The sequence below is a fragment of the Glycine max genome, chromosome 19 (assembly GCF_000004515.6).
Source record: "Glycine max cultivar Williams 82 chromosome 19, Glycine_max_v4.0, whole genome shotgun sequence".
Taxonomy (NCBI): domain Eukaryota; kingdom Viridiplantae; phylum Streptophyta; class Magnoliopsida; order Fabales; family Fabaceae; genus Glycine; species Glycine max.
Genome location: NC_038255.2, coordinates 42646685 through 42716731, shown reverse-complemented (window position 1 = coordinate 42716731; position 70047 = coordinate 42646685). Strand labels below are relative to the sequence as shown.

The 70047-nt window shown below is 32.4% G+C and overlaps 8 protein-coding genes across 14 annotated transcripts in view; 5 read left to right on the top strand and 3 right to left on the bottom strand.

The window, feature by feature from the left end:
- LOC100799901 (flowering locus K homology domain) overlaps window positions 1–4009 on the bottom strand; it is a 4782-nt gene extending 773 nt beyond the window's left edge. Inside the window, exons 1-6 of one of the 2 annotated variants that reach the window (XM_003554232.4) lie at window positions 3879–4009; window positions 3072–3595; window positions 1731–1980; window positions 1174–1322; window positions 669–962; window positions 364–558 (exon numbers count right to left, since the gene is read on the bottom strand). In XM_003554232.4, coding sequence (XP_003554280.1) covers window positions 364–558; window positions 669–962; window positions 1174–1322; window positions 1731–1980; window positions 3072–3584 — 1401 coding nt within the window. In that variant the 5' untranslated portion in view covers window positions 3585–3595; window positions 3879–4009. Of the gene's footprint in view, window positions 1–363; window positions 559–668; window positions 963–1173; window positions 1323–1730; window positions 1981–3071; window positions 3596–3673 lie in introns of both variants that reach the window. The other variant, XM_014771880.3, reaches the window with a different exon arrangement.
- A 10452-nt stretch (window positions 4010–14461) lies between these two features.
- On the top strand, window positions 14462–20006 carry LOC100794775 (calmodulin calcium-dependent NAD kinase). Its single transcript, XM_014771680.2, has 9 exons — window positions 14462–14572; window positions 14713–14889; window positions 15103–15326; window positions 15419–15480; window positions 16214–16435; window positions 17837–17963; window positions 18136–18458; window positions 18566–18710; window positions 19485–20006. Exons 1-9 carry the CDS (start codon window positions 14554–14556, stop codon window positions 19746–19748), a joined length of 1563 nt encoding a protein of 520 aa, XP_014627166.2. The 5' UTR covers window positions 14462–14553; the 3' UTR covers window positions 19749–20006.
- A 4755-nt stretch (window positions 20007–24761) lies between these two features.
- Window positions 24762–25364, top strand: LOC100794255 (PRA1 family protein F2). Its single transcript, XM_006604422.4, has one exon. The coding sequence runs from the start codon at window positions 24762–24764 to the stop codon at window positions 25362–25364; it is 603 nt and encodes a 200-aa protein (XP_006604485.1).
- A 4688-nt stretch (window positions 25365–30052) lies between these two features.
- LOC100793731 (E3 ubiquitin protein ligase DRIP2) lies at window positions 30053–36264 on the bottom strand. The gene is made up of 7 exons (XM_003553433.5): window positions 35458–36264; window positions 34760–34859; window positions 33034–33364; window positions 32419–32864; window positions 32246–32296; window positions 31265–31337; window positions 30053–30548 (listed from the first exon to the last, which is right to left on the bottom strand). The coding sequence occupies exons 1-7, from the start codon at window positions 35570–35572 to the stop codon at window positions 30375–30377; spliced, it is 1290 nt and encodes a 429-aa protein (XP_003553481.2). The 5' UTR covers window positions 35573–36264; the 3' UTR covers window positions 30053–30374.
- Window positions 36265–38902: 2638 nt separating this feature from the next.
- On the bottom strand, window positions 38903–42687 carry LOC100799368 (magnesium transporter MRS2-I). 5 transcript variants are annotated; one of them, XM_041012585.1, is made up of 11 exons: window positions 42264–42683; window positions 42148–42177; window positions 41857–42001; window positions 41607–41776; window positions 40768–40842; window positions 40050–40274; window positions 39910–39954; window positions 39771–39815; window positions 39596–39625; window positions 39312–39434; window positions 38903–39181 (listed from the first exon to the last, which is right to left on the bottom strand). In XM_041012585.1, exons 1-11 carry the CDS (start codon window positions 42501–42503, stop codon window positions 39095–39097), a joined length of 1215 nt encoding a protein of 404 aa, XP_040868519.1. In that variant the 5' UTR covers window positions 42504–42683; the 3' UTR covers window positions 38903–39094. The 5 variants fall into 5 exon arrangements, with proteins under 5 accessions (XP_040868519.1, XP_003554279.1, XP_040868522.1 ...); XM_003554231.5 differs by having other exon boundaries at window positions 41607–41728; window positions 42264–42676; XM_041012588.1 differs by having other exon boundaries at window positions 42107–42177; window positions 42264–42310.
- Window positions 42688–52320: 9633 nt separating this feature from the next.
- Window positions 52321–58966, top strand: LOC100793193 (probable galacturonosyltransferase 6). Of its 2 annotated transcripts, none has more exons than XM_003553432.5 (9): window positions 52321–52800; window positions 52918–52952; window positions 53337–53372; window positions 53480–53627; window positions 53708–53784; window positions 55012–55331; window positions 55779–56136; window positions 57439–57954; window positions 58461–58966. In XM_003553432.5, the coding sequence occupies exons 1-9, from the start codon at window positions 52689–52691 to the stop codon at window positions 58734–58736; spliced, it is 1878 nt and encodes a 625-aa protein (XP_003553480.2). In that variant the 5' UTR covers window positions 52321–52688; the 3' UTR covers window positions 58737–58966. The 2 variants fall into 2 exon arrangements, with proteins under 2 accessions (XP_003553480.2, XP_006604482.2); XM_006604419.4 differs by having other exon boundaries at window positions 52322–52800; window positions 53714–53784.
- A 1306-nt stretch (window positions 58967–60272) lies between these two features.
- Window positions 60273–61625, top strand: LOC100306223 (uncharacterized). The gene is made up of 2 exons (NM_001248707.1): window positions 60273–60434; window positions 61071–61625. The coding sequence occupies exons 1-2, from the start codon at window positions 60338–60340 to the stop codon at window positions 61370–61372; spliced, it is 399 nt and encodes a 132-aa protein (NP_001235636.1). The 5' UTR covers window positions 60273–60337; the 3' UTR covers window positions 61373–61625.
- Window positions 61626–65563: 3938 nt separating this feature from the next.
- The window catches only part of LOC100792669 (F-box/LRR-repeat protein 17), a 5817-nt gene continuing 1333 nt past the window's right edge, over window positions 65564–70047 (top strand). Inside the window, exons 1-8 of the mRNA XM_003553431.5 lie at window positions 65564–66484; window positions 66776–66877; window positions 67585–67729; window positions 67856–68040; window positions 68887–68991; window positions 69523–69620; window positions 69705–69922; window positions 70013–70047. The exon at window positions 70013–70047 is cut by the window's right edge and continues 32 nt beyond it. Coding sequence (XP_003553479.2) covers window positions 65853–66484; window positions 66776–66877; window positions 67585–67729; window positions 67856–68040; window positions 68887–68991; window positions 69523–69620; window positions 69705–69922; window positions 70013–70047 — 1520 coding nt within the window. The 5' untranslated portion in view covers window positions 65564–65852. The remainder of the gene's footprint in view (window positions 66485–66775; window positions 66878–67584; window positions 67730–67855; window positions 68041–68886; window positions 68992–69522; window positions 69621–69704; window positions 69923–70012) is intronic.

Below are 70047 nucleotides of genomic sequence, written 5' to 3'. Positions count from 1 at the left end.
TGTTTCCTTACCAAAATTTGTCAATTTATTGTCTTAGATCCAAAAAGTATCACAACTAAAAAGGAGTTTCAACAGCAGGAATATGGATTGTAGCAGCTAGTGGAGTGGATGAACTATCAATCATAAACATGGTTGGCACCAGAGAAGTGAGGCAAATGGTTTTAGGGTGTAGTATGTTTGTCAGGATTAAAATCTCCATGTATAAATCACATAATCATTCAATTAGTCAAATTAAAATCAACAGCTCGTGTCACGTGGTGCACCAGCACCGACAAAATCAATGACTGCACCATAGACTAACACTTTGCCAACAACGATACAGGTAGCAATACAAGATGTGCTTTTAACTTTAAAATCAAATACCTGAACCAGCTGCTGGGCTGCCTGTATTTGAGAAGAAGTCCCACTTATCTCAACAGTCATCTCCCCTGGCACACCCCTTGTTTCCTGAATTGTAATACTTGCTCCACTAGCACGACGTATATAGCTGATATTTGTGCCCGATGCTCCTATAACAGCATCTGCATATGTAAGAGGAATCTGCATGTGCTGTGTGACCTACACAGTACAGAGAAAATTACATGAACTTGTGATAAAACAAAAGGCTTTGAAAGTGAATAAGAGTCTCTATGACTACAAGCATTCTCAAGTTGGGCAAAAGACGACACCTTAGTTACAACAGATTGTTGTGGTTGTGCACTTGATGAATGAATTCCCATAGAAGCATCCCTTGCATAGGCAGGTGGTGGACCTTGATGAAGGTGTTTGTCCATGGGAGGCAACTCAGTAGGTGGATAATAACTATCATAGTGATGTGAAGGTGGCATATATTGATGATTAGGTGCAAAAGCAGGTCCTCCTCCACCACCACCACCAGCAGGAGCAGGAAACCCTTGAGGAGGAGGACCCCAATTTTGATGCGGTGGCAAATTCTGGTTAACTCTAACATCTGACATTTGCATCTAAAGTTTGGAAGAAGCAAGGAAAAAAATCACGCAGAGAATTGTAAGCAAAGAAACTTGTATAAAAAAAGAACACTAAAACATTGCTGAAACACAAACAATATTGACAAAAAAAAGCCAAGAGACTTGAAAGAAACCTTGAAACCCCTTCTGAATTTAAATCTTTTAACTTTGAAGAAACAAATTTTTTTATAAAAAAGAGGGGGCTTGCCTGCGTTTCAAAAACTCCTACTATGCTGCGGTCAACCAAGAACTTGCGTAAATGAACTGCAATAAGTTCAACTGCCTTGTGAACACCAGCAGATTCCCCTTGTATTTCAACAATACTATCATCTCGCAAAGCAAATATTGGCAGGTTTTCTGTTTAAACATAAACAATACATTATTTGGGCACAATTAAAATTTACAAAACAGTCCAGTAGTTTTAATTCAAAATAGGGTAAATCGTTTTTCTTGTATAATTGTTCATCAAGTACAAGCTAATAAAAAAGTGCCAAGTACAAGCTAATAAAAAAGTGCGGCATTTGACAGTAACTCTTCAAATAAGTAAAGAATAGCAGGTATGAAAAGTGAAAACTAGGGGAACTGGAACGAATAGATCTAGTGACAGATATGCAATAACAATGATTGAATGTAACATAGAATATGCCTAAAAAGACCCAAATAAAAGACCTCCAGAAAAAAGTGATTAAAAGAATATTTATTGATAATTGGTTGCCAACACAAGCAACAATACCCAAAAATAATATACAACAGCAGTGACCAAACCTGATCCAAGAACACGTATAGTGCAACCAGAGCCATCTTGAATGGATTTTATGGTTGATCCCTGCTTCCCAATCAAGCTTCCTGCTTGAGTATCCGCCACTAGAAGCCTGGTAACAACTGATCGCCCAGCAGCCAATGCACTATCTGCAAGGTCACGATCAACATTGATAACTTGCTTATGAACCCTTAACAAACCATCAACAGCAGGTGGTATGGGACAATCTGGCTCTTCTTTTGCAGAAACCATTACCTTTCAAAAGCATCAAATAAAGAGAATTCAGAAACACCAAATACAAAATCATGAGATAGCAAAAATACCAACAGCATACTTGATCAGTTGATCATATTTCAGATTTTAAAGCAAACAATTAATTGATCCATCTCAATGTTCAAAAACATACTTGTTCATCAAAATTGTGATACTAGCAAAGAAAAATCATTGTGTTTTAATTTCATTTCAATTCCTTGGACCCTGTAAATGTCTGTTTCAATGGATTAGCAACCAATTCCAATTCTGGGCAGCTGCCACCCAACTAATTAGATAGATGGATCAAGATAAATTTCAGGTTTATAAGTGTCAATGACATTATCTCCTGAGTCCTAACTTCATCTAATAGTTTCTTCTGTCTTTTTTCTTGTTTTTATCATTTTATTGAGTTTAGGAGTTCTTCAAGGAAATAGTTTCAGGGAGTGTGGCAAGACACCAATCGACCTGAGTTCTGAAGTTACCAGGTACAGTGAAAGCCTCTTGCCATCAAAGTCTGCACAAACTATTTCTGATTGTTAACACACACAACATTTCATCACTTGGAGCTGTTTCCCTGCAACTTGAACTTTGGCTCTTCAATTTGAAGCCACTTTGGTCATTCATATTTGCTTGACAACCTGCACATATCCATTTGGTTACCGAGACAAAAGACATCTCCTTTTTTTGTGTATATTTAATCAGTTTGATAATTTATTATTGTATTTTGTTTCGTTTTAAACATTTTTTGTTTCACTCCCTTGACAACTGTATTTTTTTAAAAAAATAAAATTACTCCACTAGTGTTTGTAAATATCTTACATGTTTTTTATCATAGCACATGATTAATTATATAAGAAGTTTGTTTGACCAAGTAAAAGTCTTCTATATTGAATCACTAGGTATTACATGATTCCCAAAAATATATAGCTCTATTAGTCCAAAGTAACCATGATGGAAGTAAAGGTATGCTTAATCGTATTCAAAGCACCAAGGAGATAAACATAATAAATAAGCATCATATTCTTCAAACAGACACTGATGTATATCCAAGGCCATCCTTCAATACATAAAATAACAGAGAAATCGAAACTCACTGCTCTTTCTGAGATTCCAGGTGGACCGTCAAGAATTTTAATTCGCGCCTTAGTCTCTTCTGTGATTTTCTTTATAAACTCGCCCTTTCGGCCAATAATACTGCCAACCTTTTGCACTGGAACCAACATCCTGAAGACATTCTCTCCAGGCCATCCCGGCCACTTTTTTATTTCATTTCCCTTCGAATCAATCTCGGATCCCTGTTTCGGCAGAGAATCAAAATCCTCAGGCACATCTCCAGCACCATGAACTTCCTCAACATGCTCCTCCGGTGGAGAATCCGCGTCCCCAGCCAAACCTCCAACATCATGTTCATGCCCAACAAAATCATTTTCAGGAAAATTGGCGTCCTCCATCAAATTGCCTGCATCATCTTCATCAGGTAGCAGGTGAGGAAATCCGGAGCTATCAATCACAGTCCCTACATCATGTTCATCAGAATGATTCTGAGGAAAATTAGGGTCCTCAGGCACATATCCTACATCATGTCCATCAAAACCGTGCTCGGCCATGAGTATATTTTCTGCAAAAATAACAACATTTTAGACAGAAATTGAAAATCAGGAAATAACAAAAAAAAAAAAAAAAAACAGAAAATTGCCTTTCGGATTGGACATGAAAACACAATGGAAAATCCCAAATTTTCGAAATTTCAAAAACAAACTTGAATCTGGTGTGCTCGTGAATGAGAACGTGTAGAATTACACAAAAGCCCCAGAAATGATAGTGTGGGAGATGAGGCAGAGAGAGTAATATGAAAAATTAGGGTTGTAAGTAGTTGAGAGTAGTGGTTTAAAGGAACTTACATGGTTGGTGAGATAAGTGACGGATATGGAGCCGCTCAGAATTTAGGTTTTGCAAGAATGGGATGAGAAGAATAAAGAGAGACAGAGGCCCGGAAACAAGATGGATTTATATTAGATAATTTCGTTCCCAGCCACGTGTTGTTATCCAAGTTTGGCGCTTTCTTACTTTTTTTTTTTTTCCTTTCTCGTTTGGATTTTTAAATCCTCATTTTATGTGAAAAAATGTGTAATTTTGTCTTAGAAGAACAAAATAATTGAAACTTTATTAGCCACTAATATTTTAGTTTTTGTCATATAATATATAATATAGAGAGATTTTAAATTTTTATTTTATATAACTTAATTTTTTAATAAATAAATATTTTAAAATTTATAAATTATATTTTAGATTTATGATAAATAATTATATTGTCATACAAGTTTATGTTTAATTATTCATAATGTGTTTTAAAAAATAGTAAGAAGGTTTCATAAAAACTCTCTCGTTGAATAAAAACTCTTAAAAAAACACTTTCATTGGAAAAGGCTCGTAAAAATATACTTATTTAAAATAGTTATTCTAATTTATACATAAAGATGATTTTAAATTTGTAAGATGATTTTAAAAAATAAAACTAAGGGGGTGTATTGGATTAAGATTTCAAAGAATTTTAAAAGACTTTTTTATGATTAAAAAGTCTTGTGGTATTCAATCAAGACTTTTATAAAATATAAACAAATCTTGTGGTATTCAATTAAGACAATAAAGATTTTTTTTTTCAGGGCAACAAAATCTGTTGGTATTCAATTGAGATTTCTTACCACTTTTAAAATGTCTTTTGGTATTCAAAAGTAAATAGATTTTGATGGATTCTTTTGTGGAATGGATTTTGAGAGACTTTTTAGTTAGAAATACAGATAAAATACTCCTCCAACAATCTCACCCAAACCCTTGAGACTTTTCATAATCTTCCAAAGACTTTTTCTTCTCCTGCCGAACAAGACACAAACCTACCAGGTTCATTCTCTTACAACTTTTCAATCAATTTTACCTATTTTTTTAATGGCAATCGATAGTCAATATTGTTCATACTATATGTATATTACGCAAATCAAAAGAAAAGGGTGTTGTATATGCTTCAAGATTTCGTATTCATATTGTTTTCAACGTCCAGGCAATGAATATGCATCAAAAGAATGTCAATTGATATGCATCAAGATTTCATATTGCTTTTTTTTTAGTACTGTATATGCAAATCAAAATAAAAAACTCTTTTTTTTTTTTGCTTCTTCAACTTGTTTTTTTACAACGTCCATTATTATTATTATTATTTTCTTGTGTTATTATTAAAATGTTAATTATTAATGTGTTATTATTATTTTTTTGACAGCGTGTTATTATTATTATTATTGTGTTAATAATTTTTTAATTGTTATTGTATTATTATTATTGTTATTTTGTTAATAGTTTTTTTTAAATGATTTTATGATATATGAGTATTATTTTTATGGAAAATGCTAACATGTGCCCTTAAGACACTTGTTAGTGTATTATGTATAGAAATTTTGTATTGAAAGTTGTGCAATTTACTTTTTTAAAAGTCAAAAATTGTTGTTTTTAAGACATAGTTACTATTGGAAGTATCCTTAACATGTGCCCTAAGTGCGCATGTTAGCACAAGCAGAGCTTGTGTTGGCATGTGCAGCACTTCATAATTTTCTTCGCAAAGAATGTCGTTCTGATGAATTTCCAGTGGAACCTACTGACGAGTCTTCATCTTCATCTTCAGTGTTATCAAATTACGAAGACAATGATCATGAACCCATTGTTCAAACACAAGAGCAGGAACGAGAAGATGCTAATATATGGAGGACTAATATAAGTTCAGATATGTGGAGAAATGCTAATAATTAGGCGAACATGAAGTGAGAATCACTTTGTTATTATTTTTTTAGGCAATAATGACTTTGTTATTAAAAGGTTTAAAATTTCTATCGTTTTTATTTTCTTTATTCAAACATTATAATTTATTTATCATCTTTTTCATTCACTTTTGTAACTTCGTTATTTTTTTGTTTAAAATGTATTAATCTTTCAAAATCTTAAAAATCTATAAAGTACTTTGAAATCTTAAAAATCTGTGTTAGAAATCCATTAAAATCTTGGGTTAAGAATCCTGATTGTAAAAAGTCTTTTAAAATCCCACAAAATCAATACAACCCCACATAATCTTTTAAAATCTTCAAGATTGTTTTTGTCAAAATATTCTCTCAAAATCCCAATACACCCCCTAAGTCATGGAATCTAAAACTGAATTAGTAAATTTTAACTTTGTATGGTAAGATTGAATTCTTAGTTTTTTTTTTAAAAAAAAATAAGATTGTTTTTATTCATATTTTTTCACATAATTTGGTGTAATTTTTTTAAAATGAAAAGAATATAAAATCCTTTTAATTTTAAAAGACTATTTATGGGATAAGGGAATTTTGATGTTCTTCATAGGTTTAAATTGCAGGATCAATCACATACCTTACAATCTCAAGAAGACGCGTTATATATAAAGTTTTTGTCAACTTGTCGTTATGTTTCATTTAAAAAACTTGGAGATTCAACTACAAAAAAGATAGGTAATCCAGCATTCTTTTGTTTTGTTTTGACTTTTTCATAATTTTTATTTTTACATCGAAAATTAGATAAATCTTTATTTCAATTGTAATTATTCTTTTTATTTTAATTTGTTGGGAAATGAGCCCCAATAATTAGGTATGAAAGCTATAATTCTAAATCACAATCAAATTTATGAAAACATTGATTTATACATTTTTCTTAGTGTCAACTTTAAGAATTATTTTTTCACTATTTTGTTAGAAAACTCCTTAAAGTTCTTATGAAAAAAGGTTAAATAATTTTTTATTATCTTAATTGAAGTAATGAGCATCCAATATAGAGGGTTTATTACTTCAACTAGTTCCCATGTTCTTCAAATGGATCTTTTAGTTGTTACAAGGGTTGCCCAAAGGTAATATATAAGGCATATTCAGTAAAACTTACAAGTAAATCAGATATAGAGATAACAATTAGGGTTGTTGTTTTCATTATTATAATTCTAAAGTTTCAAAATCATAATAGATCTATGAGAAAAAATTCTTATATTTATAGTGAAATGGTATACAAAGTCAACAAATCTAAATGAATAAAAAATAATATTTATGATCACACAAATTATTAAAGATAATTCCAAATTTAGTCCAAGACAAAGTTTTGTAGGAGATTTATTGAAACCATTAAATTTAAAATATGATAAAGTAGCTCCAAGGTGAGATATTACTCCTTTGATTGGTGTTGCAATGGCTTTATTTATGATATTTCTATCTATTGTTTTGGACATTTATAATTCATCCAAGTTTGAACTACCAGCTGAGTTTGAGGTTTTAGAAACATTGAAAGTTTCTAATTTTTTCCTTATTATGGTGAAAAAAACACTAATGACTCGGGGGCGAGTCTTCTTCAACTTGACGGGGAAAACTATAAATAAAGGAACATGTTTTGGCTGTAGTTTTTTTGGGTAAATTTCTTTATAAATGTCGTAAAAGAGAGGGGCTTTCAGCAACATGTAAGGGAAATGCCCTGGTATTGAAGTTAGCAGATAGATAGGGCGACGGGTGGAGGGAGCTGAGGGAGCTTCACTTTTTACACTCTTTTCTTGTAACACATTATTTATTTACTTATTTTACATTTTCCTTATTTTTTATATTCTATAAATTAACATCTGAAAATATAAAAAAAAATCAAAAACTAATTTTCGGAATAAAAAGCCCCTTACTGTTTTTTTTATCTAAACCCCTAATATATGTTTAATCACATAGGATGTGTCTTTCTTCTTGGTGGATTCTTTCTCCAATATACTTAAGAAGATCGTGGGTATCGCTATTAATTATAACTATTAACATTATAGTTGTTATTTAAACCCCTCAACCAAAATGAAACAACAACAATATCTTTTTTTTATTCAATTTTGCATAAAACAAGTTTCCGTTATGTTAAGTCTTATTTGGGGTGGTTGTAAGTTTTTTATTTTTGATTTTCAAATACAATTTTCAAAATAAAATGTGTTTGACAAAAATAAAGTTTAATTGATTTTTAACTCAATTTCAAAACAGTTTCACATTCATTATTAAAATCAAGAAAAAAAGGTTTTTGTAAATTTGATTTTTAGTTTTAAAAAAACACCTTATAACCACCATCACCATACCACCACTATTCCACCACGACCACCACCACTGCACTGTCGCATAACCATTACCATTATCGCCTCCACCATTTTATCACCACTACCATTACACCTCACCTTTGCCACCATTATCACCATTATTGTCGCCTCCACCATCACTACCATTATTCCATCCTACCATCGTTGTCACCACTGTCATTCCACCATAGTTAACGTCATCATTATCATTATCACTATTTCATCGTTATCATCGCCACTTTTTCACTGTATCCATCGTTATTGTTGTCGTCATTACCACTAGTCCACCCCCACCACCACCCATAATTTAAAAAATCAAATTGATGATTGTCCCGATCAAGGTATTGGATCAATGGTCGAACCAGCTGGTCACTAATTGACCTGGATGATCCGATTTATATTAAAAATATATAAAACTTTATACCTAACCTTAATTGACCCGCATGACCCAACGTGTTTCCTCCCTTAGGCGTGTTCAAGCTCAATCAGTGGGTCACTAGTTTAATTGCAAACCTAAGCAGGTCATACCAAGTTGCATTAATTCCAATACATGGTTGATCCAGTAAACAACTCGACTCGGCCAGACTTCAGGGTCGCGATTAAGTCGATTTGACCAATTGGATTGGTCTAGGTTTTAAAACACAATTATCACCATTCAACCGCTACTATCATCACCGTCACCATACCACCACTATCATCACCATCGTCACCGCCCCTATTCCATCTCACCATTATCATCATTTTCATCGACATCACTATTATTGCAACCATCGTCATCGTTGTCACTCCTATTTTGCTACTTCTACCACTGTCATTATTTCATAATAGATCGAGATAAGATAAAACAGTTGACTCATTTTATTTATCTTCAATTTCTAACATCTTCTCAAAAACTAAAAATAAAGAATAAACCAAAACTTAAAACTAAATATGATTTTGATTTATAAAAATTTCAAAACTAAAAATGAGAAATCACCTCAAATGGAACCTTAATTTTTTTTTAAGAAACTAACACAATGATAACTAGATTGGTGTGAATTCAAAATACACAAGGACATTCATGTTACCGGATATTTATCTTCGTTATGTAAACTTTTTAATACAAAAAAAATTAACATAATATGAACTTATGTTTGTTGTGTATTAGTTTGAATTCACAACGGAAGAAAGGTTTTATTGTTATGTTTTTTTAGAAAAAAATGAACATAATGAAAACTTGTATTTTTGTCAAAAAAATGAATAAATAAAAGCGAAAAGTTGGAGGGATTAAATAGCAAAAGAGGTGTCAATAACAATGCCCAACGATCACGTAGGTCGTGATTCGCGTCACAAGTAACAAGGCCCACTGAACTAGTTTGCATTATTTCTTCCGCTGTTGCAGCTTATTTGTTACTGCGAACTTCTTTCTGGGCTATCTGGTGAGTGCCTACAAGACGTTACATTTTACCCGAAAAAGAAAAAAAAAAAATCTTCTTTTGACACAAGTTACTGAGTAATACAAAGATTTGATAATTTACAGATTTTTTTTAACATAGGTCAAATCATTAAGCTCCTTTTAATCCACATAAATCAGCAAATAGCCATCATCATCTTATCCGTTTTGTATTTTTTTTTAAGTAGTGCTAAATTTTCTCTGTAATATTAATAATTGCTATCAGCAGCAGCAAGCTTTCAGGCTTAAGTTGCATTGCATGTCCTTCTTAATTTTTTTGGAAGGAAGCACAAAGAAACCCCGATAGCAAGCAGTTTTTATTTTATTTTATTTTATGTGTGTAAAGAAACACCCAAGATGCAAAATTTACTGATAAACTCAGTGTGGGCATAGAAGGCCATTTTAGACATTCTAATCAGGCTGTCTTGTAAGCTATTGGCATTAAAGGACTTTGTTACCTGAATTGTAGAGTTCAAGTTTTGCCAATAAAAGCAATGAGGAAACATGAAGCAAAGCCCCACTGCTTGAAATGGCTGAGCAGAGGATTCGGGTATGGCGGTATGCTATGGAGTTATTCAAGAAAGTGATCCTACATTTGCGATGATGAAGCTTAGCAATGATTATGACAAACACTGTCGGCCAAGAAGAAAAATTATGACAAACATTAACAACCATTGACCATATAATTATCTCAGCTAAAAATAATAACCGTGTTACTATCATTTTTTTTTCAATGTTCTAAAACAAACTATAATGTTTCAATAATTATGCACGAATGACAACCTGACAAATAATACACTAATGGATTTACCATCTTGACCTGAAGTGATTAATGTTACACAGTTTTCAGGACAATAGGCAAATTAATAAATTCTCTTTGTATCTACCTCAAAAAATGTTAGGATTAATAAATTCTGTCAAAGGTGGCAATAATTGAAACACTCCTAAAAGGTCGGTTCCCAACATGATTTCTTATCATATGCATTGAGGTCATGATTCCATCCCGAATTCTTTTTGTTGGGCTTGTTTGGTGTTAGATTTTTCCATTGCTCTTGGAGTTACATCAAGAAAGCTTTATTCTACGAGCATTGCCGGCACAACTGTTGCCATCGCCACCCCCAACAAAATCTCATGTTCGCCTCCTCTGAAAACTTTACTCGTGTATTCCTTCACGTGATGTAGATTTTTGGGACAGACAGGTTTTACTATACTGTGGAGATGTCCTTAACATATTCAATAATGACTTGGTGGAAATCCACCATAAAAGACTTCATGTCCACAATAATTTGATGAGACTTATTTTACACCCTAACATTGCACCTAATTGGTTGACACTATTTATTTATTTTATGTTCATGTATTTTGTGGTACTACCAGTATATTTAATGATATCTCTTTTTTGGCTGACCCAAAATAAACTATTTATTTATTTTATCTCTTTCTTCTTATTTATATTTGTTATTTCTATATTAATTTTGACACTAAAAAAATACCTAGGTTATACTCCTTTTCCTTCTTGACATGCCATATAATTTAGTTATCATTTTCTCTCTTTTATTTATTTTTTCTCCTTGACATAAACTTCTCCATAAGTATCCACGAAACATTTTCCTACCTGTAAAAAAATATATTTTTAGTTCTTATAAAATGAGTGAATTTTAAATTTGGTTCCTGTAAAAAAATCTTTTACTTTAATATCAAAAAATAAAAAATTACTGACTTAAATATTGTAAAATGAGTGAATTTTAGTTTTAACCCCTACAAAAATTATTGTTGGTTTTCATCCTTTCAAAATCCGAAATTACTACTTCTCTTGTTACTAACATTTATTAAAATATATATATTTATTTTAGGAATCTGATACTTAAGCAATTAACAGGTATCATATGATAGTAAGGACAAAAAAATTAATTATCAGATTTTTTTGTATGAAATGTATAGTATTAATCTCTCATGTTTATTTGTTCAAGAAGCGTTTTCCAAACTGTCGCTACCCACCAACTTAAAATATAGAAATTTGAATTTGACTCAATTTCATTTTAAATTGAAATAACACCGGATGGTTCACTTACAACTAGTGAATTGCGTATAAAAATTAAAAAGCAATAAAAGGACAGTTTTTATACATTCAACAAGTCCTGCAGCAAGATCTCTGAAGTTTGACCCACTGGCTTCTATTTCTATATCTACAGAGGGAACAAACATGTGCTGATTTCATAGAGTCATTGTTTTTCCTCTTCTGTTCTGAAATCAAAACACTGAGTACTTATGTATGTTACATTTAGAATATCTTCTTAACCACCAGTTGATCAATTATTTAATTATATGCTTTGCAACTTTTCCCCCCTCCATACATTCTTAGTCTCCACGTTCTGTACATATATGTTTTTTTTTTTTAAGGTACATATATGCTTATACGTATACCCGAAGTTCCAAACCATGGCGAGACCCTCTTCCAAAACCAGTTATTTCTTTCTCTCTCTCCTCTGTCATCTCTTTCGTCTCAGCAATCACTCCATTAAATTTCCAGATTCTAGTTCTCTTCTTTCAACACCATTGTAACAAAATGTTCTGTATTCCTTATACTGACAAAAGGAAACGAAAGAAAAAAGACACTCTTAATCAGATTAAGCGTGAAAAAGAAGCATAATTATTCAAAAACAAATTTCCCTAATCAGATTAAGTGTTCACTCGGTTGCAGCTTTTGAAGTTCGAAACATTTTCTTCAACACCTCCACGTCCTGCTCGTTCTACTTATGCTGCAATGTTAGATATTTGAATTGCAGTAAAACCAAGATTGACCATTTTGATCCATTTAAACTCTTTTGTTTTAAAAAATGTTTTTCAATAATTTTGCTTTTTTGTTTCATGCATTTTTGCTTCCACGCTCAATCCGAGAACATGATTAAGAGTGTTTCTGTTTTCTTTTTTTAGTGTAGAAATATCTAAAGAATTTACAAGGATCTTGAAAGCGATAGAGAAGAATTTGAAAATTTAATGGGATGAGGCGTGAGAGAGGAGAGAAAAAAAAAGTGGGAAAAGAGCGAAATGAGTTTTTTATTTTTTAAAAAGTTAAAGATTAAATTACTATTATATTTCTACATTAAATTTAAAAAAAAACAAAAGAAATGATTAATTTTTCTATCGAATAATCTTGGTGTTGATTGCTGATATATTCATATTGAAAAAATGATATGAATGTATTAGCAAATCCTTTTATATATATAAATTGTAAAACATCTTTTTATTATGAATAAAAAGGGACAACAACCCCTGAGGAGCACTAAAAATGCAAGGAAACACGATTGAACAACAGTCTCTGCCAATAGAGCGTTATAAAAAAAGGAAGGAATAAAATCCAATATCCTAACTTGATCTGCTAAAGACTGATCAAATTTTTGCTATGGCAAATCCTCATGTTGTGAATATTCTTGCTTCGAACAAAAATAGGTACCAAAAACGTGACTATTAATAATAAAATTCATTCTGACCTTTGTTGGAATAGAAAATCATTTATTTTTGTGCAAACAATTCTTGTTGTTAACGAAAGTCCTGTGTATGCAAGCAAGAAACATGGGTGTAGAAATGGAGTCCTAATAATCATATGGTCCAAGAAAGAATCTCCTCGTAAATTTACGTATATAAGGGCCCCCCAAATGTAGAATAATGCATGGCATGGTCATATAGAAAATTATAGCAATAACTCTCTCTCTCCACCTTCTTCCCCTGTTTTTGTCATGCATACATAAAAGTTGAGGGGAATGTGAGTCAGTCTCAAACACGAAAATGAGCACAAAGTTCTTTATTCAGTGTTAAATTGTAAAACAAATCAATCCTCAGGCAAATATATATATATATATATATTAATTGCTTGGCATGCTTCACCAATTATGGAAATAGAACCGGCACCTCTAAGGGTAAATTTGTAGTCACTAGTCAGTTCAAAACTAGGTAAGAACAGACCTTAAATCAGTTCTTAGCTGAAGATGAAAAATAAAGCACAGTTCATACAAAGACCAAATTAAATGGTTGTTATACAGATGAAGTAAAAGTAGAGAAAGTTAAGCACTATCACAAAGTTTCTTTATTGTATATGTTCCCAGAAACTTGAAAAAACATTATACATGAAAAGTATTTAATCACATAACTAGCCTTAATTAAGTCCGTAGTCCGGTAGTCCTGATCAAGCTTGGTTACCTTCCTATCTTTGTACTTTATGATCTTATCCGTAGCCACGAAGAATCAGATTAAAATTAACCTTGTGATTTTAATTTAGAAAATCGTTTACTTGATCCTTAATTAAACGATTTCTGACTCTCAAGTACAAAAGTTCTTAAGCATATACGTTCAATGCAATAAGTGTTATGCTCTTATAAGGAACCATGTGGTGATCAGAACTTGATTCCTGGCATTACATGCTTGAAGTACATCAAATGCCTATTGGATTCATCTGTTTCAACCTTTTCTTTTTGTTCGGTATAGTTTTGATTTCAGCATATATAGAATTAACCAAAAATAAAATAAAATAAAATTGTATTAAAAAAATAACTTAATAATCTGTATATTAGTCCAACAATGGAGCAAATATTTTTCGTTTTCATATGCGTGTGACTACTAAGACAAATGATAATATACAAAACCGTGCATATCACGTGTCAATTTTATGAACTAATCTAATCAAATTTTATTATGATGAAGGATAATAGTATGTTTTTTAACATATTTTTATTATTAACTAAAATTTATTTAAACTTGTAAATTATGAATAAAACTTGTTAATTTATAATAAAAAAAGTGAAATTTGAATAATTCCATGAGTTTTAATAAATTATAAAAAATGAAAATATATGTGTGTTAAAAAAATGTGTTTTGTATAACTATTAATGTCGACAAAGGACAAAGGAATGAAGAACTTCATCAAACGACCACAGAATCAAATCTACGAAAAGACAAAATCAAAAGACACAAAATTTCTCCTTCATTACCGATCCTGTGGTCTCTGGGTGTTTGATTTATGGAAGATATGCAGAATGGTAACAGTCAGAAAATAATTCAAGTCTCATGGGCATCTTTTGATATACATTATCTCTATTTATTTATTAAATTAATTCCTCATGCAATGTGAATAAAATTACGATGACTTTCACCCCTAACATAGCTCAATCCTGTTCAGATGATGATGCCAAATTCAGTTTTACTCAGATCATCGTAGCCACTTTCATTGGGTTGATATTTGTCGTGGTCTTCCATTTTGGTCTGAAACAGACTAGAGATCGAAAGATCATCCCACGTATAAGATTGTCACGCGCAGGTCACGTCCCAAAGCTTGAAAGGTTTTCCCATTACGTAGGTAATAACATATTCTTTTCAATTTTTTTTTCTTTCAATTAAACGCATGGATCAGCATACGGTGACAAATATAAAAAATGCATCATTTGGAAGATTAAGATGGAAATGGTGTGCTCTTTTTGAAACAATATCAATTGAATTGGCTTGAATAAAATATGCATAGTTTCCTACTATTCAGCATTTTCCTAATGCAAAATTATCTGATTTGTTGCAGCTAGGCAAATGGGGTTCAAAGATAGGAGAAGTTGTCCTCATCTATGTAGATTGGCTTCTGAATACATAAGGAAATACGAGGGATTTGAAGATGATATATACGCTTTCTTTGAGAATGAACCAGATGCTGATTCACTTTATGTGAAGCTCGTAGAGGAGTTTGAGAGATGCATTCTTAGTTACTTAGGTTTCTATTGGAACTATGGTGATCTAATTATGAGTCAGGTATTGGGGTGTTATAGTCATATAATAATTAATCTAAAATGGCTTGTGTATACATCAATACTAGGTAAAACTATGCTTTTTTGGCTTTGTAGGTATTGACCTCGGAAAATGAGCCAAAAAAGAACCTCAAGAACATAGTTATGGCAGCAACTAGGTGTGTATTTCTATATATTGTTCTCTAAGAATACTAAGTGCATGTTCGGTTTACAGAGACACGTGTTGCAACCTAATCCAATGGATAAAAACAATGATCAAGATCCTTTTGCAAAAGTATTTTTGCCTCAAACATATTTTTTCACCTTACTTCCAAACATGCAAAAAGATAAACCATCTTTGGAAAGTTGACTGAGATCAGGTGTTTTGTAACAGGAACAGGAGGACATAATAGGTGATAAGAGAAATTGTCGATTAACCTGCCATTTTCTTGTGACCTCGCTTTTCTACATCAATAGCTTCCATAAGCACCTTGATTCATTATTCTTATATATCTTAAAAACCTATTGTATATAAAGATTTTACCATTCAAGTTTTCATAAGCTAGAATCTAATCCAAATTTGACTTATATATATGTCTTCCTATATTAGTTTTTCTTTTCCCAAAGAAGAAATGTTAAAAACCGCTCTTCAAATGCTTTTTGTTCAAATTATTAGCATGATGAAATTCTACAAAAAGTTAATGATACATAAGAATGAAACAATAACAATAAGATGTTATTTTCTATCCCCTTAAATGGTGCCACTATGCAAATGGTTCCATAGTTGGAATTATACTAATGGATAGTTAAATGATTTACAATTTATCAATGTTTTCAGAGAACCAAAAATTGTGTTTGAAAGGGTTGGTTCAACATCTCTTTTTTCTGAGGTAAATACTATTCATTGCACAGGGAACAAAGGTTCGAGAGACTTGCCAAGAATCTGAAGGTAGCTAGAGTTTTTAATACATTAGTAGAGGAGATGAAAGCAATGGGAGTAGCTACAAGTGATGACTCTCGATGCACAGAGGTGATGGCCCCAGTAGCTCATAGCGATAGGAGTCCAGTGCTTCTCTTAATGGGTGGAGGTATGGGTGCTGGCAAAAGCACCGTGCTCAAAGATATTCTCAAAGAGTAAGACCTTGTTTGTTTAGTGTTTTTAAAAACAGTTTTATGTTTTTTTAAATTTGTTTGTTCCCTAAACACATTTGAAAGTGTTTGTATATTGAGCACATTCTGTTTTTCAAAAGTTTGTTCTTGAACAGAGTATTTAAAGAAAACATCTTTCAACTGTTTTTGTTTTCTGGATTTTAAAACTTATTTTGAAAATAATTTTCCAAACTTAATAAATGTTTGATGAAAAGTTGATAGCTCAGTAGTGTAATATTGTTTTAGAAAACAATTTTTAAAACAAAACGTGAGAAGGGAATTGAACAAGCTTTAGCCTGTGTTTTGGATGAGGAATTTTCACATGGCAGAGAATTTTAAATGCATAGTAATTTAATTGAAAGCAATTAAATTCCAATCAATTACAAAAATAACTTGTTTGGATTATAAAATTTTGCAATGTTTCGTGTCATTTTCTTCTCTCTCCTCGCGTGCTTTGTCTCTCTAGCACACTTTCAATCATCAATCACATTGCAACACAAATCTCCTCATGGAAATTGAATCTTGAAAACTTCAACAAATTTCAAGTTATCTTTTGGTAAGGAAGCATATTCATTCACAGCCACTTCTAGTCATTAATGGAGGTGTTCACATGGTCAAGGCCTTGCAGAAATTGGTGGCATTGACGACGGTGACGATGCAACAAAGGTTTTTCATGGTGTTGATGCCTAGGCAGTGAATGGAACTTTCATAGAGTGGAGGCACAACGGTGGAACTCAAGCTTGAATGACTTAGCCTTGTCAACCACTGTGCGAACTTGTTTTTCTTCTGCCACTGCTATCTCCGTCACATCAATCAACTACTAAGTCGCTGAAAAAATGGAAGGGATAAAATGGCGAAAGATGAGGTTGGGGACAACAAATCTGTGTTTCATCAAAAGAAGATGGAGAGTGAGGAATTTTTGAAATCCCACCTATTTTAGGGAAATTTCAAATTCCTAATCTTAACAGAATAAAAAATTTGGAGAATTCTTCAAATTAAACATCCAAAACTGAACATTTTAATTGCCAGCAATTAAAATACCCTAAAAAAAATACATTATCCTCTTTAAATGCTTCATCCAAACACAGGGTAAAGTTTTTATATTGAAGAAAATTCACTACTGTGAACTTCAGTGCACATTCATATGTTTACATTAAGGCTGGAAAAAGTTAAAAGGTCAATAGTCTAAGCCTAAGCAAGTCCATAAATATGTATGCTTACATATACAGATGATATCTAAGTTAGTTTTTTAAAAAGGAAGTTCATAAATGTTGTTTCCTTGTTTCAACCATCATTTATGCTACTTATACTTTTTAACTCATACAGTCTCACAGTGAATAAACAGCAATAGTCTAATGATGTTTTTTCTAAATGAAATTTGAACAGACCTTTCTGGGCAGGAGCAGCCGCAAATGCTGTAATCATTGAGGCAGATGCCTTCAAAGAATCAGATGTCATCTATAAGGCCCTTAGCTCAAGAGGTCACCATGACATGATTCAAACAGCAGAACTGGTTGAGACTCTTTAATTTTCTACTCTTGTCTTTGTAATAAGTAGGAATCAGTACATGTTAGAGTAGCATGCAATCCCAATTCTTTTTTATATGGTGACTAGTTTGAGTCCAAATTGATCGAATCTGGCACACTTTCACAGTTATATTGCATTGCTTGATTTGTTCTAAACAGGTACATCAAGCATCCACAGATGCGGCCTCATCCCTCCTAGTAACAGCATTAAACGAAGGACGAGATGTTATTATGGATGGCACACTTTCCTGGGTGCCATTTGTTGTGCAGACAATAACAATGGCTAGGAATGTTCACCGTCGCCGTTACCGCATGGGAGAAGGCTATAGGCTGAAGGAGGATGGAACTGTAATTGAAAACTATTGGGAAAGAATTAAAGACGAAGAACCTGAACAAGTTGGAGGCAAAAAGAGAAAACCATATAGGATAGAACTGGTTGGAGTAGTATGTGATGCTTATCTTGCAGTTGTCAGAGGCATAAGGTCATATTCAACATTTCAATTTGACAGCGTTACCAAACTAAAATTCTTCAATTCCGATGAAATTGGATTCCACTTGGAGATTAACCACTAAATTTGAATATGAACAGGAGAGCTATCATGTGCAGAAGAGCAGTGAGAATAAAGTCACAGTTGAAATCCCACAGGAGATTTGCTGAGGCATTTATGACTTACTGTCAACTAGTAGATAATGCACGACTATACTTCACAAACGCATTAGAAGGCCCAGCTAAGGTACACATTTCCCTCTATCTTCCTCACACTCCTTTTCAAATGACGCAAACCTTACAATGCACTCGTTTTCTGTGGAGATAGTGTCAAAATTTGTCTTTGGTATATACAAATGATTGGTCATGTCTAACTTACCATAGGTAATAATGGAGTTAAACAATCTTATATAATATGAAGTTATAAGGTTGGCTTAGTGATTAAAGAAAGAAAAAAGGAGGAGGAGATCGTGAGTTCGAATTCCTTTTACTAACAATTAATATTGACCGATAAAAAAATATCTTATAATATGTCTGATTGTGCAACTTTCTTAAAGTATCAACTGTCTTAAAGTGCATAAAAAAATTATACCACTAGTTTACAATAAGATTGTCTAACCTCATTTTTTTTCTTGGAATAAGTTAGACAACTCCACAAATGATTGACGCAAGTGATAGTGCATAATAAAACTTGGATCCCACCATTTTCCTATCAGCAATTTACTGTCATGAATGAAACTAGTGCGTATCAGTAGGAGAAAAATAGGGACAACAGTCAACAAGAGCTAAAAGATAAAAAATAATAAGGCACTCATCTCTCTTGTGTTTATTTTTCTCCGGGTGGAACTGTCTAATACAATGCCACATTTTAATTTCGATGATACACACTCAGTAAAACTTTGATGCATTGTACTATAAATGTTTATATCAATGCACTACTCAATTCATTAATGTTGTCTCTATAATGGCTTCTAATTTGGTGTGCCTTCAACATCTATTACTGGCCTCATAACTGGTAAAGTTGATAGGATGGAAAGATAGAGACAAGACACTGCTTGTTGATCCAGATGAATTCGACTGTATGAAGAGGCTAGCCAAGTTGAATGAAGATGCCAACTCCATTTATGAACTTTACAAGCACCCCAACCCAGCTTGTGAAGCTGGATCAGTATGGAAAGACATTGTATTATCTCCTTCAAGGTTGAACATCCAACAGGAGCTCAAGTATTCGATCCAAAAAATTGAAAGCATGAACTATAATAACGTCACCATGGAGAACAGATGAAATTCTTCAACCTTCGACTTTAAGACAAGGATCATGAGATGAAGCACCAAAGAATAGGCAAGAGAAGCAACCTGCAAAAGTTTGCAGCCGAGAAGACTTCATGTTTTAGCAACGTTGATTACCATACGTGTATAAACACATACTAGCATTTAGTCTTAATCTTACAGGATGTTTTTATTTAATTATCTAACAGGAACTTGTGAACACAGATATTTCTTAAGATGCAGTTAATATCCAGACACAACTTAGTGATCAAAATGATCAATCAATTAAACACCACTTTTGGGGGAAATTCTTTTATTCTTGAGAATGAGGATCTTCCTCCCGAAAACATATCCATCATATTTCTAACCTATATCCCCTTTTGAAAGCATGAATTTTTACATTTATTACGCAAAAACTCCCTCTATTTCTAAAACCAACACAAAATTTTGGATTCTTTTTATCAAAATTCACACCCTCTCTCCTATTTATATTCATAAAGATTTTAAGTGTGTCCATTTTTATATGAAAATATGAAGAAAAAATACAGATAATATATATTATGATCAACCTAACATTTAATTCTAATCAGAAAGAAAAGGTCAAAGAGAGTGAAACTTTTGCATTCCTTTAATATCTAAAATGAGAGCGGCAGTTGTGGCTGGCAGGCCATGTATTTTGATGCAGACTGAAAAAAGAAAATTGTAGTTTCGGGGCAATTAGTAAGTTTTGAAATTGGATATCTTTCAAAATGAAAAAAAAAAATTGACTGAAAAGGTATATGATTTTTTTTATTAAAATTACGAATTTACATGTACTATATTAATATGATTTTGAATATATAATTTCAACTTATGTTTATAAACTAAATTTATATTAGTTAATAATAAAAGAATATTTATTAAAATTTTAATAATTATTCTTTACTGATTTTTATTAATATGATAATTCAATTATAATATTATATAAAAATGATAACTTTTATTATTATTTTGTATTCTGTACTTTTAAATTTAATATTATCTAATTTATTTATTATATTTTACATTTAATAAATATAGCTTTTAATATTAATAAATATTAGTATATAGTAAATTTTATTTATATAGAGATATATATTAATTTCAATAACATCAATTAAGAAACTAAAAATAAAAATTAATTAATATCAAAATTGTAGAAGAGTATAAAAAAATTACAAACAAGGTAATTTTATATATCTTAATAAATAAAAAAAATATTCTTTTAATCAATATCTTAAATATACTAGTTAACATTTGTGTACTGAATTCAAATTTTTATCCTGGGATCCTTTAAGTAACATCATTATTAAAAGTTGTACAAGAAGGGGCCATAGGAGAAAAGGAACAAATTACCGATTTTAAGAAGGGACAATGGAATTTCATTGCTTATATACAAATTGAAAGGTAACAATTAGATATTTTTTAAATGTTAATTAAAGTAATTGTAATCAAAGTTCACTGTTTATTATATTAAATTATTTAAAAGTACGATAATCAAATTTCAGTAATTAGAAAATATTAATATGAAATACAAAATAAACCATAATTAATTATTCAAAAAAAAAAATAAGACGATCACTTTTGAACTTAAACAAGATTTTTTTTCCTTAAAGAAGAATTTTCTGCTATACATTAATGTGGTGTGATGTCGGACAGAAGGCAAACAAACAGGCTGTATATCCTGTTATTAATATCTTCGTATTCAATGCCATTGACTATCAAAAAATTGTTTTCATTCATTAATTAAAATACACTTTACTCCCTGTCTGTCCGTCCTAAGTGTTTTTTTAGGTTATTTTATATCAATCAAGAAAAATTAATAAATAAATAATAATTTTATAAAATTAATCTTATTAAATAAATAAAATAATAATAATATTAATATTAAATTCTAAAATTAAAAAGTAATATTTATTAAAGGTATTAATGGAAAAAAAAATTAATATTACATTGAAAAATTAAATACGACACTTATTATGAAATAATTTTTTTAAAATAAGATACTCATTTTAAAATGAAAGAAATATTTTTTTATCAGCCATTTTTTTCCAAGAATTTTACTTTTCGTTTTTAAATAATGTTAGTTGTTATTTCTTAGCCTTTTAATTAAGGATGCCCTCCACCTTCTTGTTAGACATGTTAAACAAATAAAGTTTTACTTTTTATTTTTGACGGTTATATAAAGCTTTGTCAACCTTTACAAAATGAAAGAAGAGAATCCAAGGTTGAATTTGAGGCGCAAGAAATTAAAAGCAACATCACTTTTAATAAAACAAAATAAAAAAGAAGAAATTTCGACGATGAGGGCATTATCCACAATCTCACGCAGTAAAGTTCTCATTGAAAGGCCAAGTGATTTTTAATTATGTTATTTGCAGAAATAGAGTAGTCGTTCAAAATTGATCATAAATTAATGTGTCAATTGTCATGTAAGGGACGAATACAGCAAATCAATTCCGTTTAAAAGCACACCCATTTTTACTTTCGTTAGTTATAGGGCAATAGTTTGCTTGAAGGTGCCAATTTTATGTCTCTAAAATTGAATTAATAAATGATGTCTAATATGAATGAATATTTTACAAGTATTTTATCTAATATGATGTCTAAAATTAATTGTGAATAATGTCTCTTTTTATTTTGAAAAAAAATTAAAGGAGGCTATTTGTAGGAGCATATAATTAACCTGATTATATTTTTGACAGTGTGATTACTTTATTAAATAATAAGTTAGGATTAGGATAACGTTTTTTTAAATCCATTAAGAAAAATTGTGAAAACAGATCATTAAATTAATTTGAGAGATGGGTCTGAAAATCCTATACTATCTGTATTTTGTCTTAAGCAGCGCCAAGGACGCGTTCATGCGGAGATGTCTGGGCTCCTAATTAACAGAAAATATTCGTACAAAAGGCTATATAATTAGTAGGGTAGGAGAAGGGAAATACACACTTGTTTTCTTGGTGAATCTTACTATGAAAAAAGTGACTAAATTCGCTAAAACAATTTTATTATAAAAATAAAATTATTTTACTTTATATCCAGCTGCAAACGTTGAGGATAAAACCGACTTTTCAGTAATAAAAAAATACATGGTTCATTGATTGACCTATAATTTTTTTTTGGTGGAATTCTACTCCTTGTTTTGTTAGTGGCAAATCCTTCCGTGATAGAATTGTTCTTCCATCTTATAAGTCTCCTCATTGTTTTCTAATATCTTTCTTTTTCTTAATGATATTTGGTGTGACTCTACTTGGTTAGCAAAAAGCTGTCAACATAAATAGGATGTTTTTGCTTTTATCTTTTGCATGCTAATTTTAATAAATAAAAAATTGACACTTTGATGAAATCTTGAAATATCTTTAATTTCGATGTTTTGACTCAATTATGAGACTAAATTATGGTTTGTAATTGTGATATAATTAGAGTTTTTCACCCTTCTTCCGAGATGTGTCGTGTGGAAATGTAACTTAAATCTTTTTCGACAAATAAGTATGTTAAAGAGGGATTTTTTTTACAGGGTGAATTGAGGGAATTAAAAAACTGAAAAAATTAACTTGAGTATATATATCATGAAAACAAAAATTAACTTTAATCTTAAAAATTTTGAAAACTTAAAACTATTGTTCCCGAACTGGCCTAGACAAATCGGGCCTTAGCTTTGTTGTTTCAAACATCTTGCATTAAATTAGTAAGTTACATTTTATAACGAAGCTTTGCGTGTAAGTCCTTAAATTCCGTTGGGGCTATTGTCTTTTCATTTGAAGATGCAAATGCAAATGCAATGCTTTCATAATATAAGAATGTATTTGTTGATTGTCGTATCGTCGTGTTTTCTTTAGGTCTGAGTATGGTAATGTTCAAGTTCTGAATCCAAAGTTATCTGCCTTTTTTTCGTATATGTGGTTCAGTTAGATTTTTTAAAAAAAAGGCTCATCAACATCTATTCCTTTGCTATTAGAAATGTAGGAAATTAGTTGACTATATAAACCCATGATACTTGTTGTAGTTTTACTTTTACTCGTTCTAATACACTTCTAGTTTGAGTATACAAATATTTTTTCTCTCTTCCCTCCGGTGGCTATGTTCCTAACATTTGCAGAGTACAGCAAGAGAACCTGCAAATTTCAGAATGGACTATTCTCCAACGAGTCAGATATCGGTTTTTCCCGGCTTAGTTCTATTCATTTCTCATACATACATGCAGCCTATTTGCTATTCATCATTTTCCAAGTCACGGGTCACTCGTGAGACTAAACTGTGATACGTGAAATGAAATAATTCCAAACTTCACCACCTCTTGAAAAGTCTTCACATCCGGAAAAGCAAAACAAAACAATAGACAATCTTCATATTCTGCGTTGTAGTTTCTTGTTTTGAACTTCTTGTCACAACGTGAACTAACACGTAGTAAAAGCCCAAAATGCCAAACAATCAATAATGCTCATTTTCTTACTTGATCCATTCACAATTTTTACTTAATAATTATAATTACAAATATGCACTTAATGGGTGTAACTTAACTACTAATTCACACTTTGTGAGAGAAAATCTATATTGAATCTTACATAATACATCTTTAAAAAAAATAAAAAATAAAATTAAATATGATTAAGTGAAACGTCTCAATGGTTCAAGAAAAAGAAAATCACAATTATGCGTAGACAACACCGGCTAGTTAGTTGTAAACTTGTCCTGTTGCTGCTCAGTGGGACCCCAAAACACTCGAGTGCCCCCACGGGATTTCATGGACTCGCTGGCATCGTTGATTATGAACTAAACGACAGCGAAACACAGAAACACTTCCTTTCTCTTTTTTTTTCTTTTTTACAACACAACACCTAAACGACACCGTTGATTCCACAGCACAAAGTACAAAACTTTCCCCTGAATCTTCTTCTTCTTCTTCTTCTTCTTCCATTACTGGATCTATAGTTTCATCAGATTCGGTCCATTTTCTAACCTTAAACTTTCCAAGTTTCAGATTTGAATCTGAATCTCTCTAGATGCGATGTCGTCAGCGTCTTCTCCAGCGCCTCATTATAGTTCTCTCCCCTCGCCCTCATCATCTAACTCCACTAACTACTTCCTCACACGCGCCGCGACATCCACGCGCTCCTCTTTCGCCACGCGTCGACCATGGGAAGAGGTGTTCGCGCTCTACTCCTTCACGCGCCCTTACTCGATCGGGGAAGCGACGATGCGCGTGAGGCGCAACCTCGACAACTTCCGCGTGAACTACTTCATGATGGTGCTGTTCGTTTTGTTCCTGAGCCTCCTCTGGCACCCAGTCTCGATCATCGTGTACTTGGTGGCGCTGGTGGCGTGGTTCTTCCTCTACTTCTTCCGCGACGAGCCCGTGGTGGTGTTCGGCAACGTGGTGGATGATAGGGTGGTGGCGGCGGTTCTAGCGGCGGCGACAGTCTTGGGATTGGTGCTCAGCGGCGTGTGGGTGAACGTGGTGGGTTCGGGGATCGTTGGCGTTGGGGTTGTGGTGTTGCACGCTGCGTTTAGGAGCACGGAGGATTTGTACGTGGATGAACACGATGGAGGGTTGCTTTCGTTCGTTGGGGGCACCCCTACGAAACGAACGGGAGGGTACACACTAATATAATAGGTCACCCATTTGTGTGATACTGTTACATTATTACTACATTACATTTATTTTATGAAATATTAATCGGCAACGCCAATCAGTGCCCAAAAGATCAAGGATATTGGTTAAGAAATTTTTCCAATATTTTTATTGAAAGATAAAAAATTATATTGTTTATAATTTTTTATAATTTATAGTATAAATATTTTTTCTTTTTAATTTCTTAACCAATATTCTAATATATCACTCTAACATATCATGATCTTTTTTTTACATTTGGGAACAGGGGAAGGGAATAAATGTTCATGCATTCTTAATGGGATGATTTTTCTTACATTTGGGAACAGGGTGAGGGAATAAATGCCCATGCATTCTTAATGGGACGAGTAGGAAAAAAAGTTTACTCGCTATTTATTCTGTCTTTTCATGTATACAACTTTTCTCTTCTTTTTTTTTCACCATATGTTTTGCTGTGATGGGGTTTTTGTTTGGGTATGTAAATTTTCGGATTAATTTAAAGGTTCCAGTTGTGTATTTTAAGTTCCAATTTAGGTCTGTTGTTTGCTAGTTTGATTTTGATATGCTCTTGCTTTGTAATAGGTCATTCGTTTTCGGTAAGACTTGATTTATTTTTTTTCATAAAGTGAAAAATGTAAGTAGCTTTTTAGTTTCCATTATTAAAGGCTACATGCATTTCAGTTTGTAATTAATCTCCCGTTCTTTATTAAGATGTATATTTTCAGTTTACATCCGAATTTAATTTTGTCAATTCAGCCTCACAGAGTTTAAATTTTTTGCGTTTACCCTGTCTAACATCTAGATGACATGAAACTAGGTATATCATCATACTTTTGAATATTGATAGTTGGTTAATTTTGAATATGAGATTAGGATTTTTTTTCTTTCTTTTTTGAGTAAAATAGTAGGAAGTGTTGCTAGACCATTAATGGCATTGCCTAATAGAAGATGCAGTTCGTGTTGGGCTGAGTTTGGGAGAAAGATTTCGTGTCTTTTTGTCTGCTCGTTCTGCAAATACGTTAAATGGGTAGCACTCTAGCGGATGTTTTCTTGGTTTGGCAAAATCGATTTCTCACCTTTAATAATAGATGATACAATGTCGGAAATGAAATGGATAAAGTTTTATAGTGTGTTTGGATGAAACAATTCAATAGGAAAATTTATTTTTTAAAATATTTAAAATGATTTATGATAAAATAGCTTGTTTGAATAAAGTATTTGTAAGGAGATTTAATTTGTGATATTTTTATGAATCATTTTGATTTACTAAAACAGTGAGATTTCAAATTCTCTAAAAAAATAAATTTTGAAATTTTTTTTTGAAAATGCTCACTTTAACTCATGTTTTTGCTCGTGACTCTTTCTCACTCAACACTCAACTATGAGTGACTAAAGTTTTTACGGTCGATATCGATATAAGTTGTTTTTTATTGGCGTGGTCGAAGTTTTTTTTGTCAGAATTTTTTCGTATGATGTCAACCAAAACTATTTTTTACCGATATCAATTAATTTTTTTTAGATGATGTTGGTTAGGGTTATTTTATCACTAACATCAGTCATGAGAAATTTTTGCTAACGTCGGCCAATGATTTTTTTGGCCGTTGTCATCCAAGTTTTTTCAGTTGATGTTGACCAACAATTTTTTTTGTCGACATTGGCTAGATTTTTTCTACTAACATCGGTCATGACTAACTTTTGAGTAGACACCTGTTAAGGTTTTTCGGTCAACGTCAGCTAGGTTTTTCCAGCTAACATCAGCCCAAAGTTATTTTTTAGTCGATGTTAGTTAGGGTGTTTTTGGTAATGTCAACTAGATTTTCTTAGCCGACGTCGGTTAGGATTTTTTTGCTAACATCAACTAGGGTTTTCTGGCTGACATCAGCTAGAGCTATTTCTTAACCACATTAGTTAGGATTTTTTGTTGATATTGACTAAGGTTTTTTTTGTTAACACCAGCGAGGTATTTTTGATCGACATCAGGCATTACTATTTTTAGTCAACATCGACTAGGTTCTTACCGTCGACATCCACTAGAGTTTTTTTGGTCGACATCGATCAGAGTTATTTTTTAGCCAACTTCGATTAGGGATTTTTCGGCCAACGTTGACCAATAATGTTTTTCGGCCGATATCGGATAGGTTCTATTGGTTGACATCGACCAAGCTATTTTTTAATCGATATTGGGTAAAAAATTTTGTCAACGCCTGCTAGGATTTTTTAGGCCGACGTTGGCTAAAAATAACCTTGGTTAATGTCATTCGGAAAGACCCTAGTCGATGTCGGCCAAACAAACCCTAGTCGACGTTGGTAAAAAAATATAGCTAATGACCCTAGCTAGGATTTTTTAGGCTGACGTTGGCTAAAAATAGTCTTGGTCAATGTTATTCGAAAAGACCCTAGTCGGTGTCGGTCAAACAAACCTTAGCCGACGTTGGTAAAAAAATCTAGTCAACATCAGCTGAAAAATAAACTCAACCAACGTTAGTCAAAAAATAGCCCCGGTTGACATCAGCTGACAAATATTCCTGACATACTTTGACAAAAAAAACCCTATTTGATGTCGACCGAAAAATAATCTTGGTTGATGCCGGTTTAAAAACATCATTGATTGTGGCCGGACAAAACAACCATAATTAAAATTATCAATATTTTGTATTTATAAATTATTAAAATTTGAAAATATTTTTTAATTAATATTTCAAAGTTAGATTGTGTTTATTTTCTATAAAGTTTAATATTAAAATTTCATCTATTTAAAATATAAAATTAAAATTTTACATACAAAGAAAATTGAATTGTTCTATCTAAACAAAAAATTTAAAATGAAAGAAATTTGAATTGATTTATCCAAATAAAATATTTAAAAAAAGAAAGAAATTAAAATTAAAGCAATTCAAATTGCTTGTGGTATTATTAAACTAGTAAAAGTTAATTTATAAGAAACCCAATTAATAATAGATGCATCTTTCAACGACTAAAAAGGTTTACTACTATAATTCTTGGCTGGTTGCTCCAAGATGTGGCCAATTAAGAACATGGGTTCCTAATGGCATTATTTTGAGTTTGCTTTGGAGGGAAAGCGTGTGCCTTTTGTGGTGGTCCGGCTACTTTTGTTCGGAGATGTGATTTGTTGATTATGACTCGCATGTGTTATTCTCCTCTGGGAAGCATGTGAGTGTGAGTGGAATCTTGATATCTCAGATATCTTGATTCTTGGATTTAGATAGAAAAATGAATCTGGTCACTCCATGTTGTGAGAAATGAATCATAACCATGATTTTTTTTAATACTATGGCTACTCGCTAGACCATGAAAGTTTGATAATCATTGCCACTATGTTTTCTAATGATTATTAGTTTATGAGAAATTATAATAATATATTCTTTAATATATATTCAATGATTATATATTTTTCCTGAAATTACTAAGTGTCAACCAAACATTTTTATATTTTTTAGACATAATATTTTTGAAAATGTAAGTATTATACCTTGAAGTAAATATCTCCTGAAGTCAAAACTATTGTGAACGAGATCATGGTCCTCATGCTTGATAGTGCTTAAACCTACTTTATGCTATTTAAAGAAAGTAAACTTTTGAAGTGTTTAATTTGAATGAAAATAAAATGGATGAAAATATGTGAGAAATAGAATGAACTTTTAAAGTGTTTAATTTGAGAGGAATAAAAAATTATTAATACATAATAATGCAATTACATATTTTAAAAAATAAAAATTATATGGAAATGAAATAAGCATGATTAAATAATAACAAAATTACATATTTTGAAAAATAAAAAATAGTGCAACAATGCTTTTACTATCAATAGCAATAATTAATAATATATTTTATTAGATTGGAATAAAACAAAATAAAAATACATTTTGATTTTGAAACAAATCAAATAAAATTTTTTAGTTAAGAAATGTTTTTTTATTGATTTAATAAGACCTATTAAAATTTAAAATTTAAATTTAATTCACGAATTATTTTTCATGTTTAACAACAGTTGTAATTTTGCAATAGTTGAAGGTTCCCTATTTTTCTTATTTTCCCATAAAGGAAATAAGTTAATTAAATGAAATAATATTTACATATGTTAATTAATCTCCTTATAATTTCTAACCGGATGATCTCCTTTCTTAATTGATTGGTTTAAATAGTCCCGGCATCTGGAACAAAGGAGTATCCGTTTAAAGTAAAAATATTTTTTTAAAAAAAATATAAAATAAAATACTTAATTAATATAGAGTCACATGACTCGTTAAATATATACTCAAAATATTAATCATATTTATAATACATGAATGGATAGGTTTGAAGGGAAAAATATATACTTTTTAGTATTTTTTTTGTCAGAAAATATTTTCATAAACTACAACAACCTCAAGTAAAAGTAGTATTTTCTTTTGAAACTTTTGCTTTTCTTTAATAAATTTAATTTGAATGTACTAATAGTATATATATTTTTTATATTGTCATCCAAACATATTGTTTCATATATAATTAGTTTACTTATTTTTCTTGAGATTAACAATGTAAAAATGTTAACACAGTACAAACAAATTAATCTCTTTTTAAAAACTTATTTATTATAAAATCTTTATTATGCTCCGGTGGAATGTAGAAACAAACAGATCTAGTTTGCATTTGTTGGCTATTGGAAAACAAACAGATAGAATAAAGGGTAAAATAACAAAGAATCCTCTAGATTCAAATGTCAAATTCTCAACAAACTTCTAACCAGGCATGGTAGCCCATAGCTTCTTATACCTAAGTCACATGTGCACTCCAAATTATAGGAATATGCGAACTTAAACCAAAAAAAAATGTTGGTCATGAAAAATCAGGATGCCTAGATTAATGAACAGAAGGGTATGTTTTTATGGAGAGAATTTCTTTATAATTTATTTGACCTATCTTATCCTATCCTCCACAGTGGTGATGGTAAGTGACTATGCTATGAAGAAGATTTTCAAGGTGCATTAAAGTATGAATGGGGAAACATGATCAAGGGTCTGGAACCCTCCGAGCATAAGCCAAGACCATGACAAAATCCTTTGCTGAGGACCCAATAGTTGCTGGAATTCTCTGTGACGTGGGCGCCGTATCCAGCCACAACTCAACCAAATTATATAACTGCAATGTAGGGAGCACTGGTTGTCCCACACATTTAATCTCAACCTGCAAAATCAATTAACTCAAGATGAGGAAATATATAAACGGGCAAAATCTGCACACACAAAAAATCATGAAAAGAGTAATGTAATTCAACTTGCAAGGTTATTGGTACAAAATACTCTATCTTGTCTCAAATACAAAAAAAAAAAAATTCATACTAATTAAGAAAATCAGTTATCGTCATTTAGTTTTACTAACCCTATTTAAAAAATGAGTCAATAGATCTAATTTCTCTTAAAAAAATGGTTTATTGGTGGATGACTGTGTAAAACTATTTTATATTATTAGTGTATTAGTCTAATTTCTCTTAAAAAGATAAACTTTTTTCCCGAAAGTGTCCTTCACTAGAACTTAATATCAAGAATAAAAAAAAAGTCACTGGAAAAATCTCAATTAAAGTAAGGGTATTTTAGAGATAGTTTCATTAAATAAGGTAAAATTAATTAAGATTTGCTTATAGAGTACAAGTTAGTACAGTGCAGTTAAAGTTGCAACAAAAGAGAATTGCTTATTATATCATCGAACCATGCAAGTATGACAAGAGCTTCAGGACAATGAAATTGTTGATGCTTTGGTATAGCAGACAACAATAGCTTGGCCCGCACAGATACAAAAGAGTTTTAACAAAAAATATGCTTCAAAGAAAAGAAGAACAAGACAATAAAATCTTTCAGGTCCAGTCGATGTTTTTTGGATGTATTACTAACGGAAAGAGTTACCTCTGTTTCACTTGTCAAATCCAGTTTCTTCATTAGGTATTTTTGGATGAAAGAGACGGGTACACTACCATCCCTGTGGCAAACAGAAAATACATTGTATCATTTTCTAGTTCAGTTAGATTTCTACATCTTAAGAAGCTCTAACAGCATAGATAGATGGATAGAGGGGCAATAGTTTCTCTAACATGTTTCTGTCATGTAATAGCTGGCTGAAACCATTTAAACTAGACACACAAAGCCCATAGACATGGTGAAGATGCATTACACAATCAATATATCTCATGCACAGATATCCTTATTCAAAGCCTGAAGTTTGATTTACACTAATGCTCTCATGTCCATGACCAACACAGTTGAGATATAATGTAAAAAATTGAAAATTTCTTCATTACGTAATTTTGGGTAAATGTAATGAGTAATGACTAAAAGTGGAATAGAGGAGTAATATCTTCTTTATTAAAGGGCAGAGTTTATATGAAACCTGAAATATAGATGGATAATCTACACACAAATAGATGTTCTTCCAATTCCCTGGCTATGAAAAGCTGAAAAATATTTGCTAGATGTAATCTAGAGTTTGTTAGATGTAACTTTTTTTTTTTTTTTTAAAAGTACTTCTTTACATTTTTAAGCATTTGCTGATTATTATACAAGTTAATAAGATGTCAAAAAAAATATTTTCCTTCATAACAATTTCATAATGCTGAAGCATAATTTAATGGAAGGTCAAAATGATTTACTTCTTTTTTCTGTCATTCAATATGTTGCCTGAAAGTTGAAACTCACTATAGGGAGATAAGCTAAACCAACAAAAATATTCATGAATATTTGTATAGAGATTCACATATATAGTAGCCAGTAACATGAGTTATACATTGCTCCAAGAATGACATTCCTCTGTTAAAAGCATGCAATGCAATAAATCAAAACTAAAGTACTAAACAGTGTCAATAAAGGCATAGGGAGCCCATAGGAACTTACTTTATTCTCAAATAACTTGCAGGAATTTGGGGCAAGGGATCATCTCCTTCCCTGAAACATTAGTTTAATATTAGTGCTTAGAAAGATATCCAAAAAAGGATGTGTAGAACATATTTAATATGCAAAGGATTTCACATTATAAGTTATTTAGTTTCAAAGATTTGATATCTCACTGGTTTTCAGAAGCCACTAAGGAGAACCAAATTGGACCAGTCCTTGAGAGTCTATTATTGCTGGCAGAATCCAGCACAGCTTGGGGTGATATGCCAGATTCTCCAGAAGCAGGCTCTTTTTTCTTGCGTATTCTGCGCAATTTATTTGGTTTTGCTGTATCTGAAGAGACAGGATAAGGGCTACTCTTTTCATCCTCAATTTTTGCCTTACGTTTATTTTCCTTATTTTTTATTTTCAGAACTTGAGAATCGCTCTCATTTACTTGATTGGTTTCTAATTTAGCATCAGACCCAAGAATATTAGACTTGAAAGATTTACTCCTACTTGCGACTTCTACTAAACAATTCAAGGGTTTCCAAAGATCCAATTTTGCATCCCATGGTTCGGCACCATTCTCTGATCCTTTATTTGGGATGGACTGACTACCCTCGCAAGGGGACATGCTCTGCACAAGGAAAAAAAAAGCGTAAGCATAATAATATTAGTAAACTAATGCTACTATAATCCAGGAAATCAAATGAAGTTAATGAATCAGGATCAAGAATATTAAAAATAAAAGTTAGAACAATATACAACAAACTCAAAGAGACAGGTCAGATTGTCTCTGCTATTACCTGTCCAGAATTATGAGCAAACTTATGTGAAGTGTCAGGTGAGCTTGAACTATCAGGACGATCTTCTAGTAAATATTCCTCTTTTTTAATGGGCTTTTCAATGGAAAAACTAGTGGACCGCAAACCACTAGCCTTTCTTGTAGGCTTTGTTCTTCTTCCTGTCATGGTTGCCTGTGTAGATACCCTTGGTGTGCTGACCACCAAAGATGAAAGAGATCTCTCCTTTCTCCTAGCTGGTAATGGTACTGAGGTGACAACTTCAGGTGCCTTCACCTTTCTTCCCTTTAAGGGGAAAACTTTGGCCCTTACATCTTGCAAACTGTGGTCTGGCCTGGTAATCAGAAACCAAAGTCAGTAACTTTGCATGCAGCAATTCAAAAGAGAATATCAATATCATCATGATGCAGTTTTGTTTGATTGTATTTTTTTGAAAAAAGTTTTATATGTGCTTCATTACCAAAGCCATATATGGAATGGTAGTGTGCTTAATTCTTTCCAAAAAACAAAATACCCTCTTTTATCAGTCTTCCTGATCTACTTCTTTTCAGATAATTTAGATTACTCTCTTTCTTTTTTCCTATCTGGAAAACTCAGCAATGCAATGATTATAACCCCTATTCTTTGATTCAAGGTCAACACTATCTATTTTTAAAGTGCCACAATATTTTGCTGTCCTTTTATGAACAATAATAGAATCATCACTTGGAATAGAATCATACGATTTCTTTTTGGAAGATAAAGGAAATTAGAAAAATTTAAATTTAAATATTCTCAAGTAAAACAGATACTAACTCCCCACCTTATTGGTGTCAATTATCTCAGTCATTTCATCAATTAATTGTATGACGATCATTTTTACCCAATTCCTCCTAACTTTGTTTCCAACTAGAACTTCAGATGAAAATTTATTAAATGCCACCAGCTGACAGTAAAAGATATAAAAACATGCAATTTACCGTTACTTCAATTTTTTACTTCAATTGAATTAAACACTTAACATTTATAATGCCGTATACTATTAGACATATAAGGAAAACTATTTAAAATAAATTACCAGCATTACTATATATAAATCATCAACTAAATTATTGAAAGATGTCAAACTGGGAACATTTTATTATTTCCCTGTCTACTATAGTTCACATGAATGTATTAACCTGACAACTTTCTCATGATAGGAGTGGATCCTTCTTATGTTAGTTTTCACAAAGTAACAAATTAATATAACATTGTATCGATAGCAACATCAAAGCATGAACATTCCTCATTCATGCAGACTGTTACAAGAGCATAATGCCACCTAAGAAGAAGATCAGGTAACAGTATGGTCTATGACAGCTATTTGTTTATTTTTTCCTCAGCCACGACGGTGTTTCAACAGATTTTGAAAGATCAACAGTACTCAACATCCTTATAGCACATGTCTCAACTGATCAACAACATTATTCATTTTCAAAAAATAAAAGCTTCCATCTTGTAAAGCTATATCTCCATTTTAGCAACCTTGTAAGTTGTAACAATAATTAAGGTGTGGGTTGCAAAAAGATAGACTCTTATTGCACAGCATACCAAGTTAAAGCAAACACCTTTCATGCATATTCAACAACTTACAGTAGTATAACAGAGAGCCGTTTTATTTATTTTTCTTTTTAAAAGAAACAAGTACAAGAGTATAATTATATATAAGGGTAACTAGGACATCGATTAAAGGCAGGGAGGAACTGACCTCAGTTTCTCGAGTGGAACACAACCCAAATCAATGTTGCATATTGGACAACATTCTATCTCCTCATCCGTAATTTTATCATAAATGCACTTCCTGCAAACTGAGTATAGTCCAGAAAAAAAAATTCAAAAGAAAATCTATTAGTTTAGTTGGCACACAACATGCCTTGTACTAAAAAGAAAAAGTGCATGCAAAGATATCAAATTAGACCAGAAATTGACTTTAAATGACAAATAACAAACACCAAGAGAACTATTATTATTCCACAAATGCAAGAAGCGGCACAGTAATGATACTAATATGCACGACAAATTGTGTTGTGCAATGAGCATGCAGTAAGACGAGGATTGAAGCTGTTACACTAAATGAACAGTGGTGGGTGTAGTCAAAAGTTAAAACACATTCCACAAGTCCACAACAACAGAACCCGCTGAATACGCGGCCAATCAAAACCACAATGTTTCTGACCAGCATCCACGTCCTCCTCGACGGGATTAGTTAGAGAGAGAAGAACCAAAAAGAAAAATAAAAAACAAAACTTTTATTAAACACGTCAAATTACGAAATACCCATATCTCTCTCCGGTTACGCAAAGTCCAGATGCTTCCCCAAATAGTGAAGGAAGAAGCCAAAGGAGAAAAATTTGGGAAATTTCACACGGGAAAAGAGAGAGAGGAGGAGGAGGAGGAGGGGCTCACACGTGTGGAGACATTCGGATATGGTTGTGGCTTCTCTGAAGAGCTTGCCGCAGAGTGGGCAAGTCATGCATGCTGCAATCGTGTCCCTTCGCACTTTCACCACCTGATTTGACATGCTGCTGCTCCTCCTTCCCTCCTCGCACGCTCACTCCCTGCTGCTGCTGCTGCATGCTATGCTATGCTGTCACCGCGCCTGCACCTCCCAAATTTACGTCCATTTCGTTGCAATCAGGGTCTGCATTAAGAACACGAACGCGCGGTGTGAGAAAGAAAAGGAAGAAGCGTGCGTGGAGAATGGATGAAGCTGCTGTTGGTAATGGTAGCGATCGGTGGAGATGGATGATAATAGGGAATGGGTCGGTGAGATTCGTGAGGATTTGACGTGGGTTATGGTAGATTTGCCAGAGGAAGTTTCTGTTGTGATGTGTTGTGGATGATCTGAATCGAGAGGACCTCTTCGAGCATGAACCGAAACCGAGTGTTGTGTGTTTCTGTTTGTGTTTAGTTTGTGTTTGTGTTGTGTGTGTTTCTCCTCTCTTTCTTATGTCTTTTTTTTTTTTATCTTTCTTTTACCTTGAATTTTCTTTTTGTTTCTGGGGTGAATTTTATTTTATTATTTGCTTTTGAGTAGGAAAAAAAAGTTACGGACAATTCAAAGGAAATATTTTAAGGACATATGTTCCACACTACAACCAACGACAGCTAGAAAAAAAATAAAAATAGAAATAAAGGACAGCTAGAGGAGTTAAGGGGTTGTGATAACGTGCGCAGGGATTACATTGCGCGCCGTTGGGCAGCGTGTCATGCGGGAGGGTCCATGATAGCGGATGGATAGGCTATGTTGATAGGGCAAGTGCCTTGGGGAGGAATGTGAAGGTCCTTACCAATTAACATATACATAAACTTTTGAAAGGCTACCTACCAATTTCTCAATGTCTTATCTCTATTTATTTATTTATTTAACATCTAAAATACAATGGAGTGGGGTGTGCTGTGCTTAGTTTGAAGGTGTTGAATTGGATCCGTTGAACCTTGTTTAGGAGTCCTTTACTAGGTCCAGAATGTTTTGCTAGGTCTTATTAACGGATTTAATTAGAATGTAATAGTATAATTATTACTAAGTGTGAATCAATTAACATGAAAAAAAACTGTTATTCGGAATGATAATAAATAATATATCCAATGAATATTTGTAAAAATTATACATGATGGATAACATAATTGCCCACTTAATGGGAATGAGTTTAGATATAGATAATTACCCACAAAAATTTAATAATGATAATAATAACAATAACTAATATCACGTTCCTTAATCCACAAACATAAAAATAAATCATGTTTGTTATTTGCTAAGATATAAATCATGCTCCTTAATTTATTTATTTCTTCAGAAAAGATTAGATTTTTTACAGAGATAAATCACATTCCTCTTTATTTATCCAAATTTTTCTATTGATGTTTTATGATTCTCATTGTTATGTTTTGTAAAAGATTATTGAATAAAATTTAATTTTTTCTGATGTTTTATGATTATGTTTTAAAAATATTTTTAATAGGATTTTTATTTCATTATTATAGTATTTTAAATCAATATTTTATTTATCAAGGTTTTATAATTAACTAAAGTGTGGGAATGAGCATCAGCATGGGCATCCAGGTAACCCAACATGAAAGGGTGCAGATATTAAAGTTATTATTCCAATGGGTATGATTTAAGTACAACTAATTTTTTGAAGTGTAGGTATAACGACATGTACTATAGTATGTTGTAGTGATTCTATGTGATTTGAACATAATTATCTCTGACAAATAATACTTGTGTTCTAAAAGAAAAAAATAATATCTAATTGATATTGTAAGATTGGTAATTTTTATAATAATTATTTTTAAAATAATATTTAAAGTAAATTTTAGTTAATTTTGAGTATAAATATTTTACCAAGAGAGTTTATAAGTTCAATTGATTAAGAAGTTAGGTGAGTAATTATAAACTCATTTGATTCCTCCAAATAAAAAGAGTGAATATTTTTACAGTTTATATATCAAAATTAAACTCTTTATAGAATCAAAACTATGGTGCACTAAAATTACTTCACTGTGTATCCTTTAAATTTTGTTAGATCTAGCAATGTCATTAATATATTTTAATTATTATATTCAATTTACTAAAAGATTTAGAGTTACTTTTATTAATAGGGAGACCTTAAAATTCCACTAAATAATCAGAAGTGGAGTTTAATAAATAATAAAAAGTAATAAAAAATTCACGTAGAAATGTTAAATACGAGTCTGAATGTCATATGCTTCGCATTGAAGGTTAGTTAGGAGTACATTTATCCTCATCTTCCTAATCCAGAAAGAAAGAAAAAAGTTTAGGTGGCTCAGTTGGAGAGTTCACACCAAATTACTCCAAAGTCAAAAAGCAAATTCAATTGGTTTTGTCGAAAAATGGGAGTTGCCAAAGGAACATGCTATTTTCGTGTTTATCTTATTTGCAAAAGGGTCCCTCACAAGTCCACTCTATTTTCTCATTACTGCATCAGTGTGCCGAGTTCAGACTTATGAGGACATTGCCCATAAGTTGAGTTGAGTTGAGACCATGCGCAATTGAGTAATTGAGACTCGAGCTTCGTGCAAAAAAAAAAAATACATCTCAAGAATAATCCACGTCAGAGTTTAAGAGAAAGTTTTGGGAGTTTGAAACACGGTGGATTTGTATACTATTAACATAAATAATGACCTGGGAGAAATGCTATGAATAATTACATCTGTCTCCATTCTTTTCTTCTACTAGTACTTTTTAATAGTATCATTTAATATTAGACAAAATAAGCCAATGTATAATTATTGGATCAAAAGGGGTGGAAAACGGCCCGAAATTCAGAAATTGTCGTGAAAAGATGATGATAATAGTATGATTCTGGCCCGAATTTACAGCCGCACGCGCATAATCGATTTGATGAAATACCTTACATTAAAAAAGTGTATAGAGAGGATAATGGCAGATAAAATGCAGGTGTAATCGGCTAAATTTCTCTTCAGAATCAAATAATTCTTGTCGATCACTTGTACTGAAAGGAATTGGCTATTCTTTTTTTACAGAAGGAATTGGCTATTCTAAAATATACAAGATAAAGTAAGTGATCCTAATTTTTGATGGAAAAAATTAATGATTAATATTTCAGTACGCCCATAATTTATTGTATATGCATACATGTTAACAGTTAATTTTATCATCAATGATTGAGATTACTCATTCATTTTCTATAGTGGATTGTTCACTCTAGAGGGAATATGAACTAAAAAATAAAAAATAAAACTAACAATGGGTTTTACAAATAATTATTATTAAAATAATACTCAATGCATTCATCTTGCCCACTAATAGTCATTTTATCTAAATTGCGAGTTAATTAGTTAGTTACAAGATAAAAGAATATTATAAAGAAAGTCTAGCTCATGATTGAATAGAATAAGTGAATGTTATAAAGTTCTGGTACTATATTTGACCCTCCATATAGAAAAAAGATAAAAGCAAATTACTATAGTATTGTTTTGAGGCAATGTGTCGAAATTGCCTACTTTTGACTTAACCTGATGTCTCCCGACATGCATGCTTTATTCTTTTCATTTTTCAAGACCCAACAAGGCCTTTGCGTCGGGCATACGATACTATGGATAAAAACAAGGATGCACAAACCATTCCGCCAAAGATCACCACCTAAAATTATAAAATAAAAAAATGAATTGAAAATAATCAGGAAATTGGAGCTATATACTCTCTCTAATCTCTATCACTCACTCACTCAAACCATTCCTTTCTCATATTGTTGCAAGTGATATGTACATACCCATTTAAACACATGTTCATGGCCTGGTGCTTTCCATGTATATGGTATGTTCATACCAAATATTGCAGCCACCAATGAATATAAGGACATACAGACAGTCCCGGCACTAATGAAGAGCTCTAGCTGTACCAAAGAATGAGAGACAATAACACTAGTACTTAAAGACATCATTCATGGCTTTGGTAACAAATGTTTCAAAAAATGTTTGTGTCAATAGACATATTGATATTGATACTGATACATAACCTCATAAGGAGAAAATAACCACCTTGAAAAGCTTATACCTGAATCAGTTGATTTCGGTGATTGTCAAGCTGCATGCATGTGCGACATGTTACAAACAGTTGTTATGCTATAAGTGGTGTGTTCAAATTCTGTTCAAAAATTCTAAACTTTTACCCCCTCTTTTTCTGATAGTAAGAGCTTAAAATCTACAAAGTAGTTGTTCCTAAAATTTACCTGTATGTTGATGTAATCTTCTGTGTCATCGATATATTCTCGCAACTGAAATAAGGGAAAGTATCAAAATAGCAAAGTTTATCACTTAGTACAAAACAGAAATACAGTAGGAAAGATTAAAAGAAAATGCAGTTCATACTGTGGCCAATTTATTTAATGTGCCGTCAATTTGCATGAAATAGGCCTGCAAAGGCAAAGCACAACATTGTTCAGTTTAATGCAATTCATTTAAATAATCCGGTAGTATCTGGCAAAATTAAAGATGAAAAGTTTTGTAACCTCAAGTAACATTTCGAGCTCCTCAACATCATTCTCCCTTTGAACTGTTGTTCCACTTGCTCTGCTTGATTTGTGTCGTTTTGAACCTGTATTTGGAGACCCATAAAGCCAGTATGGAGCATCAGAGCTACTAGTTGGAGAGGATGAAGCAGCCAATTTTCTTGATAAGTAAAGATCAGCCATGTCGTCGTCGTCATCAAGTAGGTTTTCTAGTTCATCCCTAATCTACAAGAAAGCTAGCCAAGTAAATGGAAACAGAAAAATATGGATTCTAATATTATTAGGAAAGGGATAATCAGTGACAGGTAAGTTAACTACTACTTAAGTAATGAAGACAGCAATACCACATTCTTCTTTTGGAGCAAAATAAGTGTTGCATTTAAAAAAAAAGTTGTCAAAAAATAAGCGTCATATTAAAAACTAACATTTGTATATTAAAAAAAAGTGTCATATTTAGTTTTCCAATTAATATTAATTGTTTTTTTCCACTAATATTCTAATAAGTTTTTAATGTAATATTAATAATAAGATTAGTTTTGTAAAATTATTATTTTTATTTATTTATTAGTTTTTCTTTTTCTGTATAAAACAACTTAAAACTAAACTTATTTTGGGAGGGAAGAAGTAATAAAGAGCCCGTAAACAACAAAAGGAAAAAGGGGAATTCACTTGTGAGAGGGAAAGTAAACAAAAAAAATTATGTGCTATTTCGACATACCTTTTGAACTCGAATTGTCAACCTGGTCATTGCACATTTCAATTTCCGCACTCTATCCAAATTACGACTACTGATCTGGACACAAGTGCCATTCAACCAGAATGGTGTGGAAGGGGAAAAGAAGGAGAAAGTGTCATAACTTTGTGAGAACAGATAATGGGAAATCAAACATTAACTGGCAAACACCAGATTTTATATAACAGTATTAGTTTTAGTCCATAAGGATTCTACGCTGTCTTTCTGGAAGATGTTTATCTAACTCCAGAATCGCTTTGCTAGCTTAAAAGGGGGAGAATAATTAAAAAAAAAATGATATCACAAATTATGAACAAAATTGTTTCTTTGCTTAACTTTTAAATTGACATATTTTGTTGGCAATACAATGGTGTCAAGATATATTTAAGCTTGAAAAGATTTATCAATTTATCATGCTTAATTGGACAGAGCAGGGGATTATACAATAATCATTTAAATGTACAGAAAAATCATAGCTCCCAGCCTGGCATTTCATGCATGCATTTTGCTTCATCATAGAAGAAAAATATAAATATACATCTCATTTTGAGGTAGATTTGGATAGAAAAAGAGAGATAGGAAGAGAAATGGGTAGAAAAAAGATGGAAAAGAGTGTAAATGCATGTTTAAAAGTACTCATAGCCAAGGTTTTAAAAAAGGTCCATAACTGTGATTTTGAGCACAACGTCAAGGCTTTTCAATAATATCAATAAGCGCAACAAAATCGAGACCATGACCGCAGTTTAAAACCTAGGTAGCCATGTAACAAGGTGAAAAATCTATGAAAAACAGAAAAACACACAATTCTTATGCAAAGGCTTTACCTTAGAGGTCAGTTCGTCCAAAGCTGGATAAGCAGAAGTCTCTAGCTCTCTCGTTCGTGCATCAAGGAAACTACAAATTGCCTCAAATAAAACTTCCAAAGCTCGTATCTCAAATGGAAATTCTACCAGCCATAAAAGCCAATTTTCCATTATTGCAACAGAAGCAAAAACTAAAGAACTCAGAAACAGAACAACACTAACACTGTTTGATTATAGTAATAATTTAAACTAAAATATTTTCACAGCGCACCATTTTCTTCTCCACCTTCACCATCTTGAGCACACGCCTCTTCTTCTCCTTGGCCTTGCTCAGCAGCACTTACTTTGGGTAACCGTCGTCGAAGTTCCTCAACAATTGGAACAACGTCATCATCCGTTGGGTCTCTTAGCAACACCTGCATCACCAATCACAAACAACAAAACCTGGCAAAACTGAAAACCGATATCATTTTCACTACATCACGGATTTTTTAAGAAATCAATATAGATGGTTTCCTCACGAATTTTGATTTTTCCAGCACTCTATCAACATCAAACATACCTCATCTGCAGTGATGATAGCTTTAATGTGCTGCAAAAGGAAGAAATCAATAAGATGTTAAAACAAAATCAGAAAGCAGAACAAAACAAGTGAAGGAAAGAAAGTGTTTAATTTGCCTCTAAATTGAGAACAATGACTTTCTCTCTGCCCAAAATGGTGGAAGGATACGATAAGAGAGGGTCGAGAATCCGAAGATCTCTGGCGTGAATTTGAACCAGGCGCATGATAGCATACTTATCCGCATCAAGAACAGTGCCTTTGCCATAGTGGTCCAGCAGAATCCAACTTCTGGAAACTGCAGTTTTCTTCTTTACTGAAGAGGCTTGAAGCTCAACCACAGAGCCAGCAAGAGCCATGGAGAAAGAGGGTTATGAGAAGAAGATGAGACAGTGATGGTATCATTTGGAAGAGTTAAGGAGCAATGAAAGATATCTTGCATGAGTTGATTTGGTGACAGGTTAGTGGGGTTGTGAGTGGCAGTAGTAGAGAGGAGGTTAAAAAAAAAAAAGGACACAATTATGCTTAACACACGCTTAGGTTTGAACTTTGGGAGGAATGAAGGAACCACGTACAACGTTGGAGGTAATTCTTGGTTGCACTTTTTCTCTTTTTAGTTTACATCTGTCAATTTGACATTTGCACGGGGGATAGTAATTCTTTTTTCTAATAAATATTTAATACTTAAACTCCAGACATTTAAATAAATTCAAAAAATTTAAGGTGAATTGATCCTCGTATTTAGTGTATTTAGTGTTATTGTATTTTGGTGTAAAAAGGTGCCCATACATAAATGTTTTTTTATGGTTGTTAAAATCTCTTTCCCTTTGGTTGATTGTTATTGATGAATCACCTTTACAAATATCTGTGCTTTCTTAAAATTCTGAGTGCCTTAAATTACACATAATAAAGTTGGCTACTTCGAGTTCTTTTCTTGAAAAAATGGACTACCTACTTCTAGTCTTCCACCTGTCAACAAACGCATGATTATTATAGCTACCAATATTTTTCAAGTGTGATATTATAGCCCACAAAATATTTGTGTGTAATATTTAATAAAGTTATATATTTAAAGTATTTGAAATTTGCCATTAAGTTAAAATAATCTTGTATTGATTAACGTACGTGCGGTCGATGCTTTTATTTGCAAAAATAGTGAATTGTACTTTATAATTATTTTTATGAGTAGAATTGTATTTTTATATAATTCATGAAAATAAATATTTTTATTTAACATGTTAAATGCGACAAATATCTGAAATACAACTTTTTTAAGAAGAAAATGAGGAATTTAAAGATCATTCAACTCAGAAATCGAGGTGAAAAAACTGATATTTAGCGAGTTTCTAACCAAATTTCCAAATCAAGAGTCATGGCAAATTATACCAGAATATCCGCAACCATATTGCAATAAACAGGAGAAAAGCCACAATAATTAAAACCAGGAAATTGCCAATGGCCTAGTGAGAAATTGACAATGCCGTGGACAGTAAATGTCAACACCATCGGTGCTGTGATCCATTCTGGAAAAGGACCACACATGTGAAATAGGCCCAGAGATCTCATCAATTTGTCATAATTCATAAGCCTTGCTCGACTTTAACTTCATAGCCAGGAATTTTTCTTGTCTTCTTTTCCAAATTTCTGTGAGACTTCAGAACAAGAAAGACCTAGTCACTTTTTAACATTTAACTTAATCCAATCCAATTTAAACGGATTGGTTTTTGTTGATTTTTCAAGGAAAATATTTAAAATCCAACTCAAACTAATTTGTTTTTAAACAATTTGAATTAGATCAACATATCAAAGTATTTAAATTTGGCTGTTATTTTTTCAAATCCAACATTTTTTATAAGCTTATTTTTTTTATTAAATAGAATACACATTACATATAATTGTTACATGTAGTTAAATTGTGAAAGAAGAAATCAAGGGAAGAATCACATTGTTCTTATAATCATCACATACATTAACATATTATGTTAAACATGGTTTAAAAATTGTAATATAATAAACAAGTTCAAGTTTCATACATACAAAATCCCAAAACCCAAAAACTGAAACTATTATGATAAAGTTTGAAAATTTTAACATTTTCAAATAGTTAAATGAGTAGTATAGGTAAAACTTCAACTAAATCTAAAATATTTTAAAATAAATGAAAAATCATAATTGATATTCTACAATTAATCAAGAGTTGAAATTCTAATTTTACGAGAGTAACGGAGTGTAATCGCGAGAACTGAGAAAAAAATATAGTCTCACTCTTAATTATTAAGTCTAATAATAACAATAATTAATTTTTTAAATTTAAAAATATATTGTATACAAAAATAAATAAATAATAATAATTCATTTCAAGTTAACAGGTCAATCGATCGAGTTAATAGGTCAACAAGTTCAAATATTAAAACTCGTGATTTAACCAAAAATTCAATGCATTTGAATGGATTTGGTTGGATTTGACTCAATCACAAAAAACATTCAATCCAAAATATTTGAATTAGTTTTGTCAATTTAAATTTATGGGAGACCTATACCATAAGCACCCCTCAATATATAACCCAAAATAGTTTAAAAATGGAATAAAATTCACAATGAGACCATCCATGTAAATTTCATCACATAAGAGTATGTAAGAAAGAAAAAATATTCAAAAGTATCGTGGTAGTATTTCTTGAATCAAAATATATCAATTTCATACAAATATGAGGAAGTATTGTCGTCCTCACATGCATGAGTGTGTATTTACATGGGAAAAAAAGTCTATAAAAAAATATTTTGGGAAGGGAATTGACTTTTCTTTTACTCTAAATTTTTGTTTTGTTCTTAATAGATCTCTTCTTGTCCGACGACAGAAGTAATCTTCTTCCTTAATTGAACTCATTCTCTAATGGGGAGTGAGGTACTTGAAAAGAGGGTCTCACACTTAAATAAGTGTATATATGTATATAAGAGATATGTGTAATGAATGAATGTCACTTGGCTGCTTTTGCTGCTCTTCTCCTATTAATAATTAAGGACCATAATCAAGTTGATAATCGCCCATGTTGTCCACTAAAGACAATGTGTGATCGAGGTGGTCGGTTAACCAAAGCCAATCTCTCATGGGTCATATGTTTAAATATACATTTTAAGTGCTAATTGAAAATAAAATAAAAAGGATAAAAATAAGAATTCAAAAACGAAATATAAAAAAAAAAATACATTGAAAGTAAACGAGTACGTAGATTTAAGATTTGATAATAGAACCTTATGTCTCATGACTTGGACTTAAATGCTTTCTCTATTTTTACTTGCTGTATATAGTAATTCATAGACAATTTACATCAACTATAAATAACTCTTATTAGTTTGAAATTTTATAATTTACATAACTAAAAAAGAATTTCTACGTTAGCCTATTTTTTTGGGTATCCGTGGATGAACATACAGGCTTGCAACGACAAGAAGTCAAAATTTTCAATAGTATACAAAAACTATTCGGTCGCAATATTATAAAAGTTGTCTAGTCCTCGCTAAACAGTTTTTTAAGTTTATTTTTATTATTCACTTTTTTACTCTCTCCTTTTTTTAAAAAAGAAAACGTGCTATGCACATACAACACCACTAATTTGTATAAAATCTATCACCTAATATATGAAAATGTTATTTTGTTTACATTGAAAATTGTATTGTGTTCTAGGCTCCGGTTTTCAAATACTCTTGTATTCTTATTATGAAATAAAGAGTTTTGTATGTATTGTTATCGTAGAAGTTTCTATTATGTCAATATATAGCCTCTTTTATTAATTAATAAAAATAATTTTTAGTATAATTTTTAAGATAATTATTGTAAAAATTAAAAAATAATGATGTATTGTAGATTCTGATATAAAAAAAAAAACAGTATAAAAGTTTATAAAATTTTCTCAAATAAAATTGTCTTATATTATAACGTGCCGTCATGCGACTCACTACAACGGGCCGGGTTAGTGCTGTACGATATCTAATCTCCATGCTCCGCTTGTTGATTGATGAATGAAATACGGATATTTTCGTCACAAAATTTAAAATATCATTAGTACGATGTAAGACTTTAGCTTGAATTAATCTCTGTATGGTGTTAAAACAAAGCTAGTATTTTTTATAATCTGTTTTAATATAATAATTTAGAGATTTTAGGAATGTAAAATTTTAGTAAAGAATTGTTTAATAATTCAAAATTTAAAAGATAAATTTTTAATAATAGTAAATAATTCGTAGATTATTAAATGTTTTTAACTTAAGATAGTTTTAATTGATTTGATAGTGAATAGTGCTATCATCTTAAGTGTGTATACATGAATGTGTACACTCGACTACTCGAGCAAGAGGATGTCTAGTAAAAACTAAAAAGAGTTATTTTTAAATTTTAACTATATAATTATAATTTGATAATTTTGTTATTGTTAATTTTTTATTTTATTGTATAATTAATATTAAATTTTCTGACCATTAACCTTTATTATATTTTTTCGGTCCGAGCTTTGAAAAGTTAAAAAAATGTGTGAAACTACATAAATAAAAATGTCTGTATTTTTGCGTTAAATATGAGTGATCGAGAATCACTATTTTAGTTTCTAAAATTAAAACTAATTAAGTCCTTTAAATGATTAAATTTCAAAATAGTCTCTAAATTGAAGATTAAAACTCAAGTTAGTCTAATTGCCACCCTCACTCTTAAGATCAACCATAGTTTTTACAAATCAATACAATTTTTTTTTAATTATATTTTTTTTTCTCACCCACATATTTTTTAAGAAAATTTACATAATGTCACTCATCCCAAAATTATTCTAAGTTGGACAAGTTTAACTATATATTTCTTAAGTGAAGGTAAAAACAAATGTTGGTGAGGGCATATGCAAAGAGGCTGTTTCCAGATTCGAACCCATGACCAACAAGTCACCAAGGCACAACTTTACCGCTGCACCAAGGCACAACTTTACCGCTGCACAACATTGTAAAATTAGTAGAATATGTTTTGTTTAGAAAAAAAAAAAATAGAACCTAAATGTGATATTGTGTTAATTTTTAGTTATTAGGCAATCAATTTTTCTTTTTTTCATTTTGGGCTTTATTATCTCTTATTATACGTAACTTAATTAATAATGAAAACAAGTTAAGCCCTAATTTTAGGAATTCTTATTTTTTCAATCTCGAACAAGTATTGTTGTGAATAGGACAATAGGACTCTGAAAATGCCCAACATCAACCCTTGTAGATAGCAAAAGTTGTTATATATATATATATATATTCAAAGATTATAATTGGTATACTTTTAATTGGACTTTGGTTGCTATATGTTAATGGGACAAGATAAAAAGCTAACCACAAAGTGCATAATTATTTTTTTTCCATATAAAATATAGATGTTTATCATATGTTAAATTGGATTTATTGGTTTGTTTACTGGTTGCTATTAGTTATATACGTAGGATTCAAATTAGTTGTTTATCATATTTTATAAATTATTATTTATATTTTATATGCATCGTGTTGGATATATTTTTAGAATAATTGTACCTTTACATCGGACACATATTTGTCACGTGTATCATATTTATATATTATAAATTTTTAGTATATATAAAATTTGATATGTATTTATTTATATGATAATAAAATTTATTTTTATAATTGGCTCTTGAACCATTCAAAGACTTTCATCCTAAAGTAACATGTTACCAAAAAATAGATATATCTTATTAATATAAATAGTATTAATCAATTCATCTTAAATTAGTGTTAATTATCATGCATAACTTTTGAATCTCCTTCATTTCATGTGTATTTAATTAGTTCATTTATGTGTTCTCTCATCAGAGACATAATCAAATCATTAAAAAGTTTATGTATCTTATTTGTATTTTTTTATAAATATTAAATGTTAGCTTATTAATTTTATTTTAAAAAGCATGGAACCACCATCTTTTCTTCTTTCTTAAGAACTCTCTTATTGGTATTTTATTGTGTATATAGCTCTAAATTATATCTTGTCTTATTGGTATTTTATTGTGTATATAGCTCTAAATTCTAATCATTTCCTTTTAAGTTATCTTTATTCGTATATTTCTTTATTCCTTCACAACCTTTACATATCGTCTACTCTAGGTTGTATTCAATTCATTTATATGTTCATCCCACTGGAAGCACACACAGATGCATAACAAAAGATACAAAACCTACACGGGGAGCCAACACCATTAAATCATCCTAGAAACTTGAACGTTGCTATTGAAGATGCTAAATAATTTGAATTATTTTTAATTTTTTAACAAAATTTACGCTTACATAAAATTCAGACAACAAAAAAATGTTAAAAATCCTGTAAAAAATGTTAAGAATTTATAGATAATTAAATTGTCGTTTTAGCAACTTTATTATCATTTTTATTTAATTAAATATTATAATAAAAAAATCCAAAATTGATCTGATTACAGAAGAAGTAACTATTTTAAATATAATGATCTGTAGTAGAATAGTATTATACATTCGTATCATATTTCTAATGTACGGACCCATATTTATTTAAGGCAAGACCCTTTATTTAAAAATAAATTATTTATGAATTTCATAATCACTTCTTTAAAAATTAACCTTGTTAGTATTAAGTTTTCATTTACTCCATGACACATTGATGAGAGGGATAATTAATAATCGCGTCGCATCACATGGCCAATTGAATACATTTTATCTAAACTCTAAAGACTTGTCTTCCGAAGCCAAGTTTCACGATCCCATAGGTTATGAAAAGAATAAAAGTAAATGCCAAATAATCTGCCCTTACATTCTCATTTACTACTTGTGATTTTTATTTTTTGTACATATAATATTTTTTTTATTAATAAAAAAACATATGGTCAATACATAAAAATTAAATTTCAAACATAATTCATGATTCTGTTGTCGAACTACTTTTTTTCTTTTAAATAGTTCTTAATATAATAAAATAATTTAGACAATTTTTAAAATATTCAATATCAATAACTTTAATCTTTAAGTTGTAGTAATATATTTTAATAAAACTTGAAGACGCACGAGAAAACTGTGGTCTGAGAGCAGCCCTATATAGATTGTTATTCTGGAGAATAGAATAATTTGGTGACTAAAACCACCCCCCTGGAGATGAAAATGATAAAATAGGAGGCAGTAATTGGGCAATAATGATTTGGTGCGGTAAAGTTGATGATTGTATACTTGGTTGTGGCGGTGGCAGGTAGCAAAATGTTACTACATTCTTGCAACAATAAATAATGCGTGTTAAAAGGGAAATTTAACACCACCACATTGTGATCGCCATGATGGCTGCCAACCTTCATCAAGAGCTTCTTATAGGGATGTACGGGCCCCTAAGCCCCTAATTATATTAACAAGTCTCCATACAGCAGCAACTATTCATGACTATTTGTATAATATATACAAATTTATAATGTAATTTATGTACTTATGCATTTATGTGCTAAAAGCATTATGAAATCATAAATTTTAATTTTCTTATTTTGAAGTCATCATTTATAAAAAAAGCTTTTATAAATAAACGGTTATATGTGAGGTGAGTATTACTCATATATATATGGCAGGTGTACATTCGTCGTCTAAGTAATAATTATTGAATTCCCAAGTATCACATTTTTCTGTGCAATTATCACAAATAAATAGAAATTAAATAATTGAAAAAATGTTGAGAAAATCAAATTAAAAATAAAGATAAATAAACAAGATAAAAGTATGTTTAATTGGGATTGAATATTCAATCCCAAATTAATCTGTCAATTTAAGGTGCTTCTTAGTTTTATTTAATTTCAAATTAACTTAGGATGACTTTTGTTCTCTTTTAAGAAAGAGAGACATATCTAATTAAATTTATCTTAGTGTTGTATGATTATGTTCAATTAAATCATTTATGCTCTTTGTTAGTTTGATTAATTCTATTGCCGTGAATAGAATCTTAATATGACTCAAACATATAAGTTTATCTTTCAATACATCTCCAAGCATCGACATTTTGGTGATCCAACGTCAAATATGTATAATTTTAATAAGAGAATAATTAAAGAAAATTTCAAATAGAATAGATTAACATAAACAAATCTCAAGAGCTACACCCTAAACCCATAAAGGAGATGACTACTCATGCGTATATAGTCATGGAAACTGAAAAAAAAAAAAAATATCAAATAGAAATCAAGAGAGAAAAAAATGAGTTCTATGCTTTTGCTCTATATATGTCATCAATATGTTAGTAATTCATTCAGAATCCCTAAACTAAAGTCTAAAAACCTATTTAAAGTTATGGGACAAAAGTTTCTAATGCCCAATTGCAAAACATAATTAAAAACAATAAAACAGAAAATCCAATCGTGCTTACACCCCGTGATCTATAAGGTACAACAAAACCTCCTTGATTTAAACTCCATTTTCAAGTCTTTTGTACTTAAACTTCTCCTTTTGAATCCTTCATGTGAAGAGTAATCTAAACTTAAATAAAGTCATGACAACTCCTAAAAGCATGAAACACTCAAAATTCAACGGAAATATAACTAAAAAATATAGATAAATGCAACCTATCCTGAGTAAAATGTTATACAAAACATAAAATGCAACCTATTACTGGGCTCAAGTCTTTTGGACTTGATAAGGTCATCATAATTGAGGTAATATATACTTTGGCGCTCAAAAGGCTATTATGATTTTGTTCTTAAAATATACTTGAATAGATTAAGAAAAAATAGTGTTTATAAACTAATTTTGACCTAATGATGGAACACATTTTGACGTATACATTGATTACGTATTTTTATCTTATATTTTACATAAAGCACAGAAAAAAATATAAAGGCTACTACTTAAGAAAAAATGTAACAGAAAAAGAAAAGGACGAAAGTCCATTGATCATACATGAGAAACTAAACACACGGTTAGACACGAGCTTCCCATAATTTTTCTTGTTTTTTTTCATCTCTGCACTGTTCCAAATTAATGAGTTGACGGAGTACATCTTAATAGATATTGAACGAAGGTGGTAACATTTATTATCATTGTTAGGAATCTTAACATTTACTAAGAAAAACCATAAATTCGAAGTTAGGTTTGCTTTTATTTCACAACCGAGAGCAAAGCAAAGCTTTCTCATGATGTTGTTGGCTTTTTCTTGGGTAGGCAAGGTTGACACATTTTGCCTTGATTGGCGCATCACGGGTACGAAACAGAACAAAAGCACCACACAAATTTATGAATTTGATCCATATTTGAGAATACGGTATCAAATACACATATACGGGTGGAACCAATCAAACTTTTTTTTTTAGTATAACTAAATTTTTCACAAATTCTATTGAAAAAAAAATGAAAGATTAAATAAATTGAATTTAAACCAACATATCACCTCATATGTAAGAGATAAAAGTTAAAATGTACAAATTGATTTCAACTAATTAACAAAATTCAATTCATTTTTCTATAAATATTTAAGTAAAATTTATTCAAACAAGACCTAAGTGCGTATTTATCTTTTTATATTTTCTTAAGGTTATATTTTATAAAATTTACTTACAAACAAGTTTTCTTTAGTTCACGTGTAATTTTAAAATTTAAGTAACATTATAAATTACTATAACTTACATAAATATTTAATCTTCTTCTAAAAAAATATTTAATCTTTTATTGTTAATAATTAATAGTAAAAATAAATTAAAGAGATAAGAAATTCAAGATTAAAAAGTAAAATTAATTTCTCAATACAAAAGAACCCATATGGCTTTTTTCTCAAAAAAAAAAAAAGGAATCCATATGACTTGGTAAGAAAAAAGAATAACTCTTAAAATGGCTTTTATTGTAGTTCTAGAGTAAAGCAAGCCATCAAAATCCGAAGCACTTGTTATTAGATCCAACTCCTTTACATTGTATTTAGATGGCCAAAAAAGAAAAAGAAATAGAGGTGACCTAAATAACATAAAAATATTAAATATTTACTATTTATATAAGAATCAATAAAACTCATTTAGCATTCACTTAAATAAAAATAGTACTCTTAAAAAGATAGTAGTAGTTTTATAAACAAAAGTCACACCTAAAATTAATAATAAATAAACACTCACTTTACACGGTATTCTTCTTGTTATTTTGATGAATGGCATGAGCATGTATTATCACATCAATGCGTATCTGTCATCTACTACTGGTATGCAATATGCATGTTATGTTCAACTTCAAGTACCGCTTTCCATTATTCCTGATTCCATTTCCACCCTTGCCAAACTGCGGGCACAAGTCCCAAGGCAACCCCCATGGTATATATAGATTTAACGCCAGGGGTGAACATGGAATTGGATCATGCAGCTGCTTCCAGTTTCTCTCTCTAAAACTCGCAAAAGCGAATTACTGAAACCCTAGCCTCTGTTTCTGTGTTTATTTACTTCGATTCTACGCATCGAATTCAATTCTCTGTGATCTGAACCCGTGAAATCAATGTGCCTCTTTCGGAATCGCAGAGCGAGCAACGGTGACCGCCATCATCATCGATGAAGCGATCGGGTCGGTGGCAGAGGACTCTGATCCTCGCTCTTCTCTTTCTCTCCCTCGTTGCTCCGCTCGTTTACGTCTCTCACCTCCTCAACACTCTCACTTCCGACGGTAAATAAAAACTCAACTCCTTCGCACTCGCCCGTGCATACGCCACTTTCCTTGTTCTGTGTGCTCTCTCTCTCCGTTTTAGTTGACTTTTTGCGTTTCTGTTAAATTGCGTTGCAGGACGACGAGATTTTCTTGATGATTTATCGAGTTTTGTAAGAATCTTGCTTCTGAAGCCTGATCAGTTTATTTTATTTTATTTTTGTTTATTTATTTAATTGCTTCTATAGCTCAACCTGTTTGGTTTCCGAGAAGGAATACCAGTTAGATGGAATAGAATATAGTGAAACATTTCTTTCTTTCTCTCTTTTTTTTCAAAAATTTTGATTTACCGGTGTGTTGAAAAGTTTGCCGACCGATAGCTTACTGGAACTTCTTGTACTTTCAATAATTTTAGTTTTGGATAAAATGATTTTTCATGTTTAATTATTTTAACTGGATTTTGTTTTTTTTATGCTCCATCGGCTGCCAATTGAAATTCTACAGCTTCTGATGCTTTATTGTGGATTTGGGATTTGATTTTTGTTTGTATCTTGCAGACACATAGGTCAGATCCTTTAAATGCAATTGAACAGGTAGTGGAACATGTTTTTAGTTTGTCTTCATCTTCTTCTCTCTTCCCCTGGTGAATGGGAGAATTAACTTTTTCCTTGGTATTTTGGACCGTTTTTATGAAATTCAGGAAGGTGCTGAAGAATTAGAAGAGCCAAAGGAAATTGTTTATAAAGAAGAAGATTTTGATTCAACAAATAGTTACATTTTGCAAAAGACTAATGATACTGCGGCATCTAAAAGTGAGGGGTACAGAAATAACACTTTGGAAAGAAATGGTTGGTATTTGTAGGTGCACTTTTGAATTTTTGTGGTTTACATAATCCCGCTCAAGTCTGAAAATTTTGCTGTTATCAAGTTTCAGAATTCGACCAGGACAAAAAACAAGGCCAGGAAGCTCAGCAAAAAGGATTATTCTCCATGGACGGGGATGTGGTTTGTGCTAATTCCTTTGAATTACTGACTTTAAAAATTGAAGGCCACATGATTGCTGTACTTGTTCTAAAGGGAATTTTTATTTTTTTTTAAAAAAGTTATCTGAAGATTCATGTGTTATGTCTACTTGGAAAGAAGTTGCAGTGCTATCAAATTTCAGTAGATACTATCATTCTTTTGATACTCTACTTTTCTGCTAAGATCACTTCATATTTCATTAAGGTCTTCTTCCCAATTCAAGTATATCATTATAAATTTGTGATGAATGCTTGATTTGTTTTTTGTTTTAAAAAATTGGATACAAAATGTATTTGTTTGACAGTTAAATGAACAAGATTGGTGTAAAAATAATTCTGATATATCACCTGTGTGCTTGAGGTTTTATTTTCAGATTGCAACTTCTTTGATCCTAATTATATAATATTGATGATAAGAAATTGGATTTTTGCTTGTCCATTGTGCACTTATTATCTACTTTCTTTTTACTATTCTAAATGAAAATACAGATCTAATTAACTAGTCTTTTTTGTATTCACTATATAATATATAGTGCCTTATCAGTTGCTGACCTTATAATTTGGTTTAAAATTTATCAAACAGCTTAGCCTCAGTTTTGGTTTCAATCTGAGATTGTAGTTGGATAATCAACTTAATACCTTTGAATGCTTTCCACTTTTTTTAACATTACTAAATATCAATTCTTCCCTATTGTTTGAATCCATCTATTCTTGATGCCTAGCTAGGTGGGAAAGATCAAATGACTTTGACAAATTAATTACTTTTGAGGTTTTGCTGTTTACCTACCTTGAAATTTATGATTTATTCAAAGGATTGGGGGATTTCTGGCTAGTTTTGCAAAGGGGTCAGTTTTAATAATTGAAGTCCAACATAATTCTGTTATGAATTGTCCAAGGTCTTGTTGGTTGGTTTTGGCTTCAATATCCATGTCTAGATGTGAGCTGATCTGCTATTGGAGTAATTTAAAATGGATTAAGAAATTAATGATAAGTGAGATTGGTTTGTTACACAGGTTATTTACCTATTCCATTCCGAACACAAGAATGTGACTTTCTTTTTATTATGTTTTGTCACATCTCCATTTATGGTGGCAAACTTTATATTTTTTATATACCTATATGTGTTTGATTAATATGTAAATGCAACTTGGACATGGAGAGATTTATTGTTACAATGTTATATTAATTTTTACATTGGTTTTATTTGTAGAATGTATTTAATACAACTGTCACACTTAAGCAGAATATGCACACTCAGTCTCAAAGAATGACAGATGTGAATGTTGAAGTGATAGATAAGAAATCTAGTCCAAAAGCAATCCAACATCGTCAGAGTTCACGCTCTCAGTCTCAGAGAGTGACAAATCAGAAGGTTTTGGAGATTAAGGATCAAATTATTAGAGCCAGAGCATACTTGGGGTTTGCTCCTCCAGGCAGCAACTCACACTTGATGAAGGAGTTGAAGCTGAGAATTAAAGAGATGGAACGTGCTGTTGGAGAAGCTACTAAGGATTCAGATCTGTCAAGGAGGTAAATTTTCCTTTGTAACTCTACAACTTGAATTTAGTTTGACAGTTATTTATTACCTGTATTTATTAAATACAACATACAATTTTCAAGAGAAAGCTAATGCTTTGGTCCTTGTTGAAAGATACACCATTTTTCATTTCTTCCCACAACTAATTTCATCAACTGATTCCCTGAATATTTCAATTTTCTTAGTGAAGCAAATTAAATATACAAGGTTTCAGCAGAGAAAATTACAAGTGGAGGAGTCATATTAAGAAACACATTTTTCAGAGACCAAAACATAAATTTTGTTACAAGTTCACATTCCAATCTGTGAAAATCTGGCAACTGCTTGTCTACCAGTATAAAAATAATGATGGAGAACATTCATGTCTATCATTTTGATGTGATGTGAACTGTTAAAAGAAAATGGATGTTTTTCAATCTGAAAACAAGTGAACTTCACAGTGCTTTGCAGAAAATGAGACACATGGAGGCTTCACTGTCTAAAGCCAACCGTGCTTTCCCAGACTGCACTGCTATGGCAGCTAAGCTCCGTGCAATGAATCATAATGCTGAAGAGCAAGTTCGTTCTCATCAACACGAAGGAACATATCTTATTCATCTTGCTGCAAGGACCACCCCAAAAGGTCTTCACTGTCTTTCTATGCAGCTAACTGCTGATTACTTTGCCCTGAAACCCGAGGACCGGAAGCTTCCAAATGAAAACAAGATTCATGATCCAAAACTTTATCATTATGCTGTCTTCTCTGACAATCTTCTGGCATGTGCTGTGGTTGTTAACTCCACTGTCTCTAATGCCAAGGTAAATGCATTTTTTAAATGGATTAGCCTTTTATTTTTCACCTTTGATTCAGGTGTTTTTTGCTTTTGGCTAATGTTGAACCCTGATGCAACTGCTTAGAAATAAAACTGATAGTAGCAAATTCAATATTAACAAATTTAGCCATCAATTTTTTTTCAAGTTAGTCCCTTAGTGGATACTTTTTGGACAGTTGATGTCCCTCAAGTCTCCTCCTTATCAGCCAAAACTGTATCTACACTAAATTGCAGTACATGTCTTCAATTTTTTATGTTGTAAAAACCATTGGAGTGGGTGGCTATAGGACATGCAAAAAGGATGCAGGATTCTAACTCCAATTTGATCTCTTTCTTATCCTTCCTTGACCCCACTTATTCTTGGCATTTGATTTTGAAATATGCCTGATTACATTGTAAAAGCTATCTTAGTTGCAGCTCTTGGCGCTGCAGAAGTTAATGAAGAATTAAGAAGTCAAACCAGTAAAAACACGAGAGGATATATGATCTTTCATAATGGAATAACACTTATAAATCAAACTTCCTTTAAAATACTTCCCTTTTTCAACATTCAACACCTTAGTTTCTGTACTGCTCTTTAAAACTGAGTTTATGTATTTTGCTTACAAAAAACATTTCCAATAACATCACATCCATCATTAACTAATGAAGAAACTTTGATTTTCTAGTGAGGAGGAGTTCTTTCTACTTTATTAGCTTCTCAGCACTTTATAGAAGTGTCTATCTTGTAACTTATACAAGAGATGCAGTGAGAAGAAAGATGGGATTCCCTAATAAGTAACTCATTCCTGTGAGAATGCAGTCTGGTGTTCTGTACCCACATCAAACCCTGTCACTTTATGTTTAGTTGATGAGGACTGGATTCCTTTTATTTATGAAAAATGCTAGCAATACACTCTTTAATGCACTATTTTAAACACACTCTGTTATTGACTGAAATTTATTAGCAATCATGAAATTAAATTGTGTGGCTCTCACACCTTGTTTAATGAAAACTCGCTATTGCTTTTGTAGTTTCCAATCAATTTTAACCAATAGTATAAAGTGTGTTAAAAATAGTGTATTATAGAGTATGTTGTTAGCATTCCTTTATATTTATATACAACATAAATATAATGGCATCAATTGATCCATTTAGTACATTTCACCTAATAAAACAAGACTTGATTGTGATGTTATAACGATTTATTTATTGGAGTTTGTGAGAAAGTTCTTATTGAATATGAAGATAATAGTTAAGTCTGTGTATAGTGACAAAAAAAGTGTGACAATGACTTTTAAATTGCAGAAAAAGGAGAAACTTGTTTTCCATGTAGTGACCAATTCACTCAACTTTCCTGCAATCTGGATGTGGTTCTTATTAAACCCTCCTGGCAAAGCCACAGTCCACATACAAAGCATAGAGAACTTTGAATGGTTGCCCATGTACAATACATTCAACAAACATAATTCTAGTGATCCAAGATATACTTCTGAGTTGAACTACCTGCGTTTCTACCTGCCAGATATCTTCCCTACTCTAAATAAGATTCTGCTCTTTGATCACGATGTGGTGGTGCAACAAGATCTCAGTGGACTATGGAATGCCAATTTGAAAGGAAAAGTAATTGCAGCAGTGGGCACCTGTCAGGAAGGTGGAACCTCATTTCATAGGATGGATATGCTCATAAACTTCTCAGATCCATTCATTGCAGAGAGGTTTGATGCCAATGCTTGCACATGGGCATTTGGGATGAACTTGTTTGATTTACAACAGTGGAGGAGACATAATTTAACCGCTCTCTATCACAGATATTTGCAAATGGTATGGTTAAATAAATGTTTTCATTTTGTAGTACACTTCTTCCTTCTCTGTTCAGAGAGACCACTTTTTATTCCCCTCTCCCACAGAAAATTTTCCTACATCTAAATTTCTTCAAATCTTCAGTTTGGCTTCTGGGATTGATGAATTAGAGTTCAAACGCCACTGTTAGCATGGGTTACTTGAAATTGTATTATATTAATCATAGTGCACAGTTTTCTTCTGCTTTATTAGAATGATTAATCTAGTAGTTTTATGACTCATTATGGATTTTTTTATCTGCATGTTTAACTAGTCTTAGGAGGTCAAAGATTTGACATGTCCATGACATTTAGATTTGTTATTCAAAGCAACATTTTTATTTTTCTAATTTTGATGGTTGAATCTAATGAGGGAACATGCCAAAGTTCTTGTTTAATTTGCAGCTAGATGGAACACAAATTTAGTTCCTATCAAATTCCGATGCAATTATAATCTTGATGTGTTTCTCTATGTGATTAATTGCACAGGGTTCCAAGAGGCCGTTGTGGAACATTGGAAGTCTGCCTTTAGGCTGGCTCACTTTCTATAACAAGACTAAGGTTTTGGACAGACGGTGGCACATTCTTGGCCTTGGTTATGACTCAGGTGTCGATAAAAACGAGATTGAAGGGGCTGCCGTTATACACTACGATGGAATTAGGAAACCATGGTTGGACATTGCAATGGGAAGATACAGAAGTTATTGGACCAAATATATGAACTTTGACCTCCCTATTTTGCAACGTTGCAATCTCCAGGCGTAGCCCAAAATTCAAATATTATTACTCTACCTGGCTGGTTTTATTTGATTAATTTGTTGGCACATTAATTGCCTGCTTCAGTCGATTCTTTATTGTTCTTTGGCGATTCTTCTTGTAAAGCCCTTCATAGATGCATAGAATTTCCTACATATATCTTTTTAGAAGCTTAGCTAATTTGTAGTGACATTCAGATGAAATAAGACTCGCATAGGTATTTTAGCTGCTTGGAGAAACCATTATTTGTTGTGTACATAATTCATTCCCGTGCTCTCTTAGGTCGTGCTGCCTCTGATTACTATCAATTTACACCAATTGCTAGCGGACTGGAAATTAAAGTTAAATTTTATTTTGAGGAACTAATTTATACAAAATTGTGGAAATGACGGTTGCGATTTGAATTGTAAGTTGTAACGTTAATTATGCCGTGTGATCATTTTTCTTGTTGTAAGAAGCTTGAAGTCAGTTGGATTCATGTATTATTATTCGTGTAATGTATAACTTCTATTAGGATATTGCTATTTGCACTATCCACTGGGATGCACTTTAACCATATCCCAAAATTGTTCCTTGAGGAATTGCACATGATTATTTGATTTCACTCCGAATAACAATGAAATCATATTTTTTTTGTTTTAAAAGACATTATAATAGATATACCATTCTATTGTGTTATCATCCGATAATGAAATCATAGTTTAATGTGTTATTTTTCAAAATAATAATAAAAAATAACACAGCAAAAATGTGATTGTATTATATTCTGGGTTGAGAATCAAAATAAAATCATATTTTTGTTGTGTTTTTTAAAACAAAATAAGAAATACAAGATTTTGTTATAATTCTTAACCCAATACAACAAAATAATACTTGTGTTGTGTATAACAAAATGAAAAAAAAAACAAAAAAAAAAACCTTACCACTACATAGGGAAGAGAATGAAAAAAGAATGAAGGAAAAGGAAGAAGAGAGAAGTTGGAGGGAAAGGGAGGGTGGTGAGAAGAATGGGGAAAGTGTTGGGGGGGGGGGGAGTTAGAGAAGGACACTTTTGTCTATTCTTTCGTTACTTTTCAAAAGGTGTTAGTGAAAATAGTAAAAGTGATAATTGGAAATATTAACTTCCTCTCTATTATGTAGAATGTGATATGGTGGCCCAAATGATTATGAGACACTCGTTGTGGTGTTAGAAATTAATGAGAGAGAAAATTAGAAGTATGATAAGTGATATAATATGTGATAGGAAGATAAATAGAGGAAAATAAAGAGTGTTGATTATGTGTTAAAAAATCAGTGATCAAATGATAATGTCAAGATATTTAGTACTTACTACGTCGTTGTTACTGGTTGGAGAAGGGGCAAGGCCAATGACGCTTCTATTTAGTGAAATATCAGATACAGAATGGATTATGTGACACGTGGAGAATAAGTATTGGGACTTTTGCAGATATGGATATCAAATTACGGGTTTTCAACCTATCCATGGTGTGTGGCGTATGCACAGACACTAATAATAATAAAAAATTTGAAATCTTTGCGCATGCTTATGAAATAAACTGCAGGCGTAACAAAAGTTGCGTAGCCATACTCTGATTCATTAGTGAAGAAAAATGGCAACCATCATCGCCGGCATCCCAACTACATCGATCACTCGCGCAGGTCTTGTGCTCAAACGACCTGTTGGAGCCTCGTCCTCTACCGTTCTTGGTAAGTTTTTTCTTGACAAAAGATGATATTATGATTTAAGTTTTTTCCTTAAGGAAGATGATAATATCATTTCTTTCTAGAATAAAAGTGTAATTAATCTCTTTCCATTTCTGATTGATTTCCTTGTGATCACAACGTTGTGAAACCATGTTAAGAAGACTAAAAATAAAGGGAAAAAAGATTTTGCAGCTTCAGAGTTCTCATCTTTACCAGTAGGATCAGGCTAATGACATCTACCAGTATGCATGAGATTATAAGTTCTAATCCAGTGTTAATATTACACACACAAAAAAAAAAAAACAGATTTCTCATATTAACCCACTATGGTCACTATGGTCAGACAATCAGGCTAATAACAAGTACCAGTATGCATAAGATTGTAGGTGCTAATCTCAGTGCTAATATATAGTATACAAAAAAATATATCATATTCAATGTTATAGTTGGATTTCAGATTTTGCTGATTAATAGAAATTATAAAATTGACTTGGTGGTTAAAAAGAGAAAGGAAAAGTAAGAGGTGGTGGCTTCGAATCCCTCTAACGGACAGAACCTAACAAATTAACAAAAATTATGCTGACTAATGAATCAACCTGTTCCTTAAATTAACTGACATCATTCGTATATAAATTGTAGGATTGCCAGCAATGGCTAAGGCAGGGAAAGTGAGGTGCTCCATGGAGGAAAAGCCTTCAAGCAGCTCAAATATAGGGATGGGGGCATCCTTGTTAGCAGCTGCAGTTGCCGCAACCATGTCAAGCCCAGCCATGGCTTTGGTGGATGAGAGACTCAGCACTGAAGGAACCGGGCTTCCCTTTGGGCTTAGCAACAACCTCCTTGGTTGGATCCTGTTTGGTGTCTTCGGTCTTATATGGGCTCTCTACTTTGTCTACGCTTCCACCCTTGAAGAGGATGAAGAGTCTGGATTGTCCCTCTAAACCCCCAAGTGGCGATGCATGCATTGTAGAAATTGCAAAGAATTATCTCTTTTTCTGTTGTATTAAAAAATTATTTGTGTATCCAACTTTAAACTTCTTAAGTTATTGATTTCTTCTCACCCAGAGCTTTCTCATTGTTTATTCTGTTTATGCCTTTTTCTTTTCGGTAGCTTGTTTATTGCTACTCTAGCATGCATTGAATTCTAGCCCTGGAAGTGGAAAGTAAGACTAGTAGAGGGATCATTTTTGGTGCTTATACGAATGAGATAACTGAAGCAAAATCAGTATGGGATGAAAATATATATAAAAGAATAGGTGTGCTAGAAACATGCTATTTTTTTAACACTTTTATTACTGGTTTAGAAGTTGTTGGAAATAATAAAATCATGAAAATGATGTATTAAATAAGATGTAAAGACTTTCAATTAATTTTAAGAGAATGGATCTTGCTAACTAATATTTGGTTAATGAATCAAGAAATAGAAAGTTTTTATTGCTGAAGTTGCATTCAAAATCACCAAAAAAAAGTGTATTGTTTTACTTTTGTAATAAAAAAAACAATTTTGATTCCTTAACCAGCTAATGCCTTAAATACATCAACCAAATATATATATATATATATATATATATATTATATATATTTTTTTTATATATTATATATATATATATATTATATATATATATATATAAGGATGTATTGTTAACAGAGTTCCTAAAAGAAATACATGTTATGTTTTTCAAATGCATTTTTCATTTATCTATCCGTGGATTTACCGCAACTTTAGTCAAAAGGTCTATTATCTTTCTTAAACGTCTACCCGTGTGTTTGATTCAACATTAGAATCAAAATATGTGGATCAACAACGTTAAAATATGGGAGTTGGATGTTGATTTTACTTAATTTGATGCCAAACTTATTATTACACAGTTAGCTGAGTTAGATATACAGTTAAGCTTGAAATTGCTATTTTCTGTTAGTCAGTTTGCTTAGTTGGCATAGTTAGTTACGTGGGCTAGCCATTATAAATACACTAGGTGTAAATACACTCTAGTGAGTTTCCAAATAATGTGAAAAGTTGATCAAAAGCTTATAAATTATTTATTTAAGCAATATATTATCAAGATATTCATTTCAATATTTTTTAAGCAACTCATAGAAATATTTTGCTAAAAAAATGTTGAAATGTTGCAAGACCAAATTAGACTTTCTTTTTTAATCAAGACAAGTTATTTCACAAAACTAATTACTAAAAATGAGTGTTTTACAAAATTATTTGTTTTTCATGGATGATTTTTACCATGTAGGATATAGGAGGCATCACCCTAATTGTTACCTTATGTTTTTGTCTGTTCTATAACAGGATGTGTTATCCCAATACATTCCATCTTTGTCAAATATTTTGTGTTGACTTAACCAATGCTAAATTGAATAAAAATATTATTTTTGGGATTTAGTCATTAAACATGTATTTAACATTAGAGATAAAGCATACCAAGATGGTATTGTAAATATGTAGTTACAAATAATCCAACCAAAGTAATGGGAATTAAACCTAACACAATTCCAAATAAATAAAAAACTAATCATTTTTATTTGTTCGAAAGGTAAAAAGAAAGGTATTGCTTCGACAAGAATGTACTGAACGAGTAATGTTCTCGATAAGTCTCATCTTTCGAAGGTGGTCGCCCACTCTACTGCATTGTGGGTGTGGACTTGCTCCACTGCAAAATCGATCAAGGGTTTGGGATGAGATTTTATGAGCTTATGCAAGTCGTTTAGCCTTTGAAAAGTGGACCAAAAAAGTATGTCGGTCGAGTTGCCTTCGTCTATCAAAACTTTCCTGGCGTCCTAATTGGCGATGCCAACCGTAATCACCATTGGGTCGTCTTGCTCGAGATCGACTCTTGCAAAGTTAGCGTCGGTGAACGTTATTGGTGGGATTGATCTCCTCGAGCTCGTTATGGAAATGTGGTTCATGCTTTTGATGGCGTGTAAGTACCTCTGTTGAGCCAACTTCGTGCTATCTTCGCTAGTGAAGCCGCCTGCATTGATGTTGATGACTCTGCGTCTCCCCCCTTCGTCGGCGATTGAGGTGCCGATTTGATTTGGCTTGGCGTCGATTTGTTTTGGTTTGTTGCCATGAGATTGTATTCATCGACGTCCATGATGACCTCCACGGCCCCGACTACGAGCTCGGTAACTGCCTCTGTTGTTGTTAGGGGTGTAGATGTAGTTGACAAAAGCACCCTCTTGTATCAACTCCTCTATCTTGTCCTTTAGGGTCACACATTCCTTTGTGGTATGACCAAAGTTCTGATGATATCGACATGTCTTCATTTCGTCGGCTGAGTTGATTGACCTTGTTGGAGGTGGTAAGGATAGGATTTTTGTGTTGAATGCCTCCTCAAGTAAAGGTGCTTGGCTGACGTTTTAACGGTGTGCAGTGTTGGTACTTCGGCTATCGGCTTGACTTTCCAAAGGATTTTTCTTGGATGGGTTTCGATCTTTGTTGTGGTCGCCTTTTTTTTACTTCACCAAACGTACTTGGTTGCGAAAGGCTGATAACTCCTTCATTTGGATGTATCCGTTGCTTGGGCTCGAAGCTTGTTCAAATTTTTGGGTTGCTTTCAGCTAAGGCTGTCGACAAATGGTCTTGGCTTGAGCGCCATGGTCAAAGAATGTAGTGCGACACCAGGGTCGAGGTCTATGATTCTAACAGAGATAGCGGTATACCTCTTCATGAAAGATCGTAATGACTTGTCATTCACTTGGCGAAGGTTGACCAGAGCAACGAATGTGGTGTGGTGAGGGCAACTGGTTGCATATTGCCCTCCAAAGCACTGGGCTAAGGTGAAGAAAAAGTCAATGGATCATAGGGGTAGGCGCTTGTACCATGTCAGCATTGGCCCTTTAAGGGAGGTGGAAAAGACCTTGCACATCATGACGTCGTCATTGGAATACAAATTGACTTGTGTGGTGAATGTGTCTAAGTGTTTGTTGGGATTGGAGGTACCATCATACCTTTCAATGTTCAGGGGTTTTTAGGTTATGAGTAGGGGGTATCCATGATGTCATCTACAAAAGGGTGCTAGTGAACAACATTATGGTGGGTGTTGAGTGATCTAGGTAGAGAGTGGATTGGATGTTGCTTGTGGTGGTTATAGGAGGAAAATTGAGTGTGATTTTCCTGGGTATGTGTCTCGACATGGGTGGGTGGTGGGGACGAGGAGCGAGGTGGAAATGGTGGTGATGGGGGTGGCGAGATTGTAAGTTGGGCTCTGAGGTTCACATTTTCCTCCCTTAGTCATCACATGTTCGCCTCATGTTGTTGCTTTAAGGCCTCCAAACCAGCCTTTGTTTTCTTCTATAGTTGTTCCATTTGCTCTCGAATTTCCCACATGATTGATGTCTTGGCTCGTGTGGAGCGTGCAGACGAGTTGGGATCGTCTTTCCTTGTTGATACCATTTTGTGACCTAGGAGAATTTTTCTCGGTCCCACGGTGGGCGCCAAATGTTCCCGTTGAGTTTCAACAAGGTTTGACCGAGTTGTCTGATCCTCTTCTTCTCAGTGGGATCTCCGACCTCCAATGTTGAAGTGGAGGGAGGTACTTACAAAGGGACTCTGAAGAGCATGTTAATGGTGCTCTGAGATGTTTATGTGTTTATAACTGGGATGAGTAAAACGTACATAAGGATCTCCCCTCTGGGTTTATATATACATGTCCGGTGTTGGTGGAGTTACACAATGTTTAGAGCCACGCAACTGCTCCTCTATGCATCATAACGAAGTTCGTTGGTGACAATTAGAAATCACCAGGTCCTCACGACCCAAGTACGTGCCGAGTTTCATCGGCCATACAATACACCATTAATTATACATTATACATGATTTACAAATGAGATATTTGATATTTTTAATTATTTTGTTTTATATTTATTTTAGTATTTTTAAATAAAGTAAATTTTAAACTAAAATTTGATTTAATCGAACTTGATTTGACTAAGAATGTTTCTAAAATGGTGGTATTAATCAAATTTTCTTACAAGATCACTCACCAACAGAGAATCACTTTCAATCCACCAAAACTTGTAGTCATAGTATCAAGAGAGCTGCAAAGTTGAGTAAATATCCCATGTTTCAACCACTGGAACATTGCAAGTTCCTAGTTGTGCATAAAACCTCAAACCCAGAAGCCATTGCCGTTGATGAGAACTCCACCACAAGCAACTTACAGCCCGCGAGCAGTCTCTAAGAAGCTACGGTGGCTAGAGGCTTCAATCCTTGGTTGCCCAATTTCAAGCTTGGCATGAGAAGGAGTTTACGACCTAAACATTTTATCCCAATAGATTTGGCTTTTAAAATAAAAATAAAAACCACCCAACCATTTTTCAACTTAAAAGCTAAAACATTAGAAGAGGGAAACAAAAGCAAAAAGGCGCGAACTCTCCCGCGCTAACGTCTTTATTTTATTTTCTCCAATGCTTCCTTTGCCGTCTTCATTCACCAAACCAAACTCCCACACTTCACAATTCACAAATCACACTATGCAACATTTTCACCCGGAGCCCCACATCGCTCCCACCGTCTCTTCCGACGCTAAGCGTAGCGGCAAAAAGCGCGGCAGCTACAACTGCGGCCGCTGCGGCCTCCCTAAGAAGGGCCATGACTGCACCGGCAAGACCGCCCCCACTCCCACCTCCGCTTCTTCCGCCACCCCTTCCCACTCCTCTTTCTCCGCCGTTTCCGCTCCTTCCTCCGGCTCCGCCTCCCGCCGCCCGCTGTCTCACCTCCGCCGCGCTCTCTCCTTCGACGAGGACGAAGCCGGCAGGCTCGATCCGTCGGAGCCCGCCGATGTGTGGTCTGTAGAGGATGATCTGGATTCGTCTGGTTTGCCGGGGAATCTTCTATGGGAAGTGTTGAGGAGGCTGCCGCCGGCGGGGCTGTTAACGGCGGCGATGGTGAGCAGAGGTTGGAGGGAGATGACAAGGAGTTTGTGGAGAGCGGCGGAGGAGTTAAGGATTAGGGTTCCGGCGTGGGCTCAGGTGGGTTTTGTGTCGTCAATTTTGCAGAAGTGTCCGGGGATCGTGACACTCTCTCTTAAAATGGAAAGGTCTGTGGTCAATTTTTTCTTCATCTTTAACTTAAATTGAAAAAAATGAGATCGAAAGGTGTAATTTAAAACATGCAAACCTTTAAACCTGCACCACTATGCAAGATCTTTGCAATTCGTAAGATGTGATTTGATTGATGGATGAAGAAAAGGGCAAATCCGAAACACACGATGCTATAATTTCAACAACGAACCAATGAAAAGAAGATCGTGCTTAGAATGAACTAAAGGATAAAGTATTTGTGTTAAAATTGAAATTGTAACTGTAAGTCATGTTTGTTGATGTTGCAGTGATGTGGATTCCACGATACTGGCTTGTATTGCGTTCTCGTGCCCTAATTTGGCATTCTTGGAGATCTCGGTCTCTGATCCTGCAGTTAATCGGATCAGCGGGTATTACTCATGTTCTTTCCCTTTCTTTATTTATTTACTTTCGTTTCTCATTGGAAAGGTTGAGCTCTCGAGTTTGCAATTTGTGTAAGGAAAAATTTGAACAAATGATTGTGGTTTTATTCAGTGACACAAAATGATATATAACTTGAATTTTCGTACAACTTTTGTGTTTATATATTTAAGTATCTTTGTTCTACTTTATATAATTGTTTCTAATTAGGGTTTGGAATGTCAGATTTTGAGATATTTATTGAAGTTGATGATTGTATTTAATACTTGCTAATTTGGTATTAGTGGATTGATTATGAAAGTTTATGTTTGCAAGTCATGTTTAGGTTCTTTCGTTATAGATTTTGGTAGATCTAGAGAAATGACATTGAAAGAAATAAAATAAAAAAACTGAGGTTAACATGTACTTGAGAATGATATTTTGAAAATAAGTTAGAAGATTTAATTTTGATTAGATGGTGAAATAAAATTGACTTTGAAGTGTAAACATGGATGCGCAAGTATGGATATATTTTACGAGCCTCGTACTTCAAAATCAATTTTTTGTTGTCGAAAAAGTTATAAATTTCATTTTTCTTAGAATTGATAACTTTGGCCACCACCAAGCCATAAACAATTTGTAGTAGCTTGTAAGCTTAACTAGAGGATGCCACTTTTTGCTGATTAATTTTGTCTATTCTGCAACATTAACAATGCAGGGGTGAATTTGCTCGATTTGTTGCTGATAAAAAGAGCCTCAAAAGCCTCAAGATGGAAGGTTGTTCTAACCTTGGAGGTTTTGTTCTTTGTTCGTCTAGTCTTTCTACCCTTTGGCTGTCTGATTTATACTCTCTGTCTAAAATGGTGATTAACTTTTCTATCATTTTTTATTATCTTGTGTGATGTGATCAATTTCTTAATTTGATATATCCCTTTGATCTTGTTTTTCAGAGTGAACTCTGGTTACTAACAGATACTCTGAAATGGTAGGTCTTTAATTGTCCTCAGTTGAGAGAGGTTTCATTGGAGTTTGCTCACCAAGAAAGTGACAGTACTGATCTTACAACCATGGTTGAAGGTTTGGGAAGAAGTTGCCCGAGGTTGAAAAACATACATATATCTTCAATGCATCTTTCTCATGCTGCTGTGCTTGCTCTTACTGCTGCTCAGTTAAGGTTTGTCTAAATCTCTACTATAATCCATAATACCGGTCAATATTACCTCACCTCAAGTTTGTACTAGACATACCCCTATATATGCACAGACTGAGTGAGTGAACACAGATTTATTTCATATGTTGTTGTTGACATGATTTTTTCATTATAAATATAATAGATATTTTTTTATTAAATACTTTAATTTTGTTATCCTAACAAGTTCCTTAAGCACCCGATGGTATTTTCATTTACATGAGAAATTGTCTTCCTTGTTTGATTTTTTGTTATATTCCATGCAGCACCAATATTTCATTTGCTTCATTTATCTGTATCAGTAATTCAGTATCCAACATAGATATTAATACTTTTGAATACTTCGTTGATATCAGCAAGGGATTCAAGCTTTAATTTCTTTTTATTTTATGAAATTCTAATATTGCTATATGTAAGACGTAAAAAGATGTATAATATAGAAATATAGAAGTACTGTCCCTTGATGAACCCAAAATGAAAACTCTTTTCTTTATGAATGATCTCAAGGAAGGTAAGGAGTTAATACTTCCTTGTAATCACAAGGATTTATAATTTTATTTAATTTTTAGTAATGCCAAAGGAGACTATGATTTTGTGATTTATAATTCTTAATTTGGATTTTCAGAATTAACAGTTATATATTTATTATGTTTTATGAATTTTATAGTAAATTTGTATTATACATGTACTGTATCTTATATATTTTTGCAAGTATTGCCATATCAGATAGCAGTAGAGTATCTATACATAATAGGTTATATTTGATTTTTAACTGCTGCAACATCCGCCTTAATGATAAGCTTGACAAAATTTTGTTGTTTCCATTATTAGGGGGCTGCGAATGCTTTCACTTGTTCTTGGATCCGAAGTTACCGATGCATCTGTTGCTGCAATTGCCTCAAGCTATCTAAATCTGGAATTGCTTGATCTCAGTGGGTATGCGTGTTTCTATTCTAGTTACCTTCCATGTTCTATAGGAGTTCTGATGTGCATATGCCTAGAAAATGGAAAGTGGAAACAATTAAGGTTCTGTAGCAACTTGATACAGTAAACGCTAAAAAGAAGTGGAAAACCCATGATAGTAACACATAGTTCAAGAGCGGGTTAGTGGATCCTCTCCGGTCAACTCCATCTTTAGTCAAATCACAGTGGTTCGTTGTATCTAATAGTCCACAACCATTGGTCAATTAGTTGTTAGATTGGTTGTTGTTAATAAAGATCAATGTTAATCTATAAATTGGTCAAACAATGATCAATCTTTTGATTGATTGACCAATTGCAAAATAAATTGATCAATAGCTGTGAACCATTAGATGCAAATAAATTGATCATGCTATGAATGACTGAAATTTGGTTGGTGAGGGCCAGTGAGATTGTTGATTGGAGAAGATCCAGATCGAGTGTGTGAATGTGTTACCTGTTTCATGAAGTGTGTTACTATGTTTAACGGTTTAACTAATGTCACAGATCCAGCATCAGTGACAGTGGCATTAGCATGATTTGCAATGTGTTCTCTGAAACATTGACAAGGCTCCTTCTCGCTCTTTGCCCCAATGTGACTTCAAGTAATAACTGTTTTATTTAATTGCTTCACCAACTTTCATTTGGTTTAATTTCTACCTTCTAATCAATTGTCTCTCACATTTCAGGTGGCATTCAATTTGCTACGGCTCAATTGCCACATCTTGAACTTATGGACTGTGGCATGACCATATGTGAACCTAATTCCCACCATCCAACTGCTGATGAAAGTAACCGCAAATTACAGAAAACATTTGCTACTAATCTACACCTTACAAACCAAAAGCTAATAATCAAACATAGTTGTTTAAAGAAACTTAGTTTGTGGGGATGCTCAGGCTTGGATGTAAGTTTTATTTGACTAAACAAGTTTGTTGAGCATGTTTTTGCTCATGCTTCTAATATTTGGAATTTCTTTTTTTGAATTAACATGCAGGCCTTGTATTTAAACTGCCCACAACTCAATGATCT

What these genes read in the sequence shown, in the direction of transcription:
- LOC100794775 (XM_014771680.2), top strand. An exon ending in GTGATCTAATTATGAGTCAG is followed by an intron (nt 15,327 to 15,418) that starts GTATTGGGGTGT and finishes TTGGCTTTGTAG; the next exon opens with GTATTGACCTCGGAAAATGA. An exon ending in GCAGTTGTCAGAGGCATAAG is followed by an intron (nt 18,459 to 18,565) that starts GTCATATTCAAC and finishes GAATATGAACAG; the next exon opens with GAGAGCTATCATGTGCAGAA.
- LOC100794255 (XM_006604422.4), top strand. Translation starts at nt 24,762, where the DNA reads ATGTCGTCAGCGTCTTCTCCAGCGCCTCATTATAGTTCTCTCCCCTCG.
- LOC100793731 (XM_003553433.5), bottom strand. Translation starts at nt 35,572, where the DNA reads ATGTCAAATCAGGTGGTGAAAGTGCGAAGGGACACGATTGCAGCATGC. An exon ending in GTTCCACTCGAGAAACTGAG is followed by an intron (nt 33,365 to 34,759) that starts GTCAGTTCCTCC and finishes TCTGATTACCAG; the next exon opens with GCCAGACCACAGTTTGCAAG. An exon ending in TTAGTGGCTTCTGAAAACCA is followed by an intron (nt 32,297 to 32,418) that starts GTGAGATATCAA and finishes CTAATGTTTCAG; the next exon opens with GGAAGGAGATGATCCCTTGC.
- LOC100799368 (XM_041012585.1), bottom strand. Translation starts at nt 42,503, where the DNA reads ATGGCTCTTGCTGGCTCTGTGGTTGAGCTTCAAGCCTCTTCAGTAAAG. An exon ending in TGAAGGTGGAGAAGAAAATG is followed by an intron (nt 41,777 to 41,856) that starts GTGCGCTGTGAA and finishes TGAGTTCTTTAG; the next exon opens with TTTTTGCTTCTGTTGCAATA. An exon ending in CATTAAATAAATTGGCCACA is followed by an intron (nt 39,816 to 39,909) that starts GTATGAACTGCA and finishes CCCTTATTTCAG; the next exon opens with TTGCGAGAATATATCGATGA.
- LOC100793193 (XM_003553432.5), top strand. Translation starts at nt 52,689, where the DNA reads ATGAAGCGATCGGGTCGGTGGCAGAGGACTCTGATCCTCGCTCTTCTC. An exon ending in GATTCAGATCTGTCAAGGAG is followed by an intron (nt 55,332 to 55,778) that starts GTAAATTTTCCT and finishes TGAACTTCACAG; the next exon opens with TGCTTTGCAGAAAATGAGAC. An exon ending in CCACTGTCTCTAATGCCAAG is followed by an intron (nt 56,137 to 57,438) that starts GTAAATGCATTT and finishes TTTAAATTGCAG; the next exon opens with AAAAAGGAGAAACTTGTTTT.
- LOC100306223 (NM_001248707.1), top strand. Translation starts at nt 60,338, where the DNA reads ATGGCAACCATCATCGCCGGCATCCCAACTACATCGATCACTCGCGCA. An exon ending in CTCGTCCTCTACCGTTCTTG is followed by an intron (nt 60,435 to 61,070) that starts GTAAGTTTTTTC and finishes TATAAATTGTAG; the next exon opens with GATTGCCAGCAATGGCTAAG.